Source organism: Anas acuta, chromosome 1, assembly GCF_963932015.1.
Source record: "Anas acuta chromosome 1, bAnaAcu1.1, whole genome shotgun sequence".
NCBI lineage: Eukaryota > Metazoa > Chordata > Aves > Anseriformes > Anatidae > Anas > Anas acuta.
In genome coordinates, this window is record NC_088979.1 from 111,329,075 (window position 1) to 111,382,036 (window position 52,962).

General features: G+C 40.7%; 1 long non-coding RNA gene across 8 annotated transcripts; it reads right to left on the reverse strand.

Moving 5' to 3' along the window:
- Nucleotides 1-1,032: 1,032 nt before the first annotated feature.
- LOC137861416 (uncharacterized) lies at nucleotides 1,033-49,640 on the reverse strand. Of its 8 annotated transcripts, XR_011099586.1 has the most exons (7): nucleotides 49,486-49,640; nucleotides 47,689-47,760; nucleotides 42,457-42,569; nucleotides 25,933-26,100; nucleotides 15,587-15,806; nucleotides 15,354-15,485; nucleotides 1,033-2,011 (listed from the first exon to the last, which is right to left on the reverse strand). It is a non-coding gene; the product is annotated as an uncharacterized lncRNA (long non-coding RNA). The 8 variants fall into 8 exon arrangements; XR_011099592.1 differs by lacking the exon at nucleotides 25,933-26,100; XR_011099593.1 differs by lacking the exon at nucleotides 15,354-15,485.
- Nucleotides 49,641-52,962: the final 3,322 nt, after the last annotated feature.

A 52,962-nucleotide genomic window follows, 5' to 3' on the forward strand; every position in this document is an offset into this window, starting at 1 on the left:
TCACAGAAGAACAAATGCTCCTCCTGCAACACTGCAAAGACTTTGTGATAGAAAAAGATTCTAGTTTATGCTTCATCTACAAATCAGTCATTTCAGATTGCAGCAGAAGTCTGGTTACTTTGGAAGCTGTAAAGCCATATTGTGCTAATCAATAGAAACAATGCCACATAAAAATTACAGTGGAAGAATTAGAAATAGCTCAGAAAAAACACATCTTAGGAAGAACAAGAGCAAAATCAGCTTTTCAACATTTGCTTGTTTATGAGGGGGGACATCTACATAAACAAGTTTGTTCATTCCACAATTCCTCTAAAAGTAGGTCAGGTTTTTTCTCTCCTCTCCCTACATGGCAAAAAATGATTTGAGAAAAATATATTTCAGAGAGAAAAAATGAAATAGCACTGACAGATGGCATATGATTTATACTTTTAATTTAGTCCATGTCATACTCCCCTAAAAAGATGCAGCTGGTCACTACAGAAGAAGGCTGCCTCTTTACTTGCAAATGGATCAGGTAAAGAGGTGCATTAAACTTTCCCAGAGCACAGATAACACAGGAAGAAAAGGGAGAAAGTCAGACTCATTCACTTGGACGCTACTGTATTAATCTAGACTGGAAGAGTTCTGCAAGGAGCAGACAGAAAGTCCAGTCCCCTTGCATCTTCATGCTGTAACATCTGCAGTGCTGAACAGTCACTACCAAGTAATTGGACAGAGAGAAAACAGTGGAAAGACCCTCTCCTACAAGGACACGACATAGAATAAAGGGGGCTTTTGCTTGCAGATACTTGCTCTTCCCATATGGCAAATTTGTTCACTTCTTTAAAGGATCAATAGTCTAGCTTATCCTCCAGAATTTGTCATCCTTCAACTGTTTTGGGGGTGCTCACTGAAGAAAACCATATGAGAACCAACAAAATGCTCTGACACTGATGCGACCAAACTGGTCGAAATGCAGCAATCAAGAAGAAAGTGACTGTCTTGGGAAAAAGATAAAACCTGCTCAGCTCACACGATTAAATCACAGCGGGATCAAAGGGGCTTACTGATTTATTAGTGACATGTAATTAAGCGGGAAGCAGAATATATGTTTCAGGGTCGATATCAACAACACGACATAGACCACAAAACTAGACAGGTACAGATGTTACCACACACCTCTACATTTATTTCTAAGCACCCTCCTGTAACCAGCTGCCCCCAGCTGCCTTCCAGGGGCTCACCTCCCCAGGCCACGTCAGGCCTCCTCAGGTGGCAGCGCAGCAACATGGCCACCCTGCTGCTGCCCAACCCCACACTGGTGGCACGATGGGCTGCATCCCACTGGGAGGCCGCACTACATGGTCTAGGCAGTCTGATTTCCCAAAGGGAGCCACATGGACTCCCCCTCACAAACCATGGAAACCAAACCCCACAGGCTAGCAAGCTAGGTGCCTCATGTTGTCCTCAGAGGAAGGCCTGTGACTAATAAGATGACAAGGGAATTCAGCTTGTAAGGGACCTCAGGAGGCCTCTAGCATAAATCCAGCTCAGTGCAGGGTCAGTCACAGTATCCAACTAGGTTGCTCAGGGCTTGATCCAGTCCGGTCTTGAAGTCCTCCAAGGCTGAAGCTTGCATAGCTGCCCGATGGTCCTCACGGCAGAGGGTAATTTTTCCTTATATCCCATCTGAACCTCTCGTTTCAGATTCTGCCCATCTCTCATCCTCCTGCTATGAACAGCTGGGACCCATCTGCTCGATATATGTGGACAGGCTCCTGTTAGGTCCTCACAAGGCCATCCTTTTTCCGTGCTGAATGAGCCCAGACTTCAGCCCTGGTTTACCACCACAGACAGTCACTAGAACACGTTTTCATCACATTTCTTTCACAATTCTCACAAAAAACTGTTCTAGGACATGAATAGTAATACAAAGCCTGTGGCCCAGAATACAAACTGTCGGGATGTTTTCCTTTACTGAGGACTGCAGTTCATCATGGGATAGGGAAGTAGCCACAGCGGCACAGGTTATCTAGAGATAAAAGCATTGTGTGAAACAGACATTATGCAAGACTCCACCAGAAATAACCATAGACTTTCCAGTGGCTCAAATAGAGTTCAAAAAAAAAAAAAAAAAAAGCCATCTCAACAGATGACACTTCCAATATAATTCTACATTTTAATAATACGTGTATTTAGATACTCATTGAGTCTGACACTTCCCAAAGCCTCTGAGGAGGTATAGGGAACATACCTGCCCCCCCTGGAGGGAGCTGCAGAGTGAGCAAGGAGCAGAACATGTCTGCAGGTTGTTACAGAAAGGCAACCTTACTCTATAGTGATTTTTGTCCAGTCTAATCAGACAATGGCGATCACAAAATTGGGCATGTCCTGTGTGGCCAAGCACTGGTGGAGCACACAAATAGCAGAGGAAAGCAATAGTTACCTCTACAAAGAGAGGATGCTACCTTCTCTTGCAGTGAGGGCCTGGTACTCTCCAAAAATTAAACTCCCCGGTCTCACCAACAAGTAAAATGCTCCATCGGGTTCATGAGTTCCCTTTTATACCACCCTTGGCACACCATGCTCTCACATGGGCAGTTGCCTTGCCCTGTCCCCTTCCCAGACAAAACCATAAATTCCACCCATTTAAAAATCAGGCATTATGTCATTAATTCTCAGCAACAGAAGACTCAAAAATCCCCGTGGCTCTGACCTGCCATAACACAGGCCACATACCAAACACCTGTGGTTCAAAGACAAGCTCTGTAAAGCATGCTTAGCATCCCTGTGAAATCCCCTGGCGAGTGGCAGTACATTTTAAGTAGTCTCCTCTCCTCTGAATGACCTGGATGGAAAACACACTGCCAAGTGAATTTTTAAGGCTTTACAGGGATGCAGTTAACTCCTCTCGCCAGGGAAGGCTTTATAGACCAAAGATCTTAACCTCTGTCTGTAAACATAAGACAAAGCAAGGATCCAGGAGTCAAATATCAGCTCAAGCTGTTTTAAAGTTCATACACGCAAAGCAAGAGTACACCAGAAAGGTAACAGGTAATAAGATTTGATGTCTTTTGTAGAACTTAAAAATAATTTCAGCTTTTATGTAAAACAAATCCCATCTCAAGGAAAAAAATAGCATGCCTGTTTCAAACACTTGATATCTGTCTATTCCCCTTGCTAATCGATACGCAGAAAGGACACTGCTTTTGGCACTCTTCCAGCCTAAGCTGCATGCGTGTCCTTCCACCACATAGCACTACAGGGATCACATCGGAATGGTGTCAGCACACCATCTCTTTCCCCAGCACAGTTTCCAGCACAAATATGCAGCACTATAAGACAAATAACTACTCCAAGGCAACAAACATACAAGGCTAAGAATAGAAAAATAGCAACTGCTGGGGGAGGACGGAGGATTAAGTTCTCAAACAAAATGCTGAATAAAATGTGTGCATCACTTGCTAAACGGAGAATGAAAAATGGTCTCACCCAAAAAACAGTCCACTAAAACTTGGACAACTTCAAAATCTGAAGTAGAGGCAAGAAGCACTTATGAAATACAAATCCAATTTTGAACATCAGTGCTTATTCTTAGTGCTCTTGGAAACATTAGTCATGTTTCAGTACAAACCAGAATACAAACTCGTGCATCTCTTGCCAGCAAATACCACATCCATCAGTAATTTTATATGGATTCAATTTATTTTAGAGAAACTTGCTATCCTTGCACCATGGTTTTATCCTTGGTCCCTCAAAAACCGAGGTCATTATTTAAAAAGATGCAAAGTCATCTGACAAAGGGTGTACAGGGAAACTGTTTAGCCTATCTTAGAAAGCACCCACAGAAGAGAGGGGTAAAAAAAGAAAAAGCTAGATTCAAAGTCATTAGGCAAGCTTCAAAAGTAAAGGAGAGACAGCTGTTGATTTAGTCCTGAGAAAATGAGCATCATATTAAATTCTCTGCCCACTCTTGTCTCAGCAGCTGATTCCCATTCCCACAGATGGCCTGCCTGCTCTGAAAGCTTTCCTGCAGCACCCTCTGCCAAAAACTGTGCCTGGAATGTCAGCAAGTAGAAAGAAAAAAAGCCATAATTTGCATTCAAATTTTTGTAGATATAAGGGTTATAGTGGGAAGTCTACCCAAATGCACCACCCAAATAAATGAGATGTATACTGCATCTGCCAGTCTCTTGATAATACAGTATATGCTGGGAAACAATAGATGAATTTAGGCACCTGTTACAAAAAACACTCCTACTGTAACACACTTGGGACAGGGAGCCAGATTGCAGGGGATCACTGACCAAGGTGCCTGACACTATGAAAGTCTGGCTTGCAGTGGAAGGTGTTGGGGCTGGGTCTGCAGCTGTGACCTTGCGTGCCAGCCAGGCAAGCAGAGCAATGCCCCGTGGTGCCCATTGACACATGACCAGAGGGGTCAGCACCATCACAGGTGTGATGTGGGACAGAAATTGCTTTCCACTTGTTGTACCCACCTTTACGCACTAATAAATTACAGGCTTGGGGTCACCAAGTGTTACAATATTGTTTTTGTTACTGAGACAAGCTGCCCCCCAAGATGTATAATTGCTTCCTATTTTATTTAATGGTACTAGGCTGCAGAGAAGCAATATGTGTTGCTTTTTTTTTGGGGGGGGGGGGGGGGGGGGGAGGGGGGTAGAGAGATGGCAGGTGGTTCTTATTTCTGATGTCACCAGGTAAGTTTGCCCTGCTTCTACAGGAGAAAACACAAAGGGGATGCATGTGGTTAGGGACGCCACAGAAACCCACACTGAGCAGATCCACCAGACAGCTAAATTCATGTGAAGGGGACTGAAATGTTTTATTCTCAAATGAAACAGAGCTAGCCACAGTGCTGAAATGGGTTTTGAGAGCAGAATTTTTAGCCCACAAGTTTTAGCTATAAAACTACAACTCCAGCTTCTTTAAAGTTACCATCGATTTACAGCAGTGGATTGAGAGCTCTCAGTCCATCCCACCTCTCCTTCTCATATCTTTTTTTTTTTCTTTAAACAGGGTAATTACTTACAAAAAAATTAAACTCATTCTCTCTCCTCTCTCCTTAGATGATTGATTCTCTAAAATCACTTAATGATATTCAACTACTATGTCAAGCATAATTGACTAACCTAAGGTTTAAAGACACCAGCTATTATTAATGAAGTGTTTTAAAACACATTTTGCTGATGTAGCTACTGCCAGAATTTATAACAGAGCTCTACATGCTCTCAGAGCAGCATAGCACTCCTCGGCTGCATTGCTACAGAAGTGATACATACCATTTCTCTTGGGTTTGGGGGAGAAGGGGGCTAAAGCACAGAAATCACACATGAAGAAATACTTCTAAAATATAATGTCTACAAATGCAGATGCCTAAAAGATTAAGTACTTGCAGAAACTAAGCAGCAGAAAGACATTACACTGCTTTTTTTTTTTTCCTCTCCTGCTGACCTAGGATTTCTATGCCAGCTAAACTTGACAAACTAGCTCTAGAAGGTGCAGACTCATATTGAAAAATCAAAGGTTTAGGCTTTTTGTTCCTGTTTTGAAGCTCTGTAGCATAAGTGTATCTAATGCAATCCACAGGAAAAAAAAAAATATCTTGCCCTATTTACATTATGAGTCTGGTCTCAATGTAAATCAGAAATCCTTGAATTTTTAGTGGAGGGCAGCAGCAGGAAGAGAAAGAAGAAATAGCAAATATCAAATATCACTTCTTTAAATTTCAGATAATCTACTGGTGCTTAGATGTACAAGCTTCTCTTATCAGTATGTCTGGCTCTTGCCTGTGACAGGAAGCTCACAGCTTTTCCAGAAGCCAGCAGAAATAGCCAGTACTAAATGAAAGACACTGGACTGCAGATAGCTAGGCTCCAGGGCAGCTTCCTTTTCCAAGTCACATCTTCAGGTTGAGGTTGCCTCAGTTGAACCTACCCTACAAAGATGACAAGTTGAACTTGACTTGTGTCTATTCAAAAGAACAGGCACAGGATCTGATTCTTTGGCTGCTTATTCAAGGTTCAGAAACATGACACCTCCTCAGAACTGCTTACCGTTTGCAGCAATAGAGAGCAGAGATGAAATCAAGTCTGAAAAATTTGGCTTCTTGCCATTACAAATACCAGATCATCATTCAAGAACAGTTAGGTAGATAAGACACTGTGTGCCTTTCAAGGTAATTTTAATATTCAGACATCAAAGCAACAGCAAAATCACTGACAGGCAATCAGCAAAAACTAAAGCAGAAATGAAGTTATTTTCCACTTTTGTGCTATACCACTTAGCAATTAACATCTGCTTCAAAGTTTCGTAGGTGTTGGGAAAGTTAAAACATTACTGATACCCTTCCAGTGGTGGCTATTACATTCCCCTGGTCTGGAAGATGATGACTATCCTCTGGCCACAAATCCCCTAAAAACCTTAAAAAAAAAATAAAATAAAAAAAAAAAAAAAAAGTGCCAGCCTGGGAAAAATAGTTTCAATTTCAGTACAGCAAGAGAGCACACAGAACTTACACAAACCCTCCCTTTGCAGAACAGAGTCCACGGGAGAAAGATCTATGCATATACATGTACATCACAGTTGTGCTTAGATGGAAAACTAGAATCTAAATATATCTATACAGAGCAGGACCTCCTTCTTACATTTTCTCCTGCGGTTGGAAGCAAGTGTCACCAGGGCAATACCATGATACAACACAGCAATTCATGGTTGCAGTTGTTTTTCTGTCCTCGAACCCAAACCTGGCTGTTTTGTTGTTGGTTTTAAGGATACGAAGGAGCTAGATTTGAGACAGCTAGAGTGTTATCACTTCTAACTCAAGGGTATCTAGGAAAACAGTCAGCAGGGACAGATGGGCTTTTCAGAGCATGCATTTCAATTCTGGGTTCAATTTCTTACAACTAGATTCTATCCAAAACCCTTCTTCACAGGAGAAAGGGCCAGGATGGCTCCAGCTGTCTCCTTAGACTTTGAAGTGAAAAAGTTCAGGAAAAAATATTTCTTCCTCAGCTCAGGTCATTATTATGGCCATGGCTATGCACATTGTGGTGTAACAGCTTGCCTCTGGAAGATATTACCATCAATGGGGACAGTGGACACGGAGAGAAATTAAGCATCCAGTGTGCTGGGGTTTGGGGTTTTTACTGATTATCTGGTTGAGCCCAGCCATGTCTGCCACCTGTGAGTAATTTTTATATTATCTGTCCTAGCATGAGACAATATCAACGAGGCTTAAGTAAAACTGTCCTATTCTGAAGTCAGCAAGAGCACAACTCAAAGGTGTGCTGCTGTCTGTCATATATGTTGTCTTTGTGCAAAGAAATTTCCTAAGACATTCTCACAGCAACAATGATTAGAAGCAACAGAAATCATTGTTACCACAGGTCTCGAAGCTTGCTTAGGGAGAGTTTCAACAGGAATCGTTCAACTCCCTGTGACAATGAAGTCTCCTTTCAGAAGAACTATAACTGGGTGGTAAAAACAAGATAGCAAACAGTTCCTCAGTAACTGATGTGCAGAAAGAACAGTTCTGAAATAAGCCAGGGAATAAAAACAGCAAGAAGACTACAATAAAAGAACAGGCATGCATCTCTACTGCAGTAGAGACAGCCTATATTCCTGCTGATATTAGTGTCTTCTTTGGTCCTGTTATTTATCATTTGTTATGTGGTAGCACTTAGAAACCTCAGGCTTGAACACGGCTGCCATTAAACAAAGAGAATAAAAGTATGCTGCTCTCTCCTGTTGAGCAAATCTTGTTAAATTCTTCAGAAAAAAAAAATCTTGTGGAAACAAATATTCGCATTATGCTGTTTTAGATCTGTTCAGGTTGAAAGTTAAAAATTCTTTTAATAAAAGTGCTCATAAAAGTTAAATGTCTTGATATACTGTGTTAAACACATCTACCAGACAACGCAGTTTTGGTATTTTTCCTTTTTCCTACACATGTCAGTCATCTGAATTGAACCCAACACTTTGTGTTATTAAAGAGCAAAACCCAAAACCTCTTCAACGTTAATAACCCAAATCAAAAGTTGTACATAAATGCAAAGATAAACCCTCTTCACAAGGAAGAAGCCATGCAACTTAGCAGATTTGAGCCAAGTCATTGCCTCATGGAAAATAACGCATGGTTTTCCTCTAAAACACTAGTTCCTTTCTTATTTATTTTGACCATCGAATATAATTTTGCACAGAGCATTTTTCCCTTTAAAGTGCTAGAAGTCATTAGTAGCACTTACTGATATGAGATCCATTAGGTACTCTAGTAAATGCTCTCTATCGATTTATCATTAAAATTAATTTCAGCAATAACATTTTAATACTGAGTTTGGTAGTACTGTTCTACTTTAGCTTGGTTAGTTAAGCAGAGGAAAGCAGCTTTCCAAAGTGAAGTGCACACACAACTTTTTAAGCATTCCCCATTTTGAAGAAGCATAATCTCAACTATTCCTTGTTCATCCAGCATTCCTCTCCGCATCTCCAGTGGGAGAGATGGAACGAGAATTGCATGAGATTAACATATTTCTCCTACACATTAATAGCATTCTTAACCAAGTCTTGCACTAAGTTTAAAAATAAAAAATTAAAAAAATCCTTGAGGACAAACGTCCTCAAAGGCAGCAGTCTGACAAACTGTTGTGTCACCTGCTGTTGTACTGTACCCTTGCTACCCCTCTGTAACCCTTCATAACTTGCACATAGCAGAGGAGTGATTGGTGCTAGGCTGCACTGAGTTCAAATAAGTGAGTACCATTCTTCAAGTGTCAAAGGCGCAGAGCAAGGTGCACAAGGTGAAAATAGAAACACTGGAGGAAAGTCCATAAGCGATGTGGAACATTTTCAGGGACTACAGAACAAGAAAGACTTTCCATGGTCTGTCAAGCAGACATTTCCTACAAAGTGTTATTCTATTTCACCACCATTGCAATGGCCAGTTGCAGTTGTGAACTCTCTGAACGGTACCAGAAAAAATAAGTATATAAATAATAAAACTCTCATATTTAACATCTATTAACTAATTCCTGATTTCACTCTTCTAATCTAGTCTGATAGCCAAGATCTGCTTCCATTTTCTGTTAATAAGAAGTGAATCATAGGATAGTTCAGATCAGAAGTCTCCAGACCAACCGCCTGCCATCCATGGGATCAGAGTAGCTTCCTCAGGCCTTGATTCAGTTTGATTTTAAAATGCTCTAAGGCTGGAGACTACATAACTGCCCCACTGCCTCAGCATTCTTGGGGGTAAAAAATGTTCCTCTTTGCATCCATCCCAAACTTCTTGCTTTGTGTCCATTGCCTCTCATTTTCCTACCATACAATGCTATGAAGAGTCAGCCTCCAAGGTTGCTGTTATACACTCCTAAAGCCACCTCTCCACCATGCTGAAGAAGTCCAGTTCCCCTCAGCGTCTCCCAGAGGGCAAGTGCTCCTGAGCTCATTCCAGTAGTTGAGCTGAGTTACGCTGATACACCAAGCTGTGAATAAAAGTTTTCAAAGCAAAACACTTGCTTGACTTCAGACAGACAATGAGGGCTTCAGAGACTTATCAGACGCTTCCCTCCCACCAAAAAATAAAAATAATAAATAAATAAAAAGGAAAAAAAAAGGGGGAATTTCAACCCCCCACACTTGTTCTATGCAAGTGGTTTAAGACGGTCAGTGATCAGATACCAAAGACTTGTGGTAATATATTCCTCATTGTTAGCCCTACAGACACCAGAGCTGAGTTGAAAGGAGAGTGGAAGGGAGGGAAGATGCACAGGAAGGAGGAGAGCACGTGTTACCAGTAAGATGCACTGCACCAAAGGGACAAATCTGAAACTGATTCATGACTGGACTATGGTACAGTAATACCATACTCCATGACCTACCACACTGCCCTACTGGGGGCTCTCAATATTTTTCTTTGTATTTCTTCCACGATCTGAAAGTATACCCTCGTGTTTATATTTCTTAGAAAGACCTGTAAGTGCTCACCAAACAAAGGAACAACAAAAAAAAAAACACACTAAGCGTGCTGACTGCTGTTGCACAGGCAGCTGCATTTATCAAGTCATTGTTCTCAGAGGCACATGCTGTAGAGAAAATAGATGGTAACCTATTTATTCCTCCTCCCTTTCCCCTTCCCCCCCCCCCCCCCCCCAAAAAAAAAAAAAAAAGCAAGAAAAATCCTGTTAGATGCTCATTTTTAGAAGATTGACCCATCTGCCATAAACATGGAGGGGGTGAAGGGAACAAAGGAGGCCTCTGTTTCAGGTGCCAGGAGTCAAAACAAGGATGCTATCTCTATGTTGGTCAATGAAGCACCAGCCTCACAATAAAAAACTTCAGTTACACTGCATTTTTGCAGATAAATGAAAGCCAAATAAATGAACAAGCAATTAAACTTTTCCTAAACCCTAAATTGCATAAGAATTAGAGAGTTTGTTCAATATGAGAGTTTTGCCTAAGTACACAAGCCCAAGTTTCACCTGAGGAGTGATGGAAATTATGGAAAAAAAGGGAGGATCCTTAACTATAAGGATCCATAGCTCCTAATCACTGATTATCAGATATCCTCTCAGAATATAAGTCAATTTTTGCTTGCATATTCATTTGGTAACCTTCTCGCCAAAGCTGGATGAGTCAGTCATCATAGCTACCTATAGGTAAACTATGACCTAGCATGGACACAGTACCTTCATGTAAACACACTAGGGATCACATGTATATTTAGCAAGCAACAAACAGGATTCAAAAAAATCCCCACAGCAGCTGAAACATCGCATCAGGATCCCTTCCTCCCCAACATAACAGCAATGGCTACTAGAGAAAGCAGTGGGAAGAGTAAATAGACAAAAACCAACTAAACAAAAACATTTAAGCTTCTCCTTCCGAAGAAAAATAATAGACAAAATAATAGTAATCACAGATCACAATGGGATGTTCATAGCTCTCTTCATAGCTTTCTTGAATAGAGCAAGCCTGAACATAAATGGCTTCCCTTTCTGTATACAGTTTCTTCTCAGGAATAATAATGAAAAGGGAAGACTATCATCACTTGTTCTAGAAGGCAAACTTATTGAGATTAAATATATAGGGAAAAAAACAGATGCACATAAAATATCAAGACAGATTTAATGAAGGGCAACTAAAACTTTGAGAGATCATTTTTAATTTAAGTTTAACTGGAGAAAAGAGACAGGGCATTCTGTAATCCAGCTTTAAGTACTTTATGTTAAGAGGGGCTTCTTCAGAGAACGGCTGCATGTATGGATGCTGTGAAGTCATTCCAATAACTACAGTGACTTGCACAGCACTCGTTGCAATTCCACCTTCACCTTGCTGCTCCAGCTCCTCACACTCATGCTTCCAAGCCAACAGCCAATTAAAAACAGTACGTACTTGTGCACAAGCTGCTAGGAAGTGAGCATGCTTGCTCCAGGAAACCTCCACAAGCACAGAGGGAAAAACCACTTCCAGAATTCAGCAAGCTAGGTAATAAGCAAACAGAATGTCTTGCCACACGACACACCTTTTCCTTGCTGAAGAAAGGAAAGAAATTTCTTTTTTCACAGCCTTCCAATATTGTGCTTCAAGACACAGGGGTCTAGACAGACATGCAGTTACAATAGTTGTACAAGTTCTCTAACAAGAGAGGAAAAATCCTTTTTCACTCCCATGCCAAAATTGTTTAAAGACTTGAACTCAACTTTTCCAAATACCACCAGCTGTGGCAAACAGCAATACGAATATGAAAAAAATGCCTTGGGGAAAGGGAGGACTGCACTTTCCACAGCTGATGTCCAAACTTCTGTGCTTCTACATCACGCTCATAACAAGGATCTCATGGAAGTCAGAAAGCCACACTTTTCTGCAAGAGTTATCTCATTTTCTGGAATGTATGAACTCTTTAGTGCCACACTCTGCATGGAGCAAGCAATAAAGAAAGGTGATGTTGCTCAGTACAGTACTTGTGGACACCCCTAGCAGATATGCTAATCTGAAACAGTAGTAACCTTAGATGTTTCCAGGTACCCCCAGCTACCATCTTCAAAAAGTTAACTGCATGCTAGATCACAAATGGAAGCTCCTCTCCCAAGCACCCTGATGAGTTTGCATGCCTTCACAGGATGTACAAGATTTTCTGTGGCTCCAAACAGTGATCCACCATTAAGTACATACAGCTGCAATGAAGCATAGCCTCTTCCTTTAGTGATGATTTATTATGTGGTTTTCCTTCTACAGCTCAGTCAGGTTTTTCAACCATGACTGTGCAGCCAAGATCTCCTACTGGAATCTATTTCCTATGACTTTCAGCGTTTGTGCTGTTCAACCTGACAGAGAAAGTCAATTACAAAGCAGATTTAAGAAGCATAAGGAGACAGGAGTGGAGGATACAGACAATCCAGCTACACTAAAAATTTTCCTGAAGAGAGAAATTCACCCTCAGATGCTGCGTATGAGCCACAAATAACAGAGCAGTTGTGGTGAAATATAATGATTCCTTTATTTGGTCTCTGCATGTTCATTAAAAAAAAAAAAAAGTTACTGACAGGTCACTTCCTTCCCCTTCTCCCCCTTCATTAGGGTATTATATAGCGTATTCATTGATATTACACAGCCCATCTTCTACACTTAAAACGAAGCCATGTTTTGAAACACTTATTATATCACTGGGTCTACAACACAGAAGCGTTCTGACTGCCCAGCATGCAATATGTCTGCAATATTTTCAGGACTGAATAAAGTTGATAAATAGGGGATTTGAAAATTTGTAGGATCTGTTTTTCCATACTTGAATACGAGTTTGAACCTCCAGAGATGTTTGCCTACCACTGCCTCTTTTTTACTGCAGAAAGTTTAGAAATGAGTACTAATGTGCAGAAGTGTCAATGAAACGAGCAATATGACTGAGGAGCTTCTCACATGTTAAACTTCTCAGTTCCATCTGTGTTAACACACCTACTGCACAAGAAGCACCTCATTGCATATGCCATTCTCCCACTTCAAACTACAAGCAGAAGGACAGGGGGAAAAAAATAAGCGAGGGCAAAGAAAACCAGTTCACTGATGTGCACATCCTAAAATACTGCTCTGAACACAGTAGAGAGAAATCTATATATACCTTCAGACATTAATTCCCTGCTGTGGAAATTTACAGGAATTAGAGATACTATGCATGCTTTCCCATTGAAGCCCATAAGAAGCAGCATTTTGGCTACTGACTAGGTTTCCCCTTTATTGTTCATTTCTGGGGGCTTAGGAGGTAGGGAAGTCTCACAGGCTTTCATTAGTCACAAGCTTTTTTTTTTTTTCCAAATAACTTTGGATTTGGAATCCCCTTGCTTTTTGTTCAAATCTAGATTTCACACCTACGAAGATTTCAATTTATAATTTAGATTCTATTCTATGTATACCAACAACAAAAAGTAGCTATTGTATATTCCTTTTATAACATACATGATAACTGTCGATATTAAATCAAACCATGGATTAACTAAGTGGGACAGCATTAACATAACATATCAATATCTATGCTTTTGTGTCTAATACAAATTTCATGGTTCAGTGACAGATTTATTTAAATACAGGAGACACACAATACCAGAGCACTCAGAAAAAGCAACAACCATAAGAAAGTAAATTTAACTGTATTTCAAGGCACCAACCTTTCAAATCTCAGATTCACCTACAAGAACTCAGCAATTCATATTTAATAATGTGATACTAATAAAAATTAATAAATAATTATGTTAGTGAAAGAGGCAAATAAATAAATTTGGTATTTAATTCTCTCATTTAAATTTCTGTAAGCATATATGGAAAATAATAAGACAACCGCCATCTTAACACATAAGTGCAAAACAAAACATAGCATGCATATGTTATCTAGAATATTAACAGCAGGGTTCTAGTTGCTAATTTTATTATATAAATTGATGTATTATCAGAACAAGCTATGTTCTCATGTACAGAACAGCTAGAAAGTGCCTATGTACAGAAGATTGCAACTATAGATTAAATAATGCCTTAGATACTTAAACATGTTATCAGTTTTCAAACCATCTTTCCACAGCTTCTACAAATTTTCTGGATCTGCATTTGGCTCAATTCCAGCCTGCTGTTTCTACAGGAAGACTTGTCAGTAACCCTAATGCACGGGCATTACCTGCACAGGCCCCTGGTAGTTGTGCAGCACAGATGGAGTTTGCTAGCTACACACAGTTCTCAGCAGAGCCAAACACCTAAAACTCTCAGCAGCTAGATCCAGAACATCCCTCAGAGCTGTCAGGTGGCTTTGTTCTCTGTCAGCTTCTGCTGCTTTAAGTTTTCCCTCCCATATCTGTTCCCAGAGAGGAAGGCTGACTACTCAGTGCACCATGCAACCACTTATGGCTCTGACTGGAGATCTTTAAACAAGTCAAAAGAGTGAAGGGCAAACATTAAGTACATCCGACCCCTCTAAAGTCTAATACACAATTCAAGTATTTGGGATTTTCCACACTTGAACTTAAATGAAGATTTTTAGGGGATATCAGAAAGCAAGAAACATAATTTAGACCCACAGCAATGAAAATGCAGACATTTAAGAGCAAAATAAGCTAATAAATTGCATAAGCCACAATGACATAATTCTCTGGAGAACACCTGTTATGGATTAAAATCAGTGGGCAGCCAAGCCCCACACAGCTACTGACTCACTCCAACCAATGGGATAAATGAAGACAATCAATAGGCAAAATTTAGAAAAATCATGCATTGAGATTTTGTAAATTAAAAAAAAAAAAAGTTGGAAACAAAGAAAGAAAAAACAAGTCAACAAGTCACGTACAATGCAATTGTGTACCACCAGCTGACTGGTCCCCAAGCCATGGCAGGCCTGGCAACCTTCCCCCTGTATTCATTGTTGAGCACAAAGTCATACAGTATGGGACACCCCTCTGGTCAGTGAGGGGAAGCTGTCCTGGTGGCATCACCTCCCAGCTTCTTCTGCACCTACCCCAACCTCCTTGATGACAGAGCAGTGTAAGGAAATACCATGATGCTGTGTAAGCACTGCTCAGTAGCAACTAAAACACTGGTGTGTTATCGACATTGTTTTCATCACAAATCCAAAATAGAGCACCATACAATATATTAAGAAAGTTAACTTTATCCCTGCCAAAAAACAGCACACCATCACAGATAAGCAAACAGAAGCCATCATTCAGGTCACCTGGTAAGAACAGGGCTTTAGCTAGCGTAATTTAGCAGTAAATTGAAATGCACAACCCACTCTAAAAGCTAGATGAGATTTTGTGTCTGGGGCACCTCTACAACCATTCGCTTTTCTTGTGTTCCTCTAAATTCTAGACATAACCTGCCTGTAATCCTAATCCATTCCAACAGGTACCCTTAAGACTCAACCACCATGTTCCTTCTGCATAAGATATCTGTAGCCAGACACCAGTTCCCTGAAGACTGGTATCACACAGCCATGGAACAGCTTCCTTGTGCTAGACATAAACAGCAAAAGCTCACACAGCGCACATACTTCCTTAACTTTCCCAAGCAGAACAGACACCTAACCCTCTGTTAGACGCGTCTTTGCCCTTACCTTGGATCCCACGATGTTCTGTCTCTCTCCAGTTCTGGAAGATAAGTCGTTATCTGCACCTCTCTGCTTCTGAGGTAGACTCATAGCTCTCTTCCCAGTCACAACTCCAGTGAGCCTTTTTACTATTTAAGGTGTGTGGGGCAGCACCTGCTATCAGTCTGCTGTCATTAAGGCACACCTGGTCCCTCAGTTTTGGTAAGATACTTTATGTTGCATAAATCTGAAACCAAGCAGAGAAGAGAATTAGTACATATTTGCAGTACCTTACCTGATATAAAAACATAAGACAGCTGATGTCACATTGAGCAAGATGAATACGTAGTTTCTCAGTAAGTTTTGGATATTATTTTTGTATTGGCATTACAGGAAAAAAGTAATCGAGAACTCTAGAGATCCCTGGATTTTCAAATGGTGCAAGTGGAATCAGAACCCTTTTTTTTCCCTAAATCCCTATGCTCCAAAACACACCCTCAAATTAACAAACTGATTAACTAAAGTCAGCATGCACCAGGGACAGACTCGTCTCCATCCTTTAAAATACAACTCTGCAATTAATCGGAAGAGTCTGTCTGCCTTGGATATCAACTCATTTGCCGCTAGGAACAAAAAGTATTCAGTCTCCCTTGTGACACTCCATAACTCCTTACATTGCTAAAGGCTGAGAGGTTTAGGAAGATACAAAAGGGAACATAAACAAAAGAAAAAGCAGTCGAACAGTGAAAGACAGAACATCCTAAGGAATTGTAATTGCTGGAGATGCAGTAATACTGTATAAATACCCTACCATTTTATCTATGTCTTCTTGACAACAGAAAAGCAAAACAGTAGCATCATGATGGGGTTACATTAGTATCAGTATTGATAATCTCTCTACTATGAGCAAAGCACATACCCTTAGATTTTCAGACATAGAAGCCCTGAAGGGACGCAGATGACAGTTTTGCTCAATTTTATATTTTATTTATTTATTTATTTATTTTTAAGTAAAAACATAGCTTCTATATTTACGCAATTAGAGGGAAATAAGAGGATGAAGGGAGAGGCTTCGATAAGTACAAACAAAACAAGGGGAAGGAATTCTGCCTGATGCCTTTTTCACCCATTGCAAATTTATTCTCACCCAGAAGTGCTTGTGTCTGCACTCTGAGGGGCTGGATAGGATGTGAGGTCAGCTTCAGAGTGTAAGAAATGTTACACTAAACCAATATAAATCTCCAACACAGGATCTCATAATCTCATAATAACCCTGAAGTTGCCTGCAGACTTCTTAAATGTTTGAAGAAGTTTACTCTGTGTGTCTGTTAAATTAGGAGTGATCATGTGGAAAGTCGACTGCATCCTTATAGTTAAAGCTTTTTTGTCTGGTGCATATAGGATATAACACATCAGTCCTCCAAAAGAACATCAATAACTCTCTCTATTCAAACTTCTACGTGGTCAAAAGCTTGCCATCAAAGATCCTATAAACAGTGTGTTTGTCCAGGAGTCCCCAGTTAGCTCAAACAAGAGAGAGCTGATGATCAATCCAGGTGGAATTAAAGAAGGCTAATGGGCAGGTGGAGACAAGAGCAGAACACCACCCAGCAGGTAGAAAGAAGTCAGCAGCACAGGGAAATGAGAATCCAAATGCAATGATTCAGTAACAACACTCACATTGAACTCATTTTTAGACATTTTTCTAAAGTTAAAAGAAATCTTAGGAAAACCAACAGAAAAGTAGAGTTGACCACATCTTTTAACATTCATTTTCTACTTGAAATACAGAACTGGAGAAAAAAAAATCCTCATCCTTCCTTCACAGAATAGTATATCTGAATGAAAACAGCCATGAAGCAGTCACTTGTCTGCCTGACTGGTGTTATTTGGGGGCTGATTTGATACAGACGTTCCCATTTGACTGGTAGCTGCACTGAACTGGGGCTTCAGCCAGACATCCATGAAACACACACCGCTCCAGCAGCCATTTTAAATACACAGCTGTCTTACTTCCTTTGTCTGTTAACCAGGTGGTAACCAAGGGTGCTGTGCATATGTGAGGAGGTGTTGTATTTTGCTTAGAAAGAGTTGCTTTCCTCACAAGGAACCAGAAGATTTTGGACCTTTACCTCCAGTTTGAGGACTCCAAGAAAGCTTCAGGCCAGAAGCTGTGTATCACAGCCCCTGCTGAGGGCTGCAGATGCTGGATTTAAGGCTGCTCCACATCACCACAACAGCCATTATCAGTTGTGAGTCAAGTTGGTGTGGAAGAGTGATTTAATATGCTTACTTCCTAAATTGTAGTAAAACGTGGGGTACTGGAAATCTTACTAGACCCCCTACCTCAACTACAGTATGCCAAATTAATTGGTATATCTGGAAAAAAAGTACATGTCCATATCTACATGGATACAGCTCACAGGGCCGATTTCCTCCTTTTTACTACCATTTACACCTCTTCACAGTAACTGTATCCTGGACAGCTACGTGATTTGCAGTTTTTATATGCAACTATAAATCAGGTCGCATTTACTACTGGGAACAAGAAAGGCAGAGGAGAAGAGAGCACTCAGATATAAAAGAAGTCATCCATTTTAATAATAAAGGCAATTACACCAAATTTTCTAAGAACAACAATATATAGCACCTTCTGTTCAGGTACTCTATTGACTTACATCCTGCCTAATGGGTACTGCAAATACTTTGCTTAGTGGAGTATGCCCCCACAGCATCTGATAATTCTGCATTCATCTTATTCCCATTTCATTAAGATGACTGCCTAATCTGCCTCTTGTAATAATGGCAGCACATCACACATGACATGGAAGACCAGTCTTTGAAATGAAAATAAGGCTGCGGAATATTTGTTAGCTTCCACTTACCCTTCCTGCACATAAAGACAATGTAAGGTTAGTTCAATGTAGATAGGATCTTTTCAAATGCTTAATAATTTGTTGGAACTTCCTTGTTGGAAATTCCTTATTTTCTAGGAATAAATAATAAATGATTTTTAATTGAGCACTTGCCTAGAGCAAATGAAGTCTTTTAAATATTTGTAAGAAATACTTTAAAGGCATGTCTTGTTAATGAAGACAAAAACAGCACTGCACAAAAGCTGTGTATTTATTCTCAGTAAAGCAGAGCTTTGAGGATGGCATCATCTTCTACTCAAGTTGTCTCAGTGTTTTTTGACAGAAAAACATGAATGATGACATCAACACTAATATCACTGGTTAGCCATCCTCTAGATACAGCTCTCAGGATTACTCAGACTGCTTGCATTTCTTGCACCTGCTTTAACGTCCACTGAAAGAAAAGATCCTCCATGTAATTTCAGTGGGCTTAGGATCAGGCTTTAAATCTTTCATCTCCATTAAGACAACACGTGTGGGAAGCAAGCTGACCCGACATATTTATTTCAATGACACGGACCACACTCCCAGAGACAGTGGGCTGCACTTGCCAAGTCAATTCCACACCGTGTCCTGTACAACCAACAGAGAATAAAGACTGATGATCCTTGCCAGCTTGGGCCCAATTTAAACGGATGGCCTAGAGCTGACAGGCTCTGCACCCATTACCGTATTTCACGGTCGGTGCAGAGAAATGGTTACATGCGCATGTGAAAGTAAATGAATTTAATTTGATGAAGACACCTTCTTACCCCCTGCTGATGTTGATTCCTTCAACTATGCGGAAAGAAATCTGTTGCCTGCTGATGAAAGATAATACATAAAGCAATAGAAGAAAGAAAAAAAAACCCTTTGGCATAAACTCTCAACTCCCTGCATGGTGCTTTACGGTCACAAATCCTATTAGCGTTAATCAAAGTAAGATGATGGGCTTTCTAACATGTTTGGTCTGGCAGACAGAACCTGCCCAAACCCGAGAATTGGAAATTCACAGTGCAGGGAGGGGGAAGGAGGGTGGGTGAAGACCTCCCCTATCTACCAAAATACCAATCCACACAGTATAATGTGGAAATACCAGAGAGCTCATTTCCTATTCTGACTTCTCTAAAGCACTGCACACTAATAAGCAGCTGTCACAAAGGTGGGTAGAGCAATAAAATCCCAACAGTCAGGCTGAACTGATACAGTCCATTACCTATTGAATCATGCCCACACAGGTCTCTCAATTGAATGATTACAGCAATACCAATGGGCTGTGCACTGCAGTGTTGTATTACAGCTCTGGTTCATAAAATTTTACAATGTATAAGTAAAAAATTAAATGCTACTGAAGACAAGCATTTCTCTTTCACACACACACCAGACAAATCCAACGACAGCTGAGGTTTAAAACTCATATGCGATGAAGTTCTAATAAACTGGCCAAAATCTAATACAGCCACATGGATCTCCTAAAAAGACATCCAGCAAAACTCTTGCTTTTGAGTATTTGCAGTAGATAATACAATTATGTGGCTATCACTGAAATGCTGTTTATCTTTATTCTTTATTTTGGAAATAGTTCAATGAGCTTATAGGCAGATGAGCCAGAATACATGGTTGCTGGCCTGTACTTTGATGCAATCAACATGAAAAAATATTCCAGCCAGAGCTGCATAAATGGAAAACTACACAATATACCTAATTCTGTGCACATACAAAATCTAAATGCCGCCCTTATTGACACAGGATATCTTTTCTTAAAAACATGCTTCTGTTCAAATAATATCATTGATTACTTTTGTTAGAGCTGGTCAAACAGCATTCTCCAAATACTGACTCTAGTAAATTTGGGTGTGCGTTTGTGTTGTGAAATATTCACAGACTATCCCCATTATTGGGGAATGTTCTCGACATTACGTGAAGAAAATGTCAAGCAAACAGTCTTAACTGTGACTATGCAGAAGGTACTGTGTACTGGTATTTGCTAGTTGACACTCAAGCCTCAAAATTAGTTACATGATTAATCTGCCTGCTAAAATGTGTACATCATACCAAAAATACACAGGCTTGTTCAAATTGTTCTCTTTACTCTTGAGGCTTGTTTTGAAAAAAATCATGCACGGTCAAACAACATCTCTACCACTGTTGAGGTATTTATGCTTTCCTACCCTTGGGCAGCAACATTAGACCAGTCCTGTCAAACAAACTCAAGCAAATACCCCTATTTGCTCATCACTGCAAATCCTAGATCAGATTTCCTGCTGGTCTGAGTGCGCTTAATCTAACTATTTTCACTCATTTATAACAGCAGATACTTTGGACTGTGGCATACACAAGAAGATATAAATGCACTCTTAAAACTGATTTCTGGGAGTGTTCCTGTTGAGAATTTTTGACAAATGTTGAGAACCCACTGAAATATCTGAAATTGATGAGATTTAAGCACCTACTTTAATCAACCAAACCTTTGAGCAACAAGGAATTCATTGATACCTTTTGCAAAACAGGATGTTAACTACATGGAATAATAATAACATTTGTAGTCTTGTAAGAAAGAGATATCAACCAATTAATTTCCAGTTGTTGTATTTAGATATACATAAAATGTGCTTGGCAATGAGAAATCATACTCTTGAAAATTAAACAAGCATCTACTCTTATATCTATCCTGTTGCTAGGTTGTAATACGTGGATATGCATTTAACAATTGAATTATTACGATCAAACATTTCATAGCTGCCACAAAGCTTAGAGGTAGACAGATCAGTTCTCACTTCACCTAGATACACTTGTCCCAGTTTATTAATCCAGTTGTATTTGAAAGCTAAAGTCTGCACAAACATCAGAATATACTGCAAACAACCAAGATCCACTCTTGTGAAGAGGTAGGCTCTGGAGCCACAACATTAGTGTGTCAGCTTCCAACTGTGGAAACCTCTGAACACTTTGGATGAAGTCACTAAACACACACAAGCAAGTATCCACTCCAAAATAAGTTGTGTTGTTCTCTACTCATAGACCACATGCATTTATTACTAGTGTCTTCTGAGTGCATTACCCATATGTCCTTATATAATTTCTCTGCCTGAATGGGCTTATACCAATTAAGAAGCATCATTGATATAATTCTGCTTGAACTGGTATCAGCTGTCAAAATCTGGCGTTAGCTTTTTGTTAACTATGTATGAATGTCAGGCTGTAATTGTTTAGAAACTATTTCCAAAACCATCTCACATTTTAAAAAATTAAAAGCTGCATTTAAGCATAAAAGCTATTTACAACAGAGCTGTTTCTTTCTGCTTTCATAACCCTGCATTTAAAATTCATCAATGGTACACACAGCAAACAAAGAAGAAAGTACAAGTCTTTATGAATAAATAAGACAGTGCTCTAACAAGTTAGGAAAAATATGCCACTCAGTACAGCAGTTACCAATTAAACAACTTAAACAAAAAGCCCCAGACCTTATATGCATAATGAATGCAAAGAATCCAGGAAATCTGATTAGCACTTTCCGGGCCTTTCAGAGGCCTCTGAACCTATAAAGATCCATTCCACTGGCCAGGTATACTGCCACTTGTTTTCAAAATTGTCTGCTCAAATTTCAGCCTTAAAAATACTCACAAAAGTCAAGAGAAAGCACTGGGAAGAGACGGAGGGAAAGAGAATAAACTACCCAGGGACTCTTGAAAGCAGTGGTGATGGGACGTTGAAACAGCACAAGTTTGGAGGCTGCAGAAACTGTCTCATACTGTGAATTGCCCGGAGAAAGCTGCACTATTATAAAACAAAAGCTAGGTTTCTATACAGTATCACCTAGAATAATTAGCTTTTTTATTGCGGCTTATGAAAGACAAGACCCCACTTCCATGATGTTCTTTGGAAACTCCTGCTCTTTCCATGCTCAGTATCTCCTCCAGGGACAGACCAGCCTGTCTGTGCTCCAGGGAATGCCACCTAACCTGGCAAGGTAAAACCCCAGTACAGACAAATTAGACACTGTTTGTCACAGTGCTAGCATTTGTTTTCTTAGGAAATGTTTTGATAAAACACACTTATGTTTCCATAATTAAGTTGTTTTCCCTCCTTTTGATTACTAAAGGGCTAGTCGTATGAAAAGAAAGCAGTGCAATAGTTTCCAGCATGCTCTTCTGGCACAAACTGTCCTGCCCAGAAGGGAAAAAAAGCACTTTCGAAACATGCTGACAGTTGTCTGATAGGACTGAACCATTCATGTAAGTATAGAAACAACACTGAACAGCTGTGTTTCCAGAAAAATCCCTGCAAGGACTGTTCTGCTGCTAATTAACTTTATCAGTAGTGACTTCATTTTCTTCCAGATCACAGATAGCAAAGTTGGCAAAGGAGAAAGATTGGGAATAGATCGTGAGAAGGTGAAGACACTAATTCACAGCACCTAAGATAGCTTTGTAAACTGGGACACAACCAGTAGGTCTGCACAGCAAAATGTCAGGTTAAATACTAAGAGAAGGCATTTCAACAATGCCTTCAGCCTAGGAGACTCATGCACACTACAGTTCTGCTTCCACAGAGGATTCAGAATAACTTCAGAAGCTTTCATTCTTCTGGCACAACCCCAGTTTCCTTTTTATTGCACTTGAAGAATAGGGATATAAGCTGGTGTCGGCTTTCCTAAGTACTCCCCCAAGAGCAAAGATGAAAAAGAGTCTGGGAAACTGCAAGAGCAACGGTGCATCTGAAGATCTGCATCCATCTTGCCTGGTAATCCTTAACATGGTAGCTGGGAAGTAATGAGAGTGGTAGGCATCCACTCTAAAGAAAGTAGGCTTTCACAGTAGCAAACAAAAAAAATATTACTTAACAGCTTTGTCATGTACTACAATGAGTACATACAAAAGTGATATAAAATAATAAACAAATGTATTACCATGATGGACTGGAGCTGTGTCCAAATTATGATTCTCCGGGTGCAGAATGAAAATAAGAACATTCGTAATTGAGTTAGGTGGAAAGACCATTATGAAGAAACTCTTACAGGAAAACTATGTTGTGTTTTTTTTTTTTTTTTTTCTAAAAATTCTCATCAGGTTTACCCAAGTTCGGCAACAATATTTTAAGAAGTTCTTGTCATCTACAGAGACCCCTCTTTTACTATCTTCATTTATAATATAAAATACCTTAATATGAGATGATCAGTATGATAGTTTATTTATATTGAAATAGGATTGCACTAAGGGTAAAAGTTATATTCATTGCTTATGTAGCTGTGAGGCTGTTTCTTCTGACCTTTTAGTTACAGAAAACCTTGACTCATCTGTCTCTCATCTCCAAAATTTCCTTCTCCATAACTTCAGTTTAGCTTTAGGCAAGCTGAGCAGAAGTACGCTGCCTGTTACTCATTTATGGCTAAACAGTTAGTCATATTTGCATTCTATACTTGATGCTTCTCATTCACTGCTTCCTATTAAATGTTCTATATGCAAGACTTCTGAAAGAGTTGGAATTAAATAGTAGGTCAACTGGCTCCAAGCCTTCACGGCAGATAATGAACATTTGGACGAGGTTCTGAGAGCCATAAAAAGAAACATACATTAAAAAGATGAGATTAGACTAATACAATTTATTTTGCTTTTCAAAGAGAAAGTTAAAAGCAGATGAATGGGGGAACTTTTATGTTACTATTATCTAATCTGATGGCACGGTCCTCCTCAGTCTGAAAGACAAAAGGATGAACAATGTTCAAGACTTCAAGTTCAAACTAGATAAACACAGATGAGGAATAAGGCTCAAATCTCAAGCTGCAAGCACAATCAATCACAGCAAATTACTGTTTAAAGCAGCTTCTCTTTTATTGCAAATCTTTGAATCAATATAATCAATATCAGTTTTTTCCTTTTTTTTTTTTTTTTTTGGTCGGGGAGGAGGGTGGGGGTTGGTGTCCTTTGGTTTGTTTTTGTTGTTGTTGTTGTTGTTGTTGTTGTTGTCATAGTTTTAAAGATCACCTAATTAAGCCGAGTTACTATGCTCAAAAGCAGGCCACAAGACTTCCGCAACACAGTTACTAAGCTACACACTAAGTCAGACCTGCTGGTTTGGGGAGGACATATGGGCCTTAATATTTACAAACAAACCAATCCACAGGCTGTAAATTCCTTCTCATGATGGTCTAAATCAAGCAAGATCTAAGCCACACCAGGAAATTTGGATAAATTTGGTGAAGAGAGTCCCTGCCTCAAACAACATACAGTCTCCAAAGACAAAGTAGGTTTCATGTTGTAGGGAGGCAAATATGAAAAGAAGTGAGACAACTTGGACCAAGGTTAGTCCCAGCTTTCCCAAGACAGTCTGTCCCATAATATGAACCAATTCACTGTTAACACTAGTGTCATGTTAACTCTTCTTTTATCAGAACTCAGACAACCCTAGGTTGATTCAGTCGACCACAAAGTTGTGCAAGGACAACAGAACCTTCAATGGCCCTTTTGTATCAAAGCCTCTCCTATATGGCAAAGAAAAAAGAAACCAACACATACAGCACATACATGGAAAGAATTCCTTTCCTCTTAGATTCCTGGTTGTTGTGCTAGTAGATGAAGCGTTTCCAAAGAGCTCACACTGCAACAGATGTCATTTTCAGACATCACCTGCCAGAAGAATTTATATGACAATGATGAGGAAAGCTACACACATCCCCTTTACTCACTGGACAATTCAAAATACGAAACAAAACACCCGCACCTTTTAAGAGAGCTCCAGAATTCTTAAGTCTCAGTTTGGAAAACCCAAGGTCCACTATTTTAAGAAGTAGAATTGATTCAACAAAGAATTCATTTAGAAGTATATTTTACCTATGATCTTACAATGTCCAAAGTCCTATCTCCACCTTTCTGTGAGACCTAAAATTGTCTGCAAATACCATTTGGGATAGACCAATTGCACTGTGATGTTCCAAGACAGTGGACCGATCATCTTCTGGGCCAACAACCTACATATTTCCTTCCCTACAGTTTTGAGTCAAAAGTACAAATTAATGATTTATTTCTGTTCCGAAACATTTATTTTCACAGTCAGGGAAATAAGATTTGTGGTGCCAAAGGCCCAATAACATAGTATAGATATATTTATATGTTCTTGTAATTATATTTATACTATACCTGAGGGATTCAACTCAACAAATAAATCTTGTTATGTTCTATGCTATGCAAATAAACATTCTATGGTAGAAATAAATAATTTGCCCCACTCCAGAATCCTTTTCTCCAAAAGCAGGAAACTGTGCTATCAAAACCAGTGGTCTGTCAGCTAGCAATGGTCAAATCCTACCGAACTGTGAAAAGTTGTAGCTTCCCATTAGTTGCATGCCATAGCATAGTGCAAGGGGAAAGAACAGACAAATGGGACGGATTGGGGGGGAGGGGGGGGTAGGGGGGAGGAGAAGGGGAGAAAAAACCACACACAACAAAAAAAAATTCAATGTGCTTTGTGTATACTTACAGCAGTACTCCACTAGGACAAGCAGTGTCCCAGACAAGCTGAGATTGCCTACATTGTACATGTACATTGTGGTTTAAGAGCCCCAAAGCTAGCTCTTCTTCGTCTGCTTTTCCCCAACTGTGCAAATACATCACTGATCCAGAAGGGTGAAGACATACAGTGTCATATCTGTAAATAAACAAAGGAGGGGTAAAACAAGGTAGTTTACCCATGTTTGGGGGCAAACAGGTCTTGAAGTGCTGATTTTTGCCACGCATTATTAACCAGCAAGGCAACTCTCGATTTATACGTATATGACTGTGAGAAGAATTAACCCTGAGCTTAATTCCATTTACTTTCTTTAATGTCACCACTTTGATGGCATCCTACATTATTTAATTGCATTTATGCTCACAACAGCCTTGCAAATGGGAAAGTACTATTATCGGTTTGACAAGCAGGGATCTAAAGCACAAAGAAACTGAATGACCTATTCAAGGTCACAGAGAAGTCTGTTTCAACAAAAGCACTAAATCCCATATTTGCTGAGTCCTTTGACAGCATGATCCAATAGGACTGTCTGCCTATGTTGTCTCCTCACTGGTACTCAGTATTTGCCTTGTAATTGTCTTAAATTATTTCTTTGTAGTCTCAAAAGAAATTAGGCACACGAGACAAATCAAAAATAAACTAGGAGAAAGAATTTGACCTCAGAGATTTTCTATATAGGACTCTAAATACAAACACACAAAGAGAAAAAATCACTTTTGTACTTCATAGAGGCAGGATTTTCTTGTTTCAAAATATATTCTTCCTGATGACAGCAATGCAGCATAAACAAAGAGATAAAACACAGTATGCCTCACATACTGGAGAAAAAGGATTTTCTCCTTTTCCTTTTTTTTTTTTTTTTTTTTTTTATTCTTTACACATATTTCATCTTCCTTCTCCTTGCTTCTCCTCTTCCTTTCATTAAGGCAGATAAGTGAAGTTACAGACACCTGTTTTCCAGTTAATTGCAAGTAAAGGCAGTTTTACTATTTCTCTAAGGATGATGCAGCTCAGACTAAAAAATATTTCATGTTCAGATAGTTAAGTCTGGCTCTAAAGCTGCTGAGATGCACCTTGCTCAGAGCTAGCCCATCTTCAGAAGGATCTCTGTTCACAAAGTAGAATGGGTTCAAAAGAGGGTGCTGGGAGATACCAGAGTTATTCATTTTAAGAAAAATCATGTGAATAGAAAAGAAAGTAATTGAAAAGGTAACCAGGTACGTGTCTCAAGGAAGGCAAACACAGGCAGAAGTAAGTTAATTTACTGAAAGGTCAGAACAGAATCAGACTCGTGTTCTCCCAGTGCAAGCACAAGGAAAGCAGATATGGGGAGGAACAGACAATGCCAAGTAAATAATCCACACAGTAACTGCCATAAAGAACTGGCAACTTGTACAAAACTGGGTGCAAAGGGAGTAAGGGGGGCAGAGAGGAGGTGTTACTGAATAAAGCATTAATCCAAATTCAGGAGATGCAGACTATACTCTCATTTGCCAATGCCCATTAAGCTATTTGAACACATTGTTCCCTTTCCACTTTTCAAAGTCCCTACTTGTAAAATAGAGCACAATTACTACCAATGTAATTGCACAATAATGATAGCATGGTTGTGGAGCTCCATGCAGTGGTGCTCTTGGATTTCTGCCAGAAAAAAAAAAAAAAAAAAAAAAAAAAGCTAAATATTATTACTTATCAAGGAATATCTCCAGTCATCTTAAATTCCACTCTAACAGCAAAGAAAAAAAGATCAGTTAAAAAATAAAAGAAACCAGCAACTCACTCTTTAACACTTCCTAAGTAGTGCTCCTTCTCACTAGTGTTCCTTACACACCAGGACCTCAGCAGGACCCTTCGCAGCAGCACCAGGTGCTGGTTTTATACCAAACCTCCCTGGGAGGTAGTATCTGAGCATTGCCCCATAGCAGAGCAGCTACAGGACTAGCTCAACGTCCTGCTTCAGCCCATCTTAGGCATAAACTGACCAGGCTGCAGCCACGATGCAAGTTCACTCAGCTGGCTTTGAGGAATGGCCCCTTCAGGGCTACTGGCAGCTGCTGCTGCTTAGTGCTTTGAGGCTACTGTAATCAGCAAGGCAAGCGGTCAAAGAATTTGCCATAGTCCAATATTTGGACTTCCAAAAGTTCTCCAGTAGAGGAATGAAACCAGAATAGTGGATTTAAACTTCTTGTTAACAGGCCTGCTTTCTTGGACCCTTTTGTGAACGGCTTTGAAATAGTTCACAGATTGATGAGTTCACCAATAACGACTTAAAGATTAAGAAATCCTAAACCACACCTCCACGATGTCTAGATTAGTTTTATCAGAAGAGCAGAGCAAATAATCTTTCCCAAGGTCACTGCTACAAGTAAATTAAACTTGTAATTTGTTAGAGTGATTGAACTCCCCAAAGGAAGAATATAAATCTCTCTAGTATATGGGACATCCATGTTAGCTCATTTCACACTGCATATTTTCATTAGCTGGCACCATGGAATGTGCTCCCCGTCTCCATATGCTCCAATTTTCAAACTGTCTGCAGATTTTATGCAACTTTGCCAGGTGAGGGATTCAGACCCAAATTTGGAAAATCTTACCCCTGATGCAGCATCTTGGTGTCAATTCTTCTTCATTGCTTTTGCCCACAGACTATCCTCTGGGCCAGCAGGAGACTCCCCCCCCACTGTTGCATAGCACTTTGGGGTGTAATTTTTATCTTAAGTCATGCAAAAGCCTGTCTGTGCATAGGTGACAATACTACAGTTATTATTGCATTCATTTTTGCTCTGACCTTTAAGCTTCTCTTGTTATAGTATGCCCACTCTTTATGCTCAGTGAGCTTTCCTTTTGAATTAAGAGGTGAAACCTTATGATAGAGGTAGCCTATGTATGCCAGCTTTTGTGAGAAGAAAACATAATATTTACTTTTTGTGTTGGAGCATTGCACTTGGGAAACAGCCGTCACACTCTTTAAATATGAGGCTCCATTTGCCCAAAATTGCTGTTTTGCTGTTGCTGCCCTCCAATACACATTCATTTTCTTATGGGGCTTCTTTCCAGTTCCCAGATCCTGCTGGAAGGATAGCTGAACAGTGTTTGCAAAAAATAAAATAAAAATAAAAACGGGGGCGGGGGTGGGGTGCAGCGGCAAATGCTGCTTACTCAAGAAAAATAATAAAAAAGCCGATCAGCTAAAATGGTACAAAAAAACACTTTTATTTCCAAGAGCGAAAAAAAACACAAAGGAATTAAGAAATGATAATAGCAGGTGATAACAACTGGTTTTGATTTGATTTCTATTAATTAAGATTATGATGGACATTAGTGTCTTTCACTTAGAAACTGGTAATCCAGACAAAACATGAGTAGTTACATTTAACCTTAAGCTAATTCTTAGAATAACACTATTTAATAGAAATGAATAAACAAGCATGATTGGCATGTGGGCCAATAGAGAAAAAGGAGTCTCAGCAATCAGTCAACAGAACAAGCCATGGGCCCCAACAACAGGGACCATAAAGGAAACACCAATACTGAGGCACAGACTAGTCACTGTCCAGACTTAACTCCGAGAACAAAGGCAACACAAGGGGACCTTGTCAAGAATTGCCCACTGAAGCTTTTAAGTTGGAAATTTTACTACAGCAAAAATGTTCCCCATTTCTACTTTGTTTGGAAATCACAGATTTTTGCAAAGGAGAATAACATTGAAACATGAAGTAAATTTCTAAAATTCCATCTGTTTGTAAGTTATGAATGAAACAGCCAAACTCATGCCTTTTTTTTTTTTGGGGGGGGGGGGGGGGGGTAGGGGATGGAGGGATGGAGAGAGGTGTCATATTTTGTTCCTTCAGCTCAAGTCTTTGATCCATTCTCATGTAACGTATGTATGACACTATGGCACACAGAATGCAGGATTAGTTTCACAAGAAAAGCTAAGAGCACATTGGCAACCTTAGAAAGCAATACCACATTACAAGAGTCTGAACTAAAGAAACAGAAACTCTTTTCCAAAAACTCACAATAGCATATGGGTTTTAGAAACTTCTGAAGGTTGAGACTGGCTCTTCTCATTTTCAGTAGCACTGATGCTGTCCAAATACCAGGGAAGCAGTCTCCAGTACACCGAGCTTACTTTTTGGAGAGGTTATCCTTTCATTTCTGATACTTGCTCTGCTAAACTCAGATGAAAGCTGAATCAAGCTAGCCACCAACTCCGTATGTAACTGATGCCACAGCTCCTGTTCACATATAGAGTGGATGCCCTTGATCATTGATCAACTCGTACTCTCTCAGGATCTTCCAGTATCCACTCAGAAATTTTCAGCACAGGATACTGGCTGGTAGCATGTGCTTTCAGTTATATCAGCTCATATTTTACGCTGAGGCAGGGAGGGATTCTTGAAGAACAAGTATCTTTCCAAACTGTTAACATTACTTTCATGTCAATATACATCACATAATTAATTTACAACCTTCTCAATGAAGTCCTCCAATTGTTATTTGGACATACAAGAAGGAGGGAAAAATCAAAAACAAAACAAAAAAAACATATATGCACATGAAGGCAGAAATGCAGCTAACAAAACACAAGAATCTGGTTGGCACCTTATTAATGCCTCCGTAAAGTAGCCAAATGCATGTCTCAATAAATCTCAGCCATTCTGGTGTATGCTATTTTTCAGCCTTATTATTTCCAATATTTTGCCTGTCATTTCTGAATGGCTTCTCAAAAATAAAAGCTTGTCCTTGAGAAGCCAGAAAAAGTTACTGTATTTTCAGTCTGAATCACCTCATAATGTAAGCACTGAAATGCTAGGAATAATGTAAACTCTACAGTAAAATACAATGATATAGTATACCTAGAAATACCTCAGCTTAATAGGTGTTGTGCCATTAACAGTGAATTTTATGGAAGCTAGTAGATGTAAATCTGTCAGGTAGACAAAGATTTACAGTAGTATCCACTACAGTGGACGATTTTCATCACATTTAGGACTGTCAGGCAACTAGCGTGTTTTCTTCGGTTCCTTTAGTCGTGAAGGCCCCTTCATTTTATTTAAAGGCTGGTTCTTTCACCTTCAGGAATTCAGCGCTGATGAATGGAGCTCCCCAGTGCCCTATCCCTTTTTACAGATATAGCCTGGAGCTTGGGTGACTTTGCATGTTCATGCCACCCTTTCCCAGAGAAGCTTCTCAGCTCTGTGCATTAAACAATCTCACTCTCACAAGAGGTGAGACGCAGATCTGCAGCACATATATTTACAAGGCTAAAACAACATTTGCAGTACATTATCTGCATAATATTCCAAGAGAACAGACTGGTCAAGCTCTCGTTTTCTGAAACCACTGTTGGCACCTACCTTGGGGACAGTGGTGGGGGTAAGGGCATGGAAATACCTTTTGGCCAAAGAGCAGCTACCATGGAAGGCATGCATCCATGTGGATTGTGCAACTGATCTTCAGGATGATGCAGAGAACAAGCACTGAAGAGACTGAAACCAATCCCAGATCTTCCACCATGAGTGTTAAAATTCACCCCACTGAGGGGTTTGGCAGCAACACTTGACAGAAAATGGCGATTCATGGTTTCGACAGGCAAAAATTAAGGCATCCATGCCTTATATTCATTACTGGTTTCATTTAAAAAGGAAATAAAATATATAACGAAAAAACCTGGCTTTGCTAACAGGAAAGACCTTGCAGCAACACCAGGTTAGGATGTGATGGTGCTCAGGTGGCGACAGGGGCCTTCAAGGCTAGTGCGTGAGGCACAGCAGGGACTGCCCAGATGGCTCCAGCCCCACATGGCAGCAAGGAGTGAGAGGAACAACATTAGAAATGGCCTCACGGACATCAAGAGGAAAAGAAGATGAGGAGGGGAGGAGATGCCCCAGGTGCTGGAGCAGAGGTTCCTGGGCAGGCCATGGAGGAGACCATGGTGGAGCAGGTGGACACACCCTGAAGGAGCTGTGCCTCATGAATGACCCCAGCTGGAGCAGGTTTTTCCTGAAGGACTGCAGCCCACGTGGAGGATCCACACCGGAACAGGGGAAAATAATTTGGAAGAAACAGCAGAGAGGAGCTGTTAAAGACTGCCTGCAGCCTCCCGTCCCCATGCACGGCTTTGCAGGGAGGTAGAGGAGGCCAGATGAAAGGGGTGAAGTTGAGTCTGGGGAGAAGAGGGGCATTAGGCTTGCCTGTGTTTCTCACCATCTAAGTCTATCGAAATTGGCAATAAATTAACCTTATCTTGCCTTGTGGGCTGTTTCATCTTGTGTTCTCCCCCTGTCCTGCAGGGGAAGGGAAGAGTGAGTGTGGCCAGGTGGGTGCCTGGCAGCTAGCGAAGGGAAGCCACTGGGCCACTTCTGTAAAAAAGCAAAAAACAATTCCTCAACAGTTGCCTTACAATACACAGGTCTCCAAAGTGAATATGAAAACAAACAAAACAAAACCGTTAAACAGAAACTCTGATCAGTTGAATATCTAAGAAGAATGATTGCCTTCACACCTTATCATTTGTTTTGCCCCTTTCTTCAGGGACTGGCTCATGGTTGCCATGCAGCTGCTCTTCATCACAGCCAGAAACAGGTGGCTAGGACCCTGCTATTTTAAGCTTGGTTCTATGGGAGAAGAAATTTCGTGAAAAGGGCAAAAAACAATACTGAAAGATTGAATTCCTTCTGCTGTGGTGCACATTTTACCTAAACATCCATATAAACACATGAGAATCTCGGAAGCTTTCTCAAGCATAGTGAGAGACACTTTTCCTGGGATGAAAGAGAAGTTTCACAGGAATTAAACTACAATAACAAAACATACCATACTTTTAATTATACCTCACTATTTCCGCACTCTTAACTTTCATCAGTGCTACAACAGCACAATTATATGATATACCATAGGCAACCTAACTATTCAGCACTTGCAGTGCATATTCTGAAAGATGAAGACCTCTGACAATCACTGCTAAGCAGAGTCTAACTGTGCTAATAGCTGAGGCAAAATATCTTCATACCATAACACTCCAAATACAGGAAATCTTGAACCAACAAACTCCTCAAAAGCTGAGCAATTACAAACTTAAATCTACTTCTGATCCAAAACTGCAAAAGCACCTGATATCTAAAAAGAAGCCTGCCATGTGCTGCCTGCAGAGAACCCCCTATCTTCTTCAATTCTAATTAATCTTTCAAGCTGCTTCATTTCCAGCTGGAAAACAGCAGCAGCAAAATACCTGCATCTTACAGGCTAATTCATGAAACAGCCTTTCCCCAAACTAGTCAGTGTCACTGCTCCTCCTGCAACCTCTGAGTTTTGGCACAATAGCTGATACATAATTCCCTAGCAACACATCCTAACTAATGTTTTCCAATTACCAGTGAAACATACAGTGTATTCAGTTGCATTTTATGGTACTAAGAACTAATAACTACACAATTTCTATGTTAATACTATCTGCTAGATAAATTCAAATGCATGGAAGGAGTAGGCTTTAAATTAAATTAGAAGATTTCATAGCTTTACTTTTCACCACACACACTTTAGTATGCATTCTATTTACAGGCTTTTTCCCTATTAAAATTTCACTATTTAAAATGCAGTTTTGACCAGTCTGTCAGGTGTCTCCTGTCACCTTCACAGCATGTTTCAATGGTATCCAGCTAGGACTTTTACAGATTACTAGATCAGAAGAGTTCATTACAGTCTATAGTCTTTCTGCACAAGATGGCTGAATTCAAAGACAAAAAAAATGATGACAGATCTGTCACATCCCTAGATGGATAGCTCCAGTTGTTAATTACATGTACAATTAAAAGTCCATTCTTTATTTTGATTTTTCTAACTTTCCTAATTGCATTCCCAGAATCCTGTAACACCTTTGTCATCCAAGAGGCCTCCAGAGAACTGCAGCTTTTTTTTCATAGCCTTACCAACTTCGTTTACTTTTCCTTCCCTGAAAACACTTTTAACACAGGTTCAGGAATTAACAAATTAAAATATGACCATTTTTCTTGTAGTGGCATTGACTACAAAAGGAAGAAGCTTTGGACCCATTTTTATGTAACAGAAAGAATCATGCATCTTCCATAGCACTTATTAATATACTATGTCCACTCCTCAGCATTTTTCCCTTGGGATGCAATTTGGAGCACTTCATTGTTAGGGAAAGGACCAAAAGATATGAATAAGTTTAGCCAGTAACTAAAAACTTCTTTCAGCCTTTTGAAATAAATTTAGTTCTGGAGTAAAGCAAAGCTAGGACACTAACTGTAAAGGAGGCTACTTCCAAGGGCTTTGAATAAGAAAACAATTTCTGAAGAAAGAAATGCAGTAATAATCTCTTCTGGCACATAGTGCCAGAAACCTACACCAAGCTTTGCTTTCTGTAACACCACCACTGAAATCAGCAGACCCATACATAAATAAGGTGCAGATCCAAGACTAAGCCACAGCGGATGAACTGGAAGTCAGGTCAATATTTTCTGAACACATATACATATATATGTATTTTACTAGCACGAGTAATTAAAGTTGCCTGTGTTAGTATTGTGTCCCTGTTATTAAACTTACCTGCATTTGTTTTAAAGAGAATCATGTTTTTCAGGCATCCATACAGGCTAAAACACTTTGAAAGGTTCAGGTAGCCATTGCAATGGAAGAAAGGCTTGCCATTTTGCAGGGAGTATCTAATTCAAACTTTGGCCAAACTATAAACATTTCAAGGATCATTCATCCCCAGTAAGGATGCACTAGAATTTATCAGCTAAAATATTCACAGACTCAGTTTGTTTGAAACCTGCACTGCCCTAGTACAACAGGAGCACAAACACATCTGAACTGACATTACCCTTGCCAGCTCTGTATGAATGTTTGTACAGGAGAATGTGTTTTTAGATATTAATAAATGGGCCATGCCAAAACTACATGCAAGAACTGTGTGACACATGAAGAAGTTGGACTTACCCACAAGAACAGTATCTATATGTTATTTAAACTCTGTAAGGAAAAGGGGTATTGAATCTTTACATTTACCCCCCATCATTTATAGCTTCTCGATAATTAATTCTTCTTTGAATCTATGAATATTTCTAATGTTTGGTGGAGACCCCCATAAGAAACATTTTTTACATTGTTTCAAATTAATGTATAAATGAATTTAAAATATGTGCATTACATGTTGTGCTCATGACGCATCTTCACACACCTGCAATGTCGCGTGTCACCCTGCATGGATTACCACCAAATACATAGGTGTGGAGCTCATTCAACTCTCTACATTTATTTGCAGGATCTGTTTCTGTAAGTATTGATGTCAAGCAACAATTTCCTTAACTGCAATGTAGTTAAATTACTTTCTTTATTGGTCTGAAAGACTCAAAAGGACATGAGGGAAAGAAGGAGGGGACAAGAAAACCATAAGAAAACAACAACCCACAACCCTGCCTTTGTATTAACTGCCCATAGAAGGAAAGGTTGTTGCTCTGATAAGGCTGAACTTTGCAGGGAAACTTCTCTTAAGGAATTTTTGTCTGTGATTATATCCCCTGGAGCATAAATTACAGAATAAATACAGGGTAGCTGCTGGGATTTAGCATCATTTGTTGTGATGACTGGGCGGCTCAGTCCATTGGAAAGCTACAGTAACATGTCGCCCTGTATACTGCCCTTCAGGAATTGCAATTTCACAGTTTGATTCCCAGCACTGCCTTGCGGGGCTGCTACCATAATGAGTTTCTGGATCTTCACACACCATGTGAAAGATTCTCTTTGCTGTAGTTTCCCAATAGGGAATGTAGAAAACACTAGCGGAAAAGGTAGTTAAGGCAAAGCATATCAACACCAAGAGGGCAGAATGAAGCACTCTGAACACTTCACTGGAGGCAAACATGGACTTGTCTTTTTCTTTGCTGCACTGTCACTGTCTTTTCCACTTCAGCATTACTATTTCAGAGAACCAGTGCAGTGGCTTTCACACAGCCAAGTGCAAGGATCACACGGGGAAGTAAGGAATGTTGTGTTTCTGCATGGGTCTTGAGTAGAAATTGCAAACTGTGACTTTATACACTGGGAAGAGCAATTAAGTTGAAAGAACCCAGAATAAGTGAACCAGGATACTTCAGATGAGGAAAAAAAAAATGATTTAATGTATACAAGCTTTACAATAACTTTTTTTTGTAATAATGTTCATGTCTTTTCAGAGCAGTCCAACATTACTTCTGTAAGTGCCTTCACTTGAATATCAAGTGCATTCTTTTCTATAAGTGCCTTCACAAAGAAATAACATACTTGATGCAACCTCTTTCATTAACTGCTTGTCTTTTACATTTTAGATAAGTGAGTTTTTAGACTCACTTTAGAGTGACACCTTAATAAAGCAGGGCTGTAAACCTCAGCTGCCTTTCCTAATGGTCACTAAAATCTCAGTTTCAAGAGCATTTGTCCAGGACAACTGTTTTTATGTAGCCAACAGCTACAATGTAGGTGTCTTCAAAGCTTTTACTTCCAAGAAGAAAAAAATAAAAATAAATATAATAAAGAGGCCTATGGATGAACATAAGGAAGATGATAGGTGGCCATTTTGTTCCTATACTTTGAGAGTTGCTATAAGTTGCTGCTTCAAAACCAATTATTTGGAAAAATAAATCCCATTTTTAATTTATCTACAAGTGACAGCCAAAGAGCCCAAGCAATTCAGTAAGGTTAAAATACATAGGTGGATCCATAAAAGGGTGAGTGCAGCTAAAATATGCAAAACTGCACATAAAAGATTCCTCACACAGGAATGGCAGAATATATCCACTGGGAATTATTATGAAAACAGTTTAACTGTGTGGATAAAAAGTTGAATGGGTAAGAGGGAAGATGATCACACTCCTCACACAACTATATTGGTAGAAATCACATACACAAATAAAGATTAAAGCGCCAAACCAAAACATTCCTCCCAGGGAACATTTTGGAAATGAAATTAAAGACGCAAAAAGCAAACAAACAAACAAACCCCTGCAAAAACCAGTGTTCAAAGAGTAGCCTGCACAGTTTCTGCAGGACTTTAGAGAGAGAAAGGATATAGAACAAAAGTTATACGTTTGGGGGCAGGGTATCAGCAGGGAAGGGGAAACAGGTGTCTAATTCAACCTTACTGAAAAAGTCACAAATGTAAAATCAGAAATGCACAGGTAAATCTGTGTATGTAGAATATCCAGTAGTATCCAAACAAAGAGGGATGCATTTCTAACCCAGCTGCTGGCTCTGACAAGCAGAGCCAAATGTAAAAGAATAGCTAAGAGTCAGGATACACAGTGAGCATATAGCCCTGCCACAGCGAGGATGTTTCCTAATACCCATCTGAAGTTCCCACGTCATAACGTGTGCTATTTCTCATGTGCTACCCCAGTAACACCAGAGCCTGACTCCGTCTCCACCACCCCGACCAGCAGCGATCCATCACTGGACTCACCCCTGTACCTTAGCATCTGTGAGGGGATGCCCCCAGCTGGGCACTGTGCTCCAGCTGCAGTCTCACTGGTGCTAAAGAGAAGGGAAGGATTGCTGCCTTCACTCCTGCTAACATGTCACAGGACATGGCTGATGTGGCTCTGCTGAAAGCTGCAGGAGGCCCCTGTCAGCCCATTCCAGCCTCTGAAAGGCAGAGGATTTGCTCCATCATCTTGATGGGGATTAAGATGAGGCTGACAGGCCTGCAGCCTACCAGATCCTCCTCCTTTCACAATTATCACGAAGTTTGCTTTCATCCAGCTAACAGAAACCTCCCCCAGTCACTACGACCTTTCCAAGATAATAAACAGCATCCCTCAGCAGTCCTGGATACATCCAATTTGTGTCCATTAACTTGTGCACATCCAATTTTTTTTCCTGGTGGTATCACCATTAGGACAGGAGATTGCACCTCCATAGGAAGAGAGCTCGGCAGTGTGAGCTAGTTTTCCATCAACCATTCTGGAAAACAACTGAGCTGTCCTGGCACTATGGCAGCCTTTCTTTAAATTGCTCTTCAATGTGGTAGAATTGATAGAGCAGGGCAGGTAAATGAAGGCAAGGCAGAACGGATTAAATTCCTCACTTAGCTAGTAGAGCAAACATACTTATTTCTCCCTGAATTTGTCATGAAGAAAATCCATAGGACTTGAAACTAACACTGCCACTTTAGAAGTGGTGGTGTGCCAAAATAAAGGTATGAACAGCTCCCTAACGTGCATATTAGGATCTTGTTCAAAACCTGCTTCTCCATTGCTCTGCTTCTTCAAAGGATCATCTCTTTCCTACTTCAACTTTGAAGCAAAACAGACTTGTGATTAGAAACAGCAGAAACAGCATTGGGGTGGTGGGATAGGTGGGGAAGAAAATTGTAAAAGGAGAGCTGCCTTCCCACTATGTGCAGGTAACCCTGCCAGCTTCAAATATAGTATCACATATACAGCATTCTGAATTGATTTTAGACATTTTAATCTCCAAATTCAAATTAAGCCTCCTCTAAATGCCCACCCACTTGAGAAAGACTTGAGAAAGACAGTGGAATTATTCTCTGAAGTTATATTTGAAGACACATGACAGTCACTCCCTTAAGGATAAATGTGCTATCCAAAAGAAGAGACTAGGAGAAAATAAACACCAGGGATGTTAAGGCCTAACTTAAGGCTACTTTGTGCATTATGCAGTGAACAGAGTGGCTAAGAATGAAGACAGCCCAGTCTTAATGGCTGCAAAGGGATTGACAGATTTTGTCACTCTGGACTGCCTCAGTATCTCGAGATTAACTCCCCTTGTCCTTATGGCCTTGGCCTCGAGATTAACTCCCCTTGTCCTTATGGGGGACTTCAACCTGCCTGACGTTAACTGGGAGTGCCACACGGCTGACACGAGCAAGTCCAGGAGGTTCATGAAGCACCTAGATGATAACTTCTTGGTGCAGGTGCTAACGGAGCCAACTAGGAAAGGTGCCCTCCTAGACCTGTTGCTAGAAAACAGAGAGGGTCTGGTGGGAGATGTGGTGATTGGTGGCCGCCTCGGTCATAGTGACCATGAAGTGGTTGAGTTCAAAATTTACGGTGACAGAAGGAAAAGTGCCACCAAAACCTCATCCCTAGATATGGGGAAGGCGGACTTCAGGCTGCTCGGGGAACTAGTCAGCAAGGTCCCCTGGGAAGCTGCTCTTGAAGGCCTCGATGTCCACCAGTGCTGGTCATTCTTTAAGCGATGCCTCCTAGAAGCACAAGAACAGGCAGTTCCTAAATATCGCAAGTCAGGCAGGCGCGGCAGGAGGCCGGCGTGGCTGACCAGGAACATTCTTATGGAGATTAGGCGGAAACAGAGAGTGTTTCCCTACTGGAAGGAGGGCCAGGTGACATGGAAAGAATACAGGGATGCTGTTCGTGTTTGTAGGAAGAAAATTCGTGTGGCTAAAGCACACCTAGAGTTGAAGCTGGCTGTGTCTGTGAGAGAAAATAAAAAGGGTTTTTTTAGATATGTGAATGGAAAAAGGAGAACTAAAGAATACATAGGGCCGCTCCTTGATAGGGAAGGTCTCCTCACAGACAATGACATAGGCAAAGCAGAGACGCTTAACGCCTTCTTTGCCTCTGTCTTCAATGCCGATGATGGGCTTCGGGACCGAGGGTGCCCTGAGCTGGAGGACCGGGATGGTGGGGATGACAAACTCCCAACCGACCCTGAATGTGTGCGGGATTTGCTACTCCGCCTGGATCCCTACAAGTCCATGGGTCCGGATGGGATTCATCCCTGGGTGCGGAAAGAGCTGGCGGATGTCATCGCGGAACCTCTCTCAATTATTTTTCAACGATCCTAGGAATCTGGAGAGGTCCCGGTAGACTGGAAGCTGGCAAATGTTGTGCCGATTTTCAAGAAGGGTCAGAAAGAAGACCCTAGCAATTACAGGCCTGTCAGTCTCACGTCAGTGCCTGGTAAAATCATGGAGAAGATGGTTCTCGAACTTATTGAGGCGCACCTGGGGGACAAAGCAGTCATTGGTCCCAGCCAGCATGGGTTTGTGAAGGGTAGGTCCTGCCTAACTAACCTGATTTCCTTTTATGATAAGATCAACCATATGGTGGACCAAGGGAAACCAGCTGATGTGATTTTTTTGGACTTCAGCAAGGCTTTTGACACAGTTTCCCATAGGATCCTACTGGACAAAATGTCCAGCATACAGCTAAATAAAAACATCATACGATGGGTGAGCAATTGGCTAACGGGCAGGGCCCAAAGGGTTATGGTGAATGGGGCTGCGTCAGGCTGGCGGGCGGTCACCAGTGGGGTCCCTCAATGCTCCATTTTAGGGCCGGTACTTTTCAATATTTTTATAAACGATCTGGATGTAGGAATAGAAAGTATTTTGAGCAAGTTTGCTGATGACACCAAACTTGGAGGAGTTGTGGACTCTGTTGAGGGTGGAAAGGCCTTGAAGTGGGATCTGGATAGGTTGGAGAGATGGGCGATCGCCAACCGCATGAAGTTCAATAAGAGCAAGTGCCGGGTCCTGCACCTGGGACGGGGAAACCCCGGCTGCACGTACAGACTGGGCGATGAGACGCTGGAGAGCGGCCTAGAAGAGAGGGATCTGGGGGTCGTGGTAGACAACAAGTTGAATATGAGCCGGCAGTGTGCCCTGGCAGCCAGGCGGGCCAACCGTGTCCTGGGGTGCATCAAGCACGGCATCGCTAGTAGGTCAAGGGAAGTGATTGTCCCGCTCTACTCTGCGCTGGTGCGGCCTCACCTCGAGTACTGTGTGCAGTTCTGGGCACCACAGTATAAAAAGGACATGAAACTGTTGGAGAGTGTCCAGAGGAGGGCTACGAAGATGGTGAAAGGCCTGGAGGGGAAGACGTACGAGGAACGGCTGAGGGCACTGGGCCTGTTCAGCCTGGAGAAGAGGAGGCTGAGGGGAGACCTCATCGCAGTCTACAACTTCCTCGTAAGGGGGTGTCGAGAGGCAGGAGACCTTTTCTCCATTAACACAAGCGACAGGACCCGCGGGAACGGGGTTAAGCTGAGGCAGGGGAAATTTAGGCTTGACATAAGGAGGGGGTTCTTCACAGAGAGGGTGGTTGCACACTGGAACAGGCTCCCCAGGGAAGTGGTCACTGCACCGAGCTTGACTTTAAGAAGAGATTGGACTGTGCACTTAGTCACATGGTCTGAACTTTTGGGTAGACCTGTGCGGTGTCAAGAGTTGGACTTGATGATCCTTAAGGGTCCCTTCCAACTCAGGATATTCTATGATTCTATGATCTCTGAAATTCACAATTCAAATTGCGGTAATGCTGCTTTAACCAATTTTAATAACTTAACTGGGAAGACTCCTCATTCTCTTTATACACAAAACCAGTACTGGAAGGAAGTTTTGGTAAGGAGGTTATTAGAAGAGGGCAAAGAAGAAAACCTTCAGACAGATGGACACCTGCAGCACATCCCTGGTATTTGAAGGAAATGTCATTTGCCAAAACAATCTGATACCAATCTTGAGAGTAAGAAACCCTGCCTACCTAACTCTGGACATCACATAACTCACTCTGCAGTCCACTAATATGCAAGTTTTCACTTCTGATCTGGATTTTGCTGGTCCAGAATCATTAAGGCACCTCATTAAATATGCAAAGCATCACTAAGCCATCGGTCTACTGTAGGAGCCAAAACAGCATTTACTTTCTTTTTTTTAATCTTCTGGACCTTAATTGCCGTATTGACAGTAAAGAAACAGTTGTTTACCTTCCAAAGTCTCAGGAGTGCCTGCCAAATTAATCCTTTAAAGCAGTGTTTCTTCAACTCCAGAAACAACTAAGTAGCATGCAAAGCAGCGAGATACTCCCTTAAGAAGCAGTAAACACACATACTGCTTCAAAATTAACCTTCACCATTACAACTTGTCAAAGATTTGTTCTTTTCTGTTTCATGTAGTTCAAAGGTTCTGGAAGGTGGGTGGTTTCTTAAAGCACAATCAGATAATTTTTCAAATTGTATTCAAAAGACTTTTGTTACCTAAATATGTACAGTGGCCACAATGTATACAGGAATGTTGGTGAGGAGATACTATCTAGAGTGAACTCACAAAAACTTAAAGCACCAAAACAAACACAATTATTTAAAATTAGACTCCTGGAAAACATGCACATTGCAAAGCCAAGCAATGCTTTAAAAGCTATGAAAGAGTGCATAATACTAGTCATCTGTGATAGGATGTCAGTACTGCACATTTTTGGGCATAATTATTTTTTCCTCCCAAAGACTGACTTGTCACCCACTCTGTTGATAAATTGCAAAGAGTTGGAATTTTCCTATAAAAATTGACTCTTGTCTTCTAACTGAAACAAAGCAACAGCAGTTTCTTCTCAGATGATGCTTATACGTTACTTGTAAAGGAAATGAAAAGTGCAGCAGAAACAGTGACAAGCAATTCATGTTTTGGTACCAGATCAGGGGCATGTTTATAGGCTTCTACAAAAATCAGCGACATACCCTAAATTTTTGCCAGTGGTCTCCTCACACACTCCTTTAAGTGCTCAGAGGTAAAGCTGGGTTCTCTTGAGGCAGAATCTTTCCCACTGTTTGTACTGGGACCCAAGATAGCTCTGCCAGAAATGAAGCAGCTGGTTAATGGACAGAAGTTTAAAAGTCAAGAAACAGATGCATGTATAGATGCACTTCAGCATACAGGACGTAATACAGACATGTTATTTGTATCTGAAGGCTTCACCATTCTCTTTTAAGGTCCTCAGCAGAGCCTTTATATGTTCTCCTATTGCTACCTCTAAATTTCATTGACTCCCAGTTGCTCTCCCCAGAATTATTTCAACTTGGGAATTTTAAGAGCTTATTTGCAATAATGAAGCTGTAACCAAGGCAAAAGGGTAGTAAATTTGAGAGTAAGTATGTGAGAAATGAGCCTTTTGGTGTAGCTAAGTTCTGAGCAAGATCAAGCAGTCATAGCATTGTTCTAGGTCTAGCAGGAATACCTGTAGCAGGAGGGAAATCAGGAGCACAGAAGGACACATTTTTTAAGTGCCCTGCTTTGTTTAAACATATAAACTCAGGCAAAGATTATGCTATTGAACAGTTGTAAGGCAACTTTCCCATACCTTCTCAACCCTCTTAAAAATATACAAGATGCACTTAATGTAAAGATAAGAGTCTATCATAACCTTCTCATAATGAAAACGTAAGCAATATCTTACCTCTCTCTTCAGTACAGAATTTTGCTACACATGGTACAAAAGGCTGCTAAAACTATATTGATTAGCATAAAGCGCCAAAGAACAAGGTTCATGTTTTTAAACTATGTTTTTCATTTTGCAAATTCATTACGTAGCTCCTCAAGATTATTAACAGAAAAATGAGCTGTTTTGGATAAATAATTTCAGATAGCATTTCATTTTCAGATCTACTCCCCAGCCATCATAACACAGCATGACATTTATGTCCCACTACTCAAGACTGATCTTTACTTGAGGAACAATCTGTACATTGGCAAGCAGAAGAATTGGTTGCATTAGTTCTGCTTTGGATGGGCCAATGTTTACAAGGAGAGCATCTAACTGCATCAATATAAAATTGTCGGCAGTAGCCAAAAGTCCATGTCCACTGTGGCTTCAAATATTGTTGACAACAAACAGATTGAATGTGGGGTAGCAGTGGAGGGAAAAAATTCTAAAACTCTTCCATGAGGAGAGGCAGGGGGACAGCATAATTTCCCTCCTGGAATGTGACTATTTGCTGTCCATATGGACTTCTGTGGCTTCTAAGTGCACACAGCTACCCACATTCTAACTCAGCAAGCAATAGTCTAAAATTAGTGTTGAAAATCCACGCTGGATACTGAGCAGTGCTCTAGGAACTTTATATATAAGCCTTTCTCCCCTCTCCTCCCACATCAATTATAGGCAATGTTGCAGGAGGAAGAAAAAAAGAAAAAAAAGTGTTTCCTTCTGCAAGAGAAGCCACGTGTCTTTCACACATATTAATCCATCAGCATGCTCATACATGTTCACTTCAGATTCATGGTAGCCTTCCTGCCTTGATGTCTATCTTCGACAGTGCAAACAAAAGAACATACAGAAAACAGAACTGCAATTGCCTTCCAGAGACCGTCAGTGAAGATTGCTCTTCAGTATTTCTTTAGTTCCAGGTACTACAGGTTCTATATTTAATTCCTTGTACAAGAGAATCCCTGCTCTGCATAGTCCACTGTGATAACTATGCATTGAGATGGTTTTAGACAAAGACTGAGAATTCCACAGGCCTGAGACTATAAACTAACATAAAACAAGATCAGATTGGCAAAAGACTAATACTGGAAAGTCTAACAGAAAGCAAGATGTTCACAAAGGCTAATGAAACCAGTAAGAACTGAAGACTGCTCTGAGAGCAAGCTCCTCAAATGACCTGTGCTTACTAGAAATGTTTATATTTAATGTCCAGGGCAAATGATACAGCACATAATGGCATTGCAGTTATGGCTAAGCTCCCTGTCAAAAATGAGAAATATTCCTTTTCTCTATTCAGTGCATCCCACCAAGCCCTTGAAGAAATAAGGCTGTTCACCCCACCATCTCAGCACAGGAACCATTTTCATAAGAAAGACTGGGAGAGCTGGGACTGTTTAGCCTGAAGAAGAGAAGGCTCATGGGTGACCTTATTGTAGATTTTCAATACTTAAAGGGGGCTTAAAAAAAGGATAGAGAACAACTTTTTGCTTGGGCAGACAATGACAGAACAAGGGGGAATGTCTTTAAACTAAAAGGAGGAGATTTAGATTAGAGTTTAGGAGGAAATTCTCCACTCAGAGGGTGGTGAGGCACTGGCACAGGCTGCCCAGAGAAGCTGTGGATGCCCCATCCCTGGAGGTGTTGAAGGCCAGACTGGATGGGGTTTTGGGCAACCTAGTCTGATGGGAAGTGTCCCTTACCATGTCAGTGGGGTGGAATTAAGTGATCTCTTCCAACCCAAACCATTCTATGATTCCTGAAAAGATTAAGATCAGTATCATGACCGGGCATTTGCATCTGCCATCACACAGAGAGGAACACAGCGCTAAAGTAACCGTCAACACTGCCTTGTAGTAATGGAACTGCAGTTCAAAGTTCAGAGAAAGCCCATTCCTCTGACCAACAGTGCCCATAGATAGGGAGAAAAACATGTGTTTAAGAAAAGTTTTCCACCTTCAATTTATAAAGAGAAGCCTCCTGGACAGAGGCCTTGAGTGACACAGAGGATCCTGAACAAGATTTGTCTTTGTACCAGAGGACAACAAATGCCTGTCAGGGCCCTGACAGCACTTCCAGCTCTGGCTGTCTCCCTTTGCCACCACGCCCAGGGCCCAGGACCCCATCTCATCTCCAGTGCCATCAGTCCCTGCCCCAGCAAGGCCAGGCTCTAGCTCCCACAGCTCTGCCCACCATGGGCCTCACAGAGACAGGTCACTTACAGGGCCACAACCTGGCCTGGCCCTGGCCTTGTTCCTGCTCCTCTCTGATGATTCCTCAGCTTGTGGGAGGGTGTCCTGGTGTTCAGAGATTAATTTCTTGGGGTTTATCTGGCAAATGTGTGACCTGAGCATAAGCTTGGTAGAATATGAGACACTCCCCCCATAATACATTTTTGATGACAGTTCCCAAGCACCACCAGTACTTCTGTCATTCTTACAGTAGAGCCTGAACTTGGGAGTCAGCTGCAGCAAGAAAGCACAGATTTTGTTTCCCTAGATCTTGCTTTTGGTGAAACTGAGGTGGACGAGCTTCCCACAGCTCCTGTGGCAAAGCCTGATGAGTCAAGCAGCATTTAGGTTCTCTGAGTTTCAGAGCAGAATATAGGAGGCACCTTATCTCACATAAAGAAGAGCAGATTTTATGTCACTTACTGAACCCTTTCAACAGGTCAGTTAGTAGCAGAATCAAAACCAATCCAAAACCAAACCAAAATCCCAAACCCACCCATTCTTAAGTTCCAGCTAGAGCTAAGTTTTGTGTCACATTGGTCTGAAAGAGCAACAGCCACATCACATCAGCTAGAAGAAGATCCTATGACACTCTTTGGGGGGGAGGGGGGGGGGGGGGGGAAAGCAGTGGATAGGGAGAATAGCTTGATGGTTTGAGTAACCTGACTGCTCAAAGTTGTGTTTTGTACAATTTTCTGTAGCGAGGTTTTGTTTGACCACCTGGATGATATGCTACAGGCATTTAACTAGCTGCTTTTTGAGTGCTTTGGAGTACATGCCTCAGGCATGAAAGGCATTTGACCACTCCAGTTATTATTCCACATACAGTCTGTTACTATGCCCCAACACACTGCCATATAACCAGCTATTTCCTCATATATTCATGCCTTTGGCTTCGATTCCAAAAAACAAATCCCTTGCAAGACTAGTTCTGTATTCAGTCCAATCAAAGAAACCATCTGCTTGACCCAGGATTTTGCATTTCCAGCTCGGAAGTTATGTTCACTTTCAGTGACCAGGCATCCATTCTCTCTGCCTTCTTGTCATAAGTCTTAGCAAAAACTATACAACACAAAAAATAACAAACAAACCCTACAACTCTAAGTCCTCAAAATACCTTTTTTTTTTTATTTTCTGATCCATTGAGTGTGCTGCTTTTCCCCCCTCCTTTTCAGAAAGAAAAGCAACCATCTATAAGCACATTGTTGGAACAATTGTCTCCCAAACAATCAAGTCTCTCATAGCAGAGAGTTCTCCTTTGGGAAAGTTTGTTGCTAAATATCAGTTCAAACAGCAGGTTCAAAACATTGCCCTTTTCTGAGATTTGACACCTAGTCTGATTTCAGTGACCCTCTAAAGTCAAGCCATCGTACCAGCACTGAAATGTTTTTCTTTTCTGTGTCTCTTGGCTATAAACATCATTGTAGTTACTTTTTTCCAAACCTATTATTAAACCTGATTGCAAAGTGTCTGAAATGTTTTATTAAGAAAAACTGTATTAGCTCATCGGCAAAGTTTATACTGGAGGTTGTATCTCCTGGGAAGGTTGGTTCAGGTGCATGTAAGCAGAAAGTGATATACTTCATGTAAGTGAAGAGCAATGCTCCGAAGCTACACCTCTACAATTTTTTGTCACTACCAATGACAGACAGACACTTAATTTCCCTTCATCTCCACTTAGATTTGTACCATATTACTTTCTCCAAAGTCTTTCCTACCTCTGGAAACATCAGGGCAAAAGCACACAAAGGGAATAAACAAGTTGCCTCTCCACTGAAAAGGCTTTAAGTAGGATAAAGCTATACAAGACCCAGAAAGCAAGGTAGAGTCAAGCACAGCAGATACAATCTCACAAAGTCTGATTTCAAGTTTTGTCTGTGTTACTGATATGATAGGGCTAAGAAGGAGGGCATGTGGCCATACAGGCAAACAAGAAGTTTTCTCACAAATGAAACATAAATATGAGAGGATGTGTCATGCAAAACAACAACTGTATAACTGATTTCCTAAAATGAGTCACACAAAAATGCACAGACTTGCAGTTTTTTTTGTTTGTTTGTTTGTTTTACTGAAATCAGCAGACTAAGAGACCACACACCGGAGCACTGTTCAGAGTAGTATATCTTAGTTCACTGATATTGACTGAAACAATTAAAAACTTCATTAAGCCACAGGCACACAGCTAACCCTGCAAAATGGAGACAACTTATTTAGAACACTTGCAGATGTCGGTAAATCATAATGTTTGTTTGACTTACCTGTCATAACCTGATGATCTTTAGCAACAAGATGTGCATCATGCAATGACTCTGCTCGCTGGAAATCATCCCCTACAAATTATACATTTTATTTCATATTAAATAGTTTATCATGGCTTTTTATTCACCTGTCCACACAGTTCACCAGATGCTTTTAAAACAGGCCCCTGACAGAAACATAACTTGCCTACCCCTTGATTAAGAAAGGGAAAAATAAAGGAGAAGCTAAGAAATTCCTTTTGTTTTTAAAAGCAGGATGGCAGTTGTATAAGTATTCCCAACAACATTTTTTCTGCAAAACAGAATGAAGAAAAAAACAAAACAACAAAAAAAAAAAAACAACTATGAACACTCAAACAGCATGTATAGCATTAGTGTTTTCCTCTGTCCTTTTAAAGATTTACTGTCTTTGAAGTTATTGCCTCTCAACAGTCTGCCACAGTAATGTTGCATAATGCTGACAACCCAGCCAGAGCTCACAGGAGAAAAAAAATACAAAAGTTCATGAAACAGGATTGACAGGAAACAAGATTCCCTTGACTTCATAGTTCCGCCACCTGGGTCCTTCTTTCTCTGGAAGTCACGGGACAATAGAACATTGTGTAACCCATTAACTTGCTGGTCTGTGGCCAGTGCAATGGATATTATATGCTCCCTGTTCCATTTATTTTGCTATTCATGAGCTTGTTGGTCTAAACACTCCCACATATTAAACATCCCACCAGATAATTAAGAGTGAAGTACTGTTGCATTACACCTCTTTTTAAAAGGGTAATCTTAATTTTGATGGATCTCTGTATATTTCAAGGTATTAAAACTATTGGAATTTGGACAGATTGTAATATCAAAATGAAATAATTTCCTGCTTAAAAAAAAATAAAAATGCAAAGCTTACCACTTTGGAACATATAAGAAGAACACCTATCAGTAGGGCATAGCATCTTTCACTTACAACATGATAAAGGAAGCGGTATGTGTATTTCCCATGTCAAAATGGAGATCAGATCTCCAGGGAAAAAGAGCTGTGTTATTGGCAACTCAACATCCGGGTAATCTTGTCCTGGAATATTTAAGGTATCTGGGTAGGAATTAGAAGATGAAGCAAAGAAGCACGAACATCTGGAAACAATGAATTGCTAACTCAGCCTACATCCCACATGAGACTTCCTTAAATATCACGGTTCATCAGTGCCTTTCTCAAGTGGGGTCCTCTTCTGTGAGGAAACCAGGATACTAACAGGCCCTCTTACACCCTCTTCAGCCTGTAACATGTAACTGCAATGAAGGATTACAAACGACATAAGGAAAGGTTTTCGTGTGCACGTGCTAGTTTCAGGGGACCTGGGCTTCAGAGGACCAGCCTTGGTGCTCAGCCAGAGGGAGAGGGTGAAGGAACATTGAAAATGAGCTGACAAGTCCAAGAAAGCAGAACTTCAGCTGATCCGACCCTGGTTTTGTAAAGTTTAACCAAGTTGCACTGCTGCAGCTTCATTTAGGGTGGAATAAGTGATTAGTGCTCAGCCTTTTTACAAACAGGGTAAAAAAAAAAAAAAAAAAAAAAAAAAAAAGGAATCACAACACAACACCACCACTGCCACCAAGCTAAGAAATATCAGTAAAGTGAAGCGATTAAGAAGAGCATCAACAATAAAATCAATCAAATATTAGATACGACTTTGCTTACAACTGCCTATGCGTATTTTTGAAAATATACCTAGTTTATCTTTTCTTAAAAATAATTCACATTTGCTACAGGCAAAGAGCCACTACGGTATAGCTACCGTCATTCTAGCTTACCTTTATAGCCATCAGTCCATGTAGCCACGACCCTCGATACATTCCATTATTATTACCACCATTCAAGGCAGCATAGCATTGCAAAATTTCTTTGACTGTAATTAAACAGATCATTTCCTTTTATTTAATACTGAAAAGCAATAAGATGTTATTAGCAGGTGGAAGTTTTAATGCCAGTTTATTAGTACCACTGACTTGGTGCCTGCTGATAGTTGCCGTGAAGGCCAAAAGGTTAACAAGTGTTGGCTGGGATTAAGCAGTCACCAGGTGTTTTCCTTGTGGTTGATGGAGTAAAGCCAATTGAAATTATCAGTTTAAAAACTAGTCACTAACAACTCTTTGTTTAAACATGGAAACATCACTTTCACACACATAAATAAATAAATAAGGAAAAAAAAAAAAAAAAAAAAAAAAAAAAAAAAGGATTTTTCCTTTCTGTTGCTGGAATAATTTTTACATAATTTGTAACAATTAGAGCCAGCAGCAGCCAGCTTTCCCTCAGACTTCAACAGCTTCCTCAGAAAACAGAAGTGCAAAGAATGTGTAACACTTCACATTACAATAATAATGATCTGTTCGGTAAAATAAAGTTTCACAGCTTTCTGAGTTTTGTGAGCAATATTTAAGGCACAGAACAGGTGTTAAATTTTTTCTAGAGGACTTTTAATTACCTAATTCATATCAGTAAAGAGCTGTAATAAAATAACAAAAAGCTGATTAAATATGAACCAGGTAGCACAGATAATAAAAGAAATACACACTGTTGTTTTGGACTGAATACACTGGTATTTGGTCCAAAGTAAAGCAGATGGCAAACCAAACAGGTAAGCACCCACTTTATCTTACAAATCCTGTGGTTCTCTGATTGCTCATTTATTTGAGGTACTTCAACACATCTGCAAAATTAAGCAGACAGAAGAGATGACAGATTTGTGTTGCAGAAATTCACTGTCAGAGGATAAGAAAAAGCTATTACCATATGTACAACAGTGCCCTTAAAAAACACATCCATCAAAACCAAGTGATATTACCTGAGTTTCTAGGTTCTTCTCTTGTACTTCCTCCTGTGTAGGGCTGTACCCCGACCAGAGTTCGCCAAAGCTGGAGTCCAGTCTATCAGGGCAGCCCTTTTGAACATATCTGTACATGTGGGCATGTGCGTATCTTTGTACACATACCAGGTGTACATTTTTATCAGTCATTAGCCTCAGTGGCCTTCTACCATGAAGCCACTAACAGGAATTCCCGTATACGTTTTCACCTTTTATAACTTCATCTCATTTTGAAAAATATTTCAAGACTTCCTAAAGGCAGAGTGAAGATCTCACTATACTGTTATCTAGTGGCTTTGACGAGGTCAGGATTCTACACTTGGTAGCTAATTCTGAATAGAAAGAAAAATCATTTCCAGCTGGGGGTGGGAGGAAGGAGTGGGGACAGGAGGACTTCTGTGCAACAGAAATATTTGAAAACTGTTTTCCAGGTGAATTCTACTCCCTGAGGAGGGGCTTTCTGTCTTTAGGGACGTGCCTTTCCACAGTTGCAAAGCATTTCAGGCAATCCATTAGAAAATCCTGATATTAAAGTGTTCAGCCTCATTCCCTGCCTGTCCATTCTACTGCATTTTCTGTTCATAACCCTATCATTCTCATAGTGCTGCTAATGACAGCAAAATGCTCTCTTCCCCGTAGAAATTTCAGAAGGATAAAGCTGAAGTATTCTGCAAGGACAAAGGGTACATTAAAACGAGCCATGGAGAATATGGTAATCATGACACGAAGAAAACAACCTCTCCAGGCAACCTATTCCAGTGTTTCTCCTTCTTCATGGTGAAAAATAATAATAATAATAATAAATCCTTAATATCGACTTTGAACTTTCTGTGCTCCCATTTCTGCCTGTTGTCTCTCATCCCGTTCCTCCCATCAGATGGACACTAAGGGCTCCCTCTCCTCAGCCCACCCTTCTCCAGGCTAGACAAGCCCCACTCTCACAGCATCTCCTCCTGCCCCCACATGCTTCAGCCCCTGACCAGCAGCAACCCGCTGCTGGGCTCACTCGGTATCTCTGGTACCAGGGAGCCCCAAACCAGGCACAGTGCTCCAGGTGCTGTCTCACCAGTGCCAAACAGCTAATCAGGGGAAGATAATGTGTTTGACCTGCTGCCCATATGGACCCCAGGGCTTTTTCTCCAAAGGTGTTCTTTCTGCTCTAAGCTCAGCTCTAAGCTCAGCCTGTACTTTGTCATGGAGTCATTTCAGCCTGGGGGCTGGACGTGGGACTGACTTGTGCTGAACTGCTGGAGGTACCAGCCAGACCATTCATCCAGCCTGCTGAGGTCCCTCTGAAAGGGAGCTGGGCCCTCCAGCACAGCAAGCACTCACCCCAGCTTACTACCATACATTTACTAAGAGTGTGCAGTATTTCACCCTCAAGTTTGTAAATAGAGAGGTGAAACAGCACTGGCATCATTATCAATGCCTGAGAGATGCCACCAGCAATCAGCAGTGTCATTTTTTGATCAATTTGTGTCATTGATCACAACATTTTGAGTCAACCCAGCTTTCAACCACTTTATCACTCACTTGCGCAGTCTGTATCTCACTGGTTTGTTTACAATGATACCAGAGACTGTGCCAAAGGCATTGCTAATGTCAAAGTAAATGATAGAACTGCTCATATCATTGTGGGAGGCATTTGGGCCAGACATGATTAGCCCTTGGTAAGTCTTCAGTGGCTGTTCCCAGTTACCGTCTCGTTCTTTGTGTGCCTGGGAATGGCTTCCAGGGGGATTTGCTCCATCATCTTCCCAGGACCTGAAGTGAGGCTGACCAGCCCAGAGCTCCTCAGATTCTCCTGTCCTGCCCTTCCTGACAACGGGTCTGAAATTTAACTTCATCCAGCAAGCAGGAAGCTTCCATAATCACCATGGTCTTTCCACCATAGTAGACAGCATCCTCCTGATGACATTGGCCAGGTCTTTCAGCTACCTGAGATGCAACCTATCTGGTCGTATGGACTTCTGTACATCCTGTTGGCTTGTGTTTCCTAGCTCTGTCTGCTGCTGGATGTAATGCTTCATTCCAGCAAACAGTAGGCTCAGTGACCTTAGAAAACAGAGGACAAAGCAGAAAAACTGAGACAAAAAAAAAAAAAAAAAAAAAAAAAGCATTAAGTACCTCGTCTTTTCCCCCTGTTCATCACTAGGTCTCCTGCCCCACAGAGAAGTGGCTTCATGTTTCCTTCCCTTCACCTTCCTATTGCTTCCACTGCAGTTGTAGCAGCCCTTCTTCCCTGTCTCACGCTACTTTCGGCTGCTGCTAAACTTGGGCTTCGCTAGCTTTACCCCTGCATTTTCAGGCAGTATCTCTCCCATGCTTCCTTTGGGGCAGCCCATGCCCATTTATATCCACTGTGGGCTTGCTTTGTGCCTCTGAACTTGGTGAAGAGTTCCCTGTTCATTCATGATGATCTTCT